The 72,089-nt window shown below is 44.3% G+C and overlaps 1 protein-coding gene across 1 annotated transcript; it reads right to left on the reverse strand.

Annotated features, from left to right (window-relative positions):
- Positions 1 to 7,990: 7,990 nt before the first annotated feature.
- On the reverse strand, positions 7,991 to 44,787 carry LOC120401193. Its single transcript, XM_039530847.1, has 7 exons — positions 44,577 to 44,787; positions 37,662 to 37,710; positions 37,362 to 37,416; positions 33,780 to 34,872; positions 33,563 to 33,680; positions 32,126 to 32,193; positions 7,991 to 8,044 (listed from the first exon to the last, which is right to left on the reverse strand). The coding sequence occupies exons 1-7, from the start codon at positions 44,721 to 44,723 to the stop codon at positions 7,991 to 7,993; spliced, it is 1,584 nt and encodes a 527-aa protein (XP_039386781.1). The 5' UTR covers positions 44,724 to 44,787.
- Between the last annotated feature and the right edge of the window lie 27,302 nt (positions 44,788 to 72,089).

Below are 72,089 nucleotides of genomic sequence, written 5' to 3' on the forward strand. Positions count from 1 at the left end.
TCTTCTTTTAGAATTCCAGAGCAATTACAAACCTTGGTGACTTCAATGCTAGCATTGTTCAGAATTTCTCTTCACTGGTTTAAAAATGAAGGTTCCTAGAATAAAGTTAATATGGTCTCATTGCATATCTGTAGCCCACTCTATCCCTGTTCTTCTTGTTACCTGCTGGATCTCCCCTTAACTTGAAACAAGGAGCCCAGCATGCTCAATTAGTGTTGCAGCAGGGACAGGACTCAGAGAGGAAATTGGGAGGAGTGAGAAGCTTTCCCAGACACTGTGGGCATCTTTTCTGCACCAAAACTGCTACAGTGGCACAGCAACACTGCTGCAGCTGAACCAAAGCGCTTCAGTGAAGACATTACCTGCACTGACGGGACGGGTTCTCCCATCTGTGTAGGCATTGCAGCTCCCCGAAAGGTGGCATGTGTGTCAATGAGAGAATGCACCCATCGACCTAGAGCTGTATTAAGCAGGGGTTAGGTCGGTTTAACTGTGTCACTTTTTCATACTCCTGAGTGACGTAGTTACACCAACTGAATTTCCTAGTGTAGACCAGGCCTAAAGCACTATAGAGGAAGTTTGGGGTAGGAGATGTGAAGATAGGAGCTCCGTCATAGCAACTGCACTGCTACTCACCTGGCTGCTTCACTGAGCATGTACAGAGCTCATCAGTAGGTAGGGAACTGCCATCTGAATAGGGTCAGGCTTTAGGCTTACATGAGCTAGAAGGCAGAATTGTCCAGGCATTCTTTTAAGAATAACTTATTTATCCAATAATTAAATATTTATTGGTTTAGTTTCAGCTATGGACAAAAGTGTGTTTGAGAGGAAAACTGTACATGGACATGAGTCACGTTGTTCTACATGTTATATTTTTGGTTTTATTTTTCAATATATCACAGAGATAGTCAACATTTTTGAAGTTCACAATTTTGATTAAATCCATCAAATGGAATTTCAAATCTCAACATTTTTCACAAGTTTGATGAACATTTTAATGATATTGTACATCATATTTCCAGCACTTTTAATATTTAATTTGCTAGGGTTCTTTTAGTAATCTACTTTACTTTACTAATCTAATTTTACTAATCTAATTTACTTTACTAAAGATACTTTATTTTTGGTGGTTGTTACTTGAACCGTGTTGAATGTTAACAGGAAGGACTTTTGTAAGAAAATGAGAATCTCCCTCCTTTACTCGAGAGTTAGAGGTAAGGGAAGGGGAGACTCACGTTCTGAAGTCAGTAATATTTACTTCGGAAGCCAGAATGACAGCCAGTTCACATGTTGAAATACAACTGATTTTTTTTCATTAAACCTCTGTAGCAGCATGTTGTAGCAGGGAAAATGAATCCCCTGGTCTGCAGCTAACCAGGAATATCTGCGCTCAGAATTCAGTGATGGGGAAATTCCTGCTCTACTTTTGATTTGAAATGCAATGCCATATTGTCCTTGTTTTAATGGATATAAACATAGAATGTGAGAGTTTCTTCCCTTTTTGCAGTAAAGAGACACCCTCTAAAAACTCCTCCCACTGCTCTTTGCCAATCAGAGTGGGGTTCAGGTGCATAGCACCACCCCAAGAGTGGGTTTGACCAATCAGTTCTGGGATGGGTTGACCGATATGTAAAAGGATCATGTGACCGCTCTAAGACCTCCTTCTGTCGCCTCTAGCAATCAGAGTAGGTTTCAGCCATGTAGGACCACCCCAAGAGCAGGTTTGAGCAATCAGGGAAAGTTTTGGGGTGGACTGACCCATCCAGAAGAACTATCGGATTCATTTGAGTGTTTTGACTCTTATTTATCTCTATGACGTTGTCCAACCCGCCCCCCCCTCATTTTGACAATAATGGTCAAAATCTTTGCAAAAGGTGTTTCTGCTCTCAGGTTCCCAGTTTTAGTCAAGGAATAGTGATCAGCAGGGGGGCAGGCCACAGGTAAAGCAGGTGTAAAGTGTCCCTGCTGCAATTTAAGCCCACTGCTTCTTGTCCTATCCTCAGAAGTTAAGGAGAACAATTTTTCTTCCTCCTCCTTGCAACAACCTTTTATGGACTTGAAAACTGTTCTCATGTCCCCTCTCAGTCTTCTCCTCTCCAGACTAAACGGACCCATTTTTTCCAATGTTACCTCATAGGTCATGCTTTCTAGGCCTTTGATCAATTTTGTTGCTCTTCTTCAATTTGTTCACTTCTTTCCTGAAATGTCCACATCTTTCCCAGAACTGAACACAATACTGCAGTTGAGGCCTAATCATCGGGGAGTAGAGTGGAAGAATTACTTCTTGTGTCTTGCTTAGAACAGTCCTGCTAATACAGCCCAGAATGATGTTTGCTTTTTTTTGCAACAATGTTACACTCTTGACTCATATTTAGCTTATGATCCACTGTGATTCCCAGATCCCTTTCTGCATTACTCCTTCCTAGGCAGTCATTTCCCATTTAAATGTGTGCAACTGATTGTTCCTTCCTAAATGGAGTACTTTGCCTTTGTCCTTATTAAATTTCATTCAATTTACTTGAGACCATTTCTCCAGTTTGTCCAGATCAATTTGAATTTTATTCGTCTCCTCCAAAGCACTTGCAACTCCTCCCCGCTTGGTATCATCCGCAGACTCGATAAGTGTACTCTGTATGCTATTATCTGAATCATTGGTGATGATATTGAATAGAACTGGACCCAGAACTGATCCCTATGTGACTGCACTCAAGATACCCTTCCAGCTTGACTGTGAACCACTGACAACTGCTCTCTGAGAATAGTTTTCCAACCAGTTATGCACCCACCTTATAGTAACTGTTAGAGGGCTTTCCCTTTATCCCCTCCCCTGGTTCTTGTCACACAGACAGAAAGCAGAAGACCAGAAGTACGACATGCAGACAATGTGATATTTATTGGGGTAAGTTCCAAGCAAGCATATTTATAGCTCTACCTGCTGACAGTCTGTTCCCCAGTGTTCCATTCCCAGCTCTGATGCTGCAGATCCTTTACCCCATGTCTGATTCACCTCCCACCAATTCCTGGTGAGCCCAGATCCAAAAAACCCTTGGATCTTAAACCAAGGAAAAATCAATCAGGTTCTTTAAAAGAAGACTTTTAATGAAAGGGAAAGAGTGAAGGGAATACCTCTGTGAGATTAGCATACAAGGTACTCTCACAGACAACAGATTCAAAACACAGAGGATGTCCCTCTGGGCAAAAACCTTAGTCACACAAAGACACCCAATTTGATTCTCCCTCTTATGCAAAACGAAGTCACAAAAGAAAATAAACATAATCTAATACATTCCGTCTCTAAACACTTACTACTTTTAAGAAATGCTAGATGGCGGATTCCTGGATCCTTCACTCCGGCACAAACTTTTCTGAACAGACAAAAGACTGATTTCCCTCCTCCCTCTTTGAAAACATCTTGTCCTCCCATTGGTTCCTCTGCAGGGCCGGCTCCAGACCCCAGCGCGCCAAGCATGCGCTTGGGGCGGCGTCTCAGCGGGAGGGCGGCAGGCGGCTCCGGCGGACCTCCCGCAGGCATGCCTGCGGGAGGTCCACTGGAGCCGCGGGACCGGCGACAGCTAGAGCGCCCCCCGCGGCGCGCCGCCCTGCTTGGGGCGGCGGAAATCCTAGAGCCGCCCCTGTTCCTCTGGTCAGGTGTCAGCTAGGCTATGTGAACGTCTTAACCCTTTACAGCTAAAAGAGGAATTAACCCTTAACTGTCCGTTTATGACATAGGTGTTTGTAAATTGATTGCTTAATTATTTGCTCCATTATCTTTCTGGGTACTGAAGTTAAGCTGACTGGTCTGTAATTCCCTGGGTTGTCCTTATTTCCCTTTTTATAGATTGGCACTATATTTGCCATTCTCTAATCCTCTGGAATCTCTCCCATCTTCCATGACTTTTTGAAAGTAATTGCTAATAGCGCAGATATCTCCTCAGTCAGCTCTTTGACTATTCTAGGGTGTATTTCTTCAGGCCCTGGTGACTTGAAGGTATCTAATTTGTCTTGAAAACAAAAAAAACAAAAAACAAAATAAAAAAACAGGAGTCCTTGTGGCACCTTAGAGACTAAAATTTATTTGGGCATAAGCTTTTATGGGCTAAAACCTACTTCATCAGATGCATGTAGTGAAAAAAATACAGTAAGAAGGTATAAATATACAGCACATGAAAAGATGGGAGTTGCCTTACCAAGGTGGGGGGGGGGTCAGTGTTAAGGAGGCCAATTCAATTAGGGTGGATGTGGCCCATTCCCAACAGTTGACAAGAATATCAACAAAGGGAAAATTACTTTTTGTAACACCCCTTCTTGTCAACTGTTGGGAATGGGCCACATCTACCGTCTTTTGCTTACTGCTTATTGGGATTGTCCCAATAAAATAGGTGTGTCTATGCAATCACAGTCTTCTCCTGAGTTCTTTTCCCCAGGTTCATCACACCATCTTTATGATAGGTTCACCTCATAAATTGAGCTGTCTCTGTGCACTTGTCAACAAGTAACTGATCAGGCCTTTTGGCTGTTTAGACTTTATTACATTTCAGTTGGATTAATTTTAGAGATTTGCACTTCTTATCTGAAGAAGTGAGATTTTTTTGCTCATGAAAGCTTATGCCCAAATAAATCTGTTAGTCTTGAAGGTGCCACCAAACTCCTTGTTGTTTTTGTGGATACAGACTAACACGGCTACCCCCTGATACATATCAACTGAATGTATCACCTTCTCTAATATAAAACAAGGGCCTGGCCTTTTCCCCTTTATGAATTATCAGTTGGACATAAATATATATTACATTATCACAATTTTACTTAAAATAGATATCATTGTAAGAGGTGTTTGCAATACTCTTTGAGGTAATAAAACTTCCTCAAACTGCATATCCCTGTTACAGAATCTTCATTAGGGCTTTCAAATTTCTATATCATTCCTTAAACTTTTATTGACAATCTTAAATTATATCTCTCATTTCCCATTAAAATATGTGTACATTATGCTGCAATGTCAAGTAAGATCTGGCTCTACTGTATCTCTATAATGGATTTCTTGAAATGAAGTATATAACCTGAAAGAAAAAAAGATAAAGGAGGAAGCTATTTCCTAGTTTAACAAGATTGCATGGTCAGTTTAGCTAGCAACTGTTCCTCTTTCTTAATTTAACCTTACCATGAAAAACAGAAGCAACCTCTGTACTTTGACATGTTCTAAATGTCTAGGCCTAAATCATGCCAAGGATTCTGGCCTATTTATGGATGTGTATCACATTATTATTAGTAATAAATTCTGTATTTTCTCATTAATATTCACATCTCACAAGTACCTGTCTTATGGAAGTTACGCGCTGAACATACCTGGTAAATACCTATCACATGGTTCAAAACCTGTTAAAGTCAATGGACAATGTCCCTTTGACTGGAATAAATTTTCCAGAGAAATTCAAATACATCATATTTATCATGTGTTGCTCAGCCACTACATACATAATTCTATTATTATTATTATTATTATTATTATTATTATTATTATTAATAATAATAATAATAATAATAATAAAGAAAGTCAGATATGCCTGCCAAGGCTAGTTCTCACCAAACCCATGGGGGAAAAGACCTCAAGAGAAGACTGTATTTCAATAGACACAGTTATTTTACCTAGGTAATCAGCACACAGCCCTGCTTTGCCAAAGCGATCAATTTTGGCCATGTAACCCTTCTGCCAGGCAATGTAAGCAGGAACCAAGGCTGGGATCAATATCTAGGGGTTCCTCTTAACAATATAAAACAGAACTGGCTTGAGATCCCACCAACTAATCCAGGAAAAATTACCACCACCCAACATGCCTCTGAGACTACTTCTCCACTCACAAGCACTAAGTGTCTATAACAAAATAAACTTTTACTAAAGAAGAAAACACAACATTAATTTAGGAAGACACTGCAACAAGGATTTGGAAGTACACAACCAGTAAGTAAAACACTCAGCCTACAGTATCTTGAGCAGTGTCCCTTTTCTCAGTTTCCCACCTTGCGGTGTGAAAGCTCAAGGAATGAATATCTCTTTAACATGCCATTCCCATTTTCCATCCAGTGCCCCCCACTCACAGTTTGCTGTCTGAGATGAGCAATGTCCCCAGAGTCCAGCTGTGTATTTACCTACCTCCCCTGAGAAGAGAGGGTGGTAGAGTCATGCCTCCATCTCTGCTCATGTGTGTCTCTACAGTCACCATCACTGTCACTTCTCTCCACAACATTATATTCTGAGGTTCCACCACTTAGCTCAAGTCTCTGTGCTTTCACTGGCTAGCAGAGAACCTCTCTGCAACTGTCTTTCCTGCATTATTTGTGGTCAAAATGCTATTTCTTTATCACTTCTAACATCCAGTCCCCTTAAATGAGCTTATCAGTAAATCCACATCTAATAATCACTGAGAAAGAACCAGGACATTCAAAACAGACTACTCACCTCTGTCTCTAAACACCTGGGGGGGGGGGAAGTCATATAGTTTCTAGAACACCTTAAACTAACACACCTTTTTCCGTTGGGGGGCATTGTTTTAAATCCTCACTAGCATTTACTTGGACTTGGCATCACTGCCCACTACTTAGCAAATTATATTCACGTTAGGGTAACCCCCTCAGTTAGGGCTTGCTAAATACAGTTCTGCTTCCCTTTACTCACACACTCAGGATAAAAAAAAAATTCATTACCCTTCCATTGAACACAAATTAATTTTAACCCCAAACAGACAAAACTGATCAGTTTGGCAATACTGAAATGTGTGCTGAGTCCCTAGGCAGAGTCATGTGTTTATTCAAATACAATCTGCCGCTGAGGTCTTTTCCAGCAGTCTGTCACTAGGTATCAGCAAAAGCAACAAAGAATCCTGTGGCACCTTATAGACTAACAGACGTTTTGCAGCATGAGCTTTCGTGGGTGAATACCCACTTCTTCGGATGCAAGTGGTGGAAATTTCCAGGGGCAGGTTTATATATGCAAGCAAGAAGCAAGCTAGAAAGGTATCAGCAGAGATTTCATTCAGCAGAGAGTTCATTCAGTCCCTGCTTACATCTGATTTGGCTGAAACCTTACATCAGTGTACAATGCAGGGTCATGAAATGTTGTTATCCTTATTGCATATATCAAGAGCAGCAGAACTGTTCTTAGCATGCCCTAGTTCTGGAAAGAAGCACAATCTTGTACATATATCACCTGTAAGAGTTTCCTGGACTGAAGCGCCATAGAATAGGTGTGACAAAAGCTGTCTTGATCACCAAATAGAAGCAGAGACCTCCAGAGTGACATGCAGGAGTCTCCATAGACTGAGGTACAAAGTCAGCTCCTGGAGGGGAGAGGGATGTGAAAGACACACATGCTCTGTAGGTCAGTATGAGTGGGACGTTAACAAAAGAACTGGCCAAATACCCTTTGCTCTTCCCTCCTTCTTTCCTTTTCTCTCATTTACCCTCCTCTCTACCTCCCTTCCTTCCCAACCTCCTGCCCTGCTCTCCTGTCACCTCCTCTCCTTTCTCTTCTCCTTTCTGTCTTCATCTTAATCCTTTCTTTTTTTCTTACCTATTCACTCTCTTCCATGCCTCATCTTTCTCACCTCCCCTACCTTCTCCCTCATTCTTCCCCCCTTTTCTTGATGTCCTCATCCCTAATTCCAGAAATCCTCCCAAATCGAACTTCTCGCAGCCATAATGCTAGTTAATTAACAGGTGATTAACAAATACAGCCCTACGAGGGACACACGCTGTTCATTTGGATAACTAGTATGTCTGGATAAAGGGATTTAGGATAACTGGAAGTATCCTGTAAATTGATTTTAACTCAGGTAGTTTTAAAATGACCACATTTTCATTTGAACAAATAAATCACATGTATTACTGCTACTTATCCATTAAAATTGGCAGGAAGGTGTGTTCTCCCTCATTGCTTCACTGGAGCCCTGAATGGTTTCTGAAGATAGCTAGAAAGTGATTCAGGTAGTTCATTGCCTCAAGGGGTTATGACAGCTGTGTTCTTCTCTTTCTGGATCTCACAGGCATCTCCCTAAATAAGACTTTAAAAGAAGAGTTATTAGGGGGATTATCTGACTTTATGATGTGACTTTAGCAGTTGCCAGATTGGGGGGGAGGACTCTCAGTAGCCAGATGTTAACAGCCCAACTTGCTGTCTCTCTCAGCCACATATTTTTGCTTCAGTGACGGACAGTTTGATCTAAAACAGCCTGGTTTATAAAGATTCTGAAGGTTTCTACTTGGTAAAACGGCGGGGGGCTAATCAGAAAGTGACCCATGGTTCTAGTGAAGATTTGAAATGTCTGACTTCAATTTGAATGTTGCAATTGTTGCAACTTTGTCTCTGGAAAATTCCATCATCTTTTTGCCAAAACATCTTGAGCCATCCCAGTTTGCATAGGACACGTTAAGCCACAGTGGTTTGTGCAAAACCTCTTGGGACACATAACGAACATTTATTGTTTTAGCTCTGATCAGCAACTTACTTCTGCAGGACACTTCCCATTGCCCTCCCTGTGCTGTGTTCCTTGGCCAACTTGATAAGACTCTGTGTCCTTCCCCATGTGGCTGTTTCTGCTGCAGAGAGGTCAGTTTTGAAGTCAGAAGAGATTCTTTATTTAAAGTCTTTTACAATCATGGAAATGTAGGACTGAAAGGGACCTCAATCAGAAAAGACCCATGGTTCTAGTGAAGATTTGAAATGTCCAACCTCAATTTTAACATAGCAATTGTTGCAACTTTATCCCTTGGAAATTCCATCATCTTTGGGCCAAACATCTTGTGCCATCCCAGTTTGCATAGGACACGTTAGGCCACAGTGGTTTGTACAAAACATCTTGGGACATATAATGAACAATTATTGGTTTAGCTCTAGTCAGCAACTTACTTCTGCAGGCCACTTCTCATTCACCTCCCCGTCTTGTGTTCTTTGGTCAAACAATATGACTCTCAGTTTGCCCCACCAGTTCTTAAAAATCTGTAATGACGGGGATTCCACAACCACCCTTGGAACCCTATTCCAGAGTTTAATTTAGTTAGAGAGTTTTCCTAATATTTAAACTAAACCCCCCTTGCTGAAAATTAAGCCCATTACTTCTTGTCCTACCTTCAGTGGACCTAGAAAACAGTTGATCACCATCCTCTTTATAACAGCCCTTTACATATCAGATCTCCCAATTCTAATGCCTGGCTCCTATTTCCTTCTTCTGAAAGATCCCCCCCCACACACACACTTCAACGCCATGGGTCCCCAATATATTCCCCAAATATATTCCTCTGAGTCCCCCCAATCTCACCCCACATGTCCCAGTTACCCAGATCCCCTACGCATAACTCTATCCCTGGCTGACACAGACAATGATACCCAGGTCTACCCCACAGAAGGGTCCTGGTCATTGCCCATGTTGGGGAGTGAGACCTGCAGCATTCTCAACACCCTGAGGTATCTTCTGACAGGGGATTTCCAACCCCCAATCCCTTCTGTGTGTCTCTAAATTCCCCCAATCCCACCCAACATGTCCCAGCTTACCCAATCCCCCCCATGTAACTCTATCCCCTCTAATTTCCACACCATGTGCCTCAGGCTGCTACGCTGCCCCCCTCTTCCCTGGGCTCCCCTGGGGGGCTGCTGCCCTCCCAGTCAACAGAGAGACTGATGGATCTTCAGTGGGAGGGACAGGGCCCAACCTTAGAATCATAGAATCATAGAATCTCAGGGTTGGAAGGGACCTCAGGAGGTCATCTAGTCCAACCCCCTGCTCAAAGCAGGACCAAACCCAACTAAATCATCCCAGCCAGGGCTTTGTCAAGCCTGACCTTAAAAACCTATAAGGAAGGAGATTCCACCACCTCCCTAGGTAAACCATTCCAGTTCTTCACCGCCCTACTAGTGAAAAAGTTTTTCCTAATGTCCAACCTAAACCTCCCCCTCTGCAACTTGAGACCATTACTCCTTGTTCTGTCATCTTCTACCACTGAGAACAGTCTAGATCCATCCTCTTTGGAACCCCCCTTCAGGTACTTGAAAGCAGCTATCAAATCCCCCCTCATTCTTCTCTTCTGCAGGTTAAACAATCCCAGTTCCCTCAGCCTCTCCTCAGAAGTCATGTGCTCCAGCCCCCTAATCATTTTTGTTGCCCTCCGCTGGACTCTCTCCAATTTATCCACATCCTTCTTGTAGTGTGGGGCCCAAAACTGGACATAGTACTCCAAATGAGGCCTCACCAGGGCTGAATGGAGGGGAATGATCACGTCCCTTGATCTGCTGGAAATGCCCCTACTTATACAACCCAAAATGCCATTAGCCTTCTTGGCAACAAGGGCACACTGTTGACTCATATTCAGCTTTTTGTCCACCGTAACCCCTAGGTCCTTTTCTGCAGAACTGCTGCCCAGCCATTCGGTCCCTAGTCTGTAGCAGTGCCTGGGATTCTTTCGTCCTAAGTGCAGGACTCTGCACTTGTCCTTGTTGAACCTCATCATATTTCTTTTGGCCCAATCCTCTAATTTGTCTAGGTCCCTCTGTATCCTATCCCTACCCTCCAGTGTATCAACCACTCCTCTCAGTTTAGTGTCATCTGCAAACTTGCTAAGGGTGCAGTCCACATCATCCTCCAGATCGTTAATGAAGATATTGAACAAAACCGGCCCCAGCACTGACCCTTGGGGCACTCCACTTGATACCGGCTGCCAACTAGACATGGAACCATTGATCACTACCCCTTGAGCCCGACCATCTAGCCAGTTTTCTATCCACCTTAACATCCATTCATCCAGCCCATACTTCTTTAACTTGCTGGCAAGAATACTGTGGGAGACTGTATCAAAAGCTTTGCTAAAGTCCAGAAATAGCACATCCACTGCTTTCCCCTCTTCCACAGAGCCGGTTATCTCATCATAGAAGGCAATTAGGTTAGTCAGGCATGACTTGCCCTTGGTGAATCCATGCTGACTGTTCCTGATCACTTTCCCCTCCTTTAAGTGGTTCAGAATTGATTCCTTGAGGAACTGTTCCATGATTTTTCCAGGGACTGAGGTGAGACTGACTGGCCTGTAGTTCCCTGGATCTTCCTTCTTCCCTTTTTTAAAGATGGGCACTACATTAGCTTTTTTCCAGTCATCCGGGATCTCCCCCGATCACCATGATTTTTCAAAGATAATGGCCAATGGCTCTGCAATCTCCTCGGCCAACTCCTTTAGCACCCTCGGATGCAGTGCATCTGGCCCCATGGACTTGTGCTCATCCAGCTTTTCTAAATAGTCCCCAACTACTTCTTTCTCCACAGAGAGCTGGTCACCTCCTCCCCATACCGTGCTGCAGAGTGCAACTGTCTGGGAGCTGACCTTGTCCGTGAAGACAGAGGCAAAAAAAACATTTAGTACACTAGCTTTCTCCACATCCTCTGTCACTAGATTCCCTCCCTTATTCAGCCAGGGGCCCACACTTTCCTTGACTTTCTTCTTGTTGCTAACATACCTGAAGAAACCCTTCTTGTTACTCCTAACATCTCCGGCTAGCTGCAACTCCAAGTGTTATTTGGCCTTCCTAATTTCACTCCTGCATGCCTGAGCAATACTTTTATACTCCTCCCTGGTTATTTGTCCAGCCTTCCACTTCTTGTAAGCTTCTTTTTTGTGTTTAAGACGAGCAAGGATTTCATATTAAGCCAAGCTTGTCGCCTGCCATATTTACTTTTCTTCCTACACATCGAGATGGTTTGTTCCTGCAACCTCAATAAGGATTCTTTAAAATACAGCCAGCTTTCCTCAACTCCTTTCCCTGTCATGTTATTCTCCCAGGGGGCCTTGCCCATCAGTTCCCTGAGGGAGGCGAAGTCTGCTTTTCTGAAGTCCAGGGTCTCTGTTCTACTGCTCTCCTTTCTTCCTTGTGTCAGGATCCTGAACTTGACCATCTCATGGTCACTGCCTCCCAGGTTCCCATCCACTTACATGAAGTCTGAGCTCTACTGACTTGCAGGGAGCTCTACCAACTATAGTCATGTTCAGATCCTGGCTTTGTCATGGCAAAGACTGTCAAAGTCATTTTAGAGGGACCTGGTGTGCCCCTGTGCTCTATGACACACAACTATGTCTATATCATAGAAATGGAAGGAACCTTGAAAGGTCATTGAGTCCAGCCCCCTGCCTTCACTAGCAGGACCAAGTACTGATTTTGCCCCAGATCCCTAAGCATACCCCTCAAGGATTGAACTCACAACCCTGGTTTTAGCAGGCCAGTGCTCAAAGCACTGAGCTATCTCTCCCCCCACTATGAACAAAAATACTAGGCCTGGCTTCCCATGGAGACGTCTGCTCAAACAATTTTGATTGGCTATGGGAGTAGGAAACATGGAGGCAGACTGGAGGGATCCCAACAGTTTAAATGGAGAACACTCAATTCCTGAACACCACATGATGCCCCCACCCACATACATACATTCATCACTCACAGTATCCTCAATGTTACGAAGGTTATTCTGTGATTTTTCAAGGATTTGAAAAATCTCTGTCATGGGATGGTTGCATAAAAATAGGAAAAATAAAGAAACATACACTAAGAATATTAATCAATACTGCATGAAAAAAGGCACACAAGTAATACACACACACACACACAGAGTTTGGTGCCAAGTTATTAGTATTTTAATAGTGTCATCTATGTCCAGGGATGAGCAAGAATCCTTTGTAGAATTTAGGGCTAAGCCAGTAAAACATGTCTAATAGCAGATGCTGCATCTGTGGCTCACAGAAGAGGTAGATTGAGTAACAGCAACAGTTGCTAGCGGAGCTAACCACAAACTCTCACTCACTTGGGAAGTAACTTCATCTTTTATCGGTTTCAGCTATATTATTTGCTTTATTCCTAGAGGTCCACAGCAGATAGATAAGATCAAGCTGGGACATGATGTAGCAGCATAATGTCCATTTTAGAAACTATATTTTGGAGAAAGTTCTGTATTTTAAAGGACTTGGCCGAGAAGCTGGCTGGACCACTGATGTTGGTTTTCAATAAGTCTTGAACTGGGGAAGTTGCAGAACACTAGTAGAAAGCTATTGTTGTGCCAGTACTTAAAAAGGGGGGAATGGGAAGCTCTGATTAATTATAGGCTTCTCAGTCTGACATCAATCACAGGAAAAATAATAGCGTAGTTGATACAGACAGGATTAATACAGAATTGAAGGCAGGTAAAAGAATTAATGGCAATAAACACAGGTTTATGAAAAAGAATTATGTCAAACTAACTTAATATATTTGTTATAGAGTTACCAGTTTGGGTCATGAAGAGAATATTGTTGATACAATAGACTTAGTGTTCTGTAAAACATTGAAATTGGTACCACATGACATTTGGATTAAAAAATTATATAAAACTAACATGGCATACATTAAATGGATTAACTGCTGGCTAACTGATAGGTCTCAAAGTGTAATTGTAAAGAAGGCATCATCATTGATGGGGTATATGTCTCATGGGCTCTGGTAGGGACTGGTGAGAGAGACAGATACAAGCTATAAATTTAGATATAGATAATAGCTCATCATACTGCAACATAAACTCATTTCACTCACTAATAATTCTGGTAACATAAATGGCACAGTAAAAGAAAACAGCTCTTCTCTCTGTACCCTTCCCTGGTTATTCTCTACACTTCATCTGCTACTTAGATGAAGGATGGCTGCCTGTGTTATGAGATCTCTTCAGAAATGCCAGTCGAATGGATCATCGGGCGAAATGGCCAAATAGCACTTATGAGATTTTCACTTTTCATTGGTTCCACAACATATCAACAGAGCGTATCAGCTCCCTTATTACAAACAAATGCCTTGGTACAGTATATCAGTGATCACTGATAAAGAGAATGAGAAGTGACTGGGCCTCAGCTGTAGCCAGGGAAACTGAAGGAAATTTCCAAACTTCTGTAATGGAGTCAGTGCTCACTGGGAGCCCAAGTAGGATCAATGAGGTAGAACAACTGTACCCCTGATAACGGTTAGTTTTTCACCCAGGGAAGCAGAGCTGTGAGTATTAAGGGCTAGACGCTGCCATACTTAGGGTATGTCTACACTGCAAGAGCTACAGTAGCATAGCTGATCTCTAAGGCTGAAATTTGACCCCCTAATCCAAATTTTACCTCAGAGGGAATGTCTGCTCAGCAACATGACACCTGTGGCTGGCCTCAGGTTGTGGGGCTGTTTCACTACTGTGTAGATCATAGACTCATAGAATATCAGGGTTGGAAGGGACCTCAGGAGGTGATCTAGTCCAACCCCCTGCTCAAAGCAGGACCAACCCCAACTAAATCATCCCAGCCAGGGCTTTGTCAAGCCTGACCTTAAAAACCTCTGGGAAGGAGATTCCACCACCTCCCTAGGTAACCCATTCCAGTGCTTCACCACCCTCCTAGTGAAAAACTGTTTTTCATTTATCCAAACTGAATCATCCCCAATGCAACTTGAGACCATTACTCCTTGTTCTGTCATCTGCTACCACTGAGAACAGTCTAGCTCCATCATCTTTGGAACCCTTTTCAGGTAGTTCAAAGCAGCTATCAAATCCCCCCTCATTCTTCTCTTCTGCAGACTAAACAATCCTAGTTCCCCCAGTCTCTCCTCATAAGTCATAAGAACATAAGAACATAAGAAAGGCCGTACCGGGTCAGACCAAAGGTCCATCTAGCCCAGTATCTGTCTACCGACAGTGGCCAATGCCAGGTGCCCCTGAGAGGAGAACTACACAGGCAAGATGAAATGATCCTCTCTCCCATCCCCATCCTCCATCCTCTGACGAACAGAGGGAGGGGAACCATTCATTCCCATCCATCCTGGCTAATAGCCATATAGATTTAGCACCACCAATTTATCCAGTCCCCCCTTTAAATTGTTATAGTCCCCTCCTTCACTTCTCCTCCTCCAGTAAGGAGTTTGAGTTGACTGTGAAGTGCGTGAAGAAGAAAAAGAACTTTTTTTTTTTTTTTTGCTGCTTATTTTTTTCATTTGGTGACCTCTAGTTAGTTATGTATTAAATAAGTAAATAACTTATTTCTCCACTTTCTCAACATCACTCATGATTTTTATACTTATCATTGTCCCCCCCTTAGTCTCTTTTTTCCTTCTTTTCCAAGAGTCCTAGCTTCTTTAATCTTTCCTCATTCTCCATCTCTAAACCCTAATAATTTTTTTTTATTTTTTCTGAACCTTTTCTCTTGCTAGTTTAGTTTTTTGAGAGGAGAGGTGAGGAGACCACATCTGTACACAGTATTCGAGATGTGGGCGTTATGATTTATATAAGGGCAATAATATATTCTCAGTCTTATTCTATTAATTTTTTTTTATCCTCCTCCTTTTTTTTTTTTTTTTTTTTCTGCACTCGCACCTGCACGTGATCTCTTCAGAGAACGATCCACGATAACCTTTTTCCTGACTTCCTGTAGCTAGATTAGCCCATCATGTTGTTGTATTTGTAGTTGTTTTTGTTATTTTTTTTCATTTTATTTTACATACATTTATCCACATTAAATTTCATTTAAAGTCAAGATTAAAAAGTCATGTGCTCCAGCCCCCTAATCATTTTTGTTGCCCTCTGCTGGACTCGTTCCAATTTTTCCACATCCTTCTTGTAATGTGGGGCCGAAAACTGGACACAGTACTCCAGATGAGACCTCACCAATGTCGAATAGAGGGGAATGATCACATTCCTCGATCTGTTGGTAATGCCCCTACTTATACAGCCCAAAATGCCATTAGCCTTCTTGGCAACAAGGGCACACTGTTGACTCATATCCAGCTTCTCGTCCACTGTAACCCCTAGGTCCTTTTCTGCAGAACTGCTTCCTAGCCATTCGGTTCCTAGTCTGTAACAGTGAATGGGATTCTTCTGTCCTAAGTGCAAGATCCTGCACTTGTCCTTGTTGAACCTCATCAGGTTTCTTTTGGCCCAGTCCTCTAATTTGTCTAGATCCCTCTGTATCCTATCCATACCCTCCAGCGTATCTACCACTCCTCCCACTTTATTGTCATCTGCAAACTTGCTGAGAGTGCAGTCCACGCCATCCTCCAGATCATTAATGAAGATATTGAACAAAACTGGCCCCAGGACCTACCCTTGTGGCATTCCGCTTGAAACCAGCTGCCAACTAGACATGGAGCCATTGATCACTATCTGTTGAGCCCGAGGATCTAGCCAGCTTTCTATCCACCTTATAGTCTATTCATCCAGCCCATACTTCTTTAACTTGCCGGCAAGGATACTGTGAGAGACCGTATCAAAAGCTTTGCTAACGTCAAGGAATAACACATCCACTGCTTTCCCCTCCTCTACAGACCCGGTTATCTCCTCATAGAAGTCAATTAGGTTAGTCAGGCATGACTTGCCATTGGTGAATCCATGCTGACTGTTCCTGATCACTTTCCTCTCCTCTAAGTGCTTCAGAATTGATTCCTTGAGGACCTGCTCCATGATTTTTCCAGGGACTGAGAAGAGGCTGATTGGCCTGTAGTTCCCCGAAACCTCCTTCTTCCCTTTTTTAAAGATGAGCACTACATGAGCCTTTTTCCAGTCAGCCGGGACCTCCCCTGTTTGCCATGAGTTTTCAAAGATAATGGCCAATGGCTCTACAAGTACATCCGCCAACTCCTTTAGCACCCTCGTATTCAGTGCATCCGGCCACATGGACTTGTGCTCGTCCAGTTTTTCTAAATAGTCCCGAACCACTTCTTTCTCCTTCTCCCCATACTGTGCTGCCCAGTGCAGCAGTCTGGGAGCTGACCTTGTTTGTGAAGAGAGAGGCAAAAAAATCACTGCGTACATTAGCTTTTTCCACATCCTCTGTCACTAGGTTGCCTCCCTCATTCAGTAAGGGGCCCACACTTTCCTTGACTTTATTCTTGTAGATAAGATACCTGAAGAAACCCTTCTTGTTACTCTTAGATGTCTGGGCTGGGGCTGCAGCCTGGGCTCTAGGACTCTGTGTGGTGGGACGGTCCCAAAGCTTGGGCTGCAGCCCCAGCCCACAAATATACACAGCAATTAAAACACCACAGCCTGAACCCCACGAGCCTGAGTCAGCTGCCATGGGCCAGCTGCAGGGTCTTTTTTGTTTTTGTTTATGGTATAGACATACTCATCGAGCATCTGCAATATTATTTTAGTATTAAAAACTCTTAGCACTGGGGCAAATCTGCTCCCACCATATGAGCAGGTAAATCACAGCACCTCTTGAGCAAAGCTAAGGGCCTTTTGTTTTAACTCTTTATGATAAGGGGACCAGCTGCCTCAATCATGACACTTTATCCAGAAAAAAGTCAAAGGAGAGATTTGTTCTACAGGGTGGCCTCCTATCTTCCAGTCAATTTGCACAGGGTTTTTCCCAGAAATTATGACTTGGTCTCATTATAAAAAAGAACAAGGCCTTGCCAGATAAATAAGAGGAAAATTCATATAACAGACAGAAGATGCCACATGGAATTTGCGATAAAACAACCATTTCATCTGCATATAGTAACACCGAGATAAGTCTACCTTTAATGTGTGGTGGGGAAAATTTATTTTCCTTTAAACATCCACCACATTATTAATATATAAATTAATAACAAGAGGTGCTAGAAGGCATCCCTGGTATTCTCCCAACCCTGGCTTTACCCGACCCACATCGCTCTGTTGACGAGCCTCCAAATGTTCAGAAGTCTTAGATTGATACTGATAATTCTTAATTTTGCCCAAAGATTGTCTAGATCAATAGAATCAAATACCATCTTTAAAATTCTAATAGTAGCAAACAGTTTGTACCCGTAACCACAGGATATTTATAAATCATAGAGGAGAAAATAAAGCAAGTATCAATTGTGTCTCTACCTCTTTTTATCTAACTTCTCTCTGTGTATGGCAAGAACATAGCAGGGAAATAATAGGCGGGAGGTGGCAGTCAGGGCGACATGCCCGCTCCTTGTGTCCCCCCTCGTCAGAGAAACATCCAGTGCCCCTTGACCTTTCTCTATGGAGAAAGTAGCAGGTGAGAAGACCAGCACCTTCCAACAACAGAGAGACAGTTGAAATAGAGGGCACTGACTGAGAGAAGAGAGGGACAGCTCACTGCCCTGTCACCGCTCCCTATTGCCCTGTGGATGTCCTCCTCCCCATGGATTCTCATTCTTTATTCACTCCCCTCAACTTTTCTATTTGGTGCTTCCAAATGGAAGGTAATGGGGAGAAAGAGGAAGAAGGTGAATGGTAGGGGGTCTGTGAATGGGTTTGTGAAGCTTTGTGCAGGGGGTTGTATTTTGTAGGCTCTGAACCCTGGTTAGAATAATCCCGCAGGGAACTTGGAGGTGTCATACAGATCTATAGAACAATTTTAGCCCAATCACTTCTTGTTCTCTCTGTCCTGAAAGAATGAGACAAATCCCGAGAGGTGCTTGGCATCTGCAAGTGCCACTGGTTTCCACGTTTGATACATTGATATTTTATGTCTCTACTTTAGACAGGTATTGCTAAAGCTGATGCTTGTTATAGGGGGAAAGAAAGGGAAAACTCATGTTTTTCTCCCATCACTAACTCTAAAATTCCTCAGTTTACATATGCAGAAAAAAATCCATGGATTCCTGGCACACCGTATTTATAACGTTATTCACTTTATTTCTCATAAATCTCTCTTAAAAATGATTTAAAACTCTTTAGAATGGGTTATAAAGCATGAAATTAGTAAATTTCTTAAATACAAGTAAAATACTGATTAAATATTTTATAAAACTAATACACAAATGCACATGCCGTACTATAAATGCTTCCAAGATATAATTGTGTTCTGAAATTCTTATCTGCAAAAGGACCCTCATTTCAATTTAATGGGAGGCTTTTCATTTTTTCAGAGAGCTTTCGATCAGGCAGTAGGTATTTGCTAGTTGTAAATATTCATATTGTAACTTCCATAAGGCAGGAACCTGGCTACTGTGTTTCCCTGAAATTCTCCAGGAATGTTTATGATGACGTATAAATTATCATTATGATAATAATTATAAACAGATTGTAGCACAAATTTAGTAAATGTGACATGCTTCAAAAAAGATTTCAACAGATCAGCATTTCATAATCCCCGGTAGCCCATAAATAGGGACTCTCCATCGCTTGTCTATCTCGCAGTCTCCTCCCCAACAACGTTGAGTTCCCAGCCAACTTCAGCCATAAAGATTCTCTACCTGCTCTTTGCTTTCTTTTTCCTGGTGCTCCAAAGCTCTCCAGGTAAGATCTTAATGAAATGAAGGGGGGATATAGAAGGACAATTGTGAGTCTGTATTTTTCCAGCTTTTTTTTTCAAAAGAGTTTTGTGGTTTTCAGCAAATACTTCACATTTAACTGGAGAATGGACCTGGGGTGAGAATGTTCCCATTAAGATCCAGTCAGACTTGGCTGAACTATGGCCTGTAATACTATCACCAACGTTCTACCTAGTGGAGTCCTACAGGGATTGGTTCTTCCCACCACACTAGTCAAACTTTTTATAAAGGACCTGAAAAAAAAATAAACTCATCACTTATAAAGTTGGCAGGTGACAAAAATTAAGGGACAGGTCACTCATACAGAGGGATTTGGAACACTTGGTAAGCTGGGAACAAGGTAACAATCATACAGCGAAATCTAAATGTATGGATCTGGGAACAAAGAAGGTTGACCACAGTTATAGGATGAGGGACTCCATCCTGGGAAGCAGTGACTCAGAAAAATGATTTGGATGTTGTGGATGGATAAACAGCTCAAAAATGTTTAAAGGGTTAATACATAACGTGGATGCAGAAAGAGGGAAATATTGAGTAGGAGTAGAGAAATTATTTTACCTCTGTATTTCACACCTCCAGATGTGACCACATCTTGAATACTGTGTCCAGTTCTACTGTCCACACTTCAGGAAGAATGTTGATCAGTTGGAGAGGGTTCAGAGAAAAGCCACAGGAATGATGAAAGGATTAGAAAACTTGCCTTATAGTGATAGACTCAGAAAATTGAGTCTCTTTGTCTTAACAAAGAGAATGTTAAGGGGTGACTTGATCACAATTTTTAAGTACATGTATGATGGAAAAGATTTAATAATGGGCTCTTCAATCAAGGAAATAAAGATATTTTGTGATCCAGTGATTGGAAGTTGAAGCTAAACAAATTCAGTCTGGAAACAAGATGTAAATAGTTAACAGTGAAAGTAATTAACAATTGGAACAATTTACCAATGTATTCTCCATCACGGATAGTTTTTAAATCAAGAAATATGGGGTGGGGATTCCTAGAAGATACCTCTAAAAATATTTTGGGGAAGTCCCTTCAGACTAGATGATCACAATGGTCCCTTCGGACTAGAAGGTCACAAAGGTAATTGAGTACCAGGCAAACTGGTTGAATCTATAGTAAAGAACAGAATTATCAGACACATAGATGAACACGATGAGTTGGGAAAGAGTCAATATGGGTTTTGCAAAGGGAAATCATGACTCGCCAATCTACTAGTATTCTTTGAGGGGGTGAACAAACATATGGACAAGGGTGACCATGGGAGAAGAGGGAAGGTCCTCTCATGGATCAGTAACTGGCTAAAAGATGGGAAACAAAGGGTAGGAATAAATGGTCAGTTTTCAGAATGGAGAGACGTAAATAGTAGTGTTCTGCAGGGCTCTGTACTGGGACTGGTACTGTTCAAAATATTCATAAGTGATCAGAAAAAAGAGGTAAACAGTGAAAGGGCAAATGTTATTGATGCTACAAAATTACTCACAGATAGTGAAGTCCAAAGCAGAGTGCAAAGAAGAGTTACAAAGGAATCTCATAAATCTGAGTGACTGGGCAACAAAATGGCAGATGAAATTCAATGTTGATAAATGCAAAGTAATGCACTTTGGAAAACGTAATCCCAACTATATGTATAAAAAGATGGGGTTTAAATTAGGTGTTATAATTCAAAAAAGAGATCTTGGAATCATTGTGGAGAGTTCCCTGAAAACATCTGCTCAACGCACAGCAGCGCTAACAGAAAAAACAGAAAGGTAGCAACCATTAGGAAAGGGATAGATAATAAGACAGAATATATCATGATGCCTCTTCATAAATCCATGGTACTCCCAGATCTTGAAAGCTGTGTGCAGATGTGGTCGCCCCAGCTCAAAAAATATATGTTAGTATTGGAAAAGTTACAGACAATGGCAACTAAAATGATTAGGAGTATGAAACAGCTTCCGCATGAGGAGAAATTAAAAAGGCTGGACATTTTCAGCTTGTGTCCTCTTCCTCTGGCCTAACCCAATGAAAATACTCTTTGATCTAGGGCATTCAAGTGTTTGGATTGAAGTGTTTGGAAACCTTCACTTGTGATAACAGGGTCTTTGCATATCCTTTTCCTTTGATGAAATGACAAACTTCCTACGAGCTTGTATTGTCCAGGAGGATACTGAACAGTACAAGATGCACATTTCTGGGGGACGAGGCTGGCACTGGGAATTGACTGGTGTCGGTCTGCAGGATGTCTTGCTGGAAGTTTTCCTCTAATTCAGCTGGGAGTGACTTTACATGCTAGGGCTGTGCATGAGCAGGACCAGAAGTGGTTGCTTTCACAACGGAGCAGTGTAGGAGGGATCACAGGTTGGAGAACTGAGGGGACACAACTGTTCATTGGTCCAGATTTCTACCCTGGGGAATGTCACAGTGGATACTTTAAGGAAAGCACAGCTAAAATCTAGTTTAAAATAGTCTAATATTAATATGCTAAAGGACATTTGGCCACATTCTCATAAGGACCAGCCTGTCTGGAATGTCTAAGCTTGGCAATTGGTGACTGAGTAATTATTCCCAAGTGCTGAGTCTTCACAAGAATGTCTGTGCCGAGTCTCACTGACAATCAGGTGTTCTGACTGGGAGGGACTTGTTTAAACCCTTCTCATTCTAAAACTACCAGTCACCCAACCCAGTGCTGAGGTGGTTTAACCCCTGCTCAGCCAATCACCATTTAGATTCTGCCCAGTACATCAGTGTTTGGAATCAGAAAGAGTCAAAACCGCGGCAGCAAAATCATTGTCCCAGCCTTAGAAGTTGGTGATGAAGGCAGCTGCCTGCTTTCCATCCTGTACAGCTGTGGGGCTGTGAAGGATTCCCATGCTTAGTGCTACAGTTCTGAAACATACTATCTGCTGAATTAATTCACTCTGCTCAATTCTTAGGGGCAGTCTTTGAATGGGCACAGAGCTACAGACATTTATACATTATCAAAGATCTACTGAAAGGGGGCACAGGAAGATAACTGGGTTGACGTGGTCTTGTCTCAGTGAACTGAAAATTCAGCTAATGGGAAATACCCGTCATGCTGCAATCACAGCCCTTGTTTACACTTATGTGTAAGTGAAAATCAAGACTCTTTTTCTCCGTGCAGGAGTCACCCAGTTCATCAGTAACACCGCAGCTTGTAGACGTGCTTGGGGCTTCTGCCGCCGTACATGTCACCCCTATTCCACTTCGATTGGAACCTGCAGTGTTGCACTGAGTTGCTGTAGAAGAAGGCTAAGTTCAGGATGCCACAAGGGAGACATCACTGTGTAAACAGAATATTTGTGTCTCTCCTTTCTATAGCTGCTGTTTAATGACCTTGCCGGATCAGAGCACACGGCACAACCCTGGGACATGGGACAAAGGAAACTTCTGTGCTGCCCTGGTTCTGGGCTATCTGGAGTTTTCATATTAGAGTTACACTAATCTTATAGCTGCTTTACCAAGGCTGCCTAAGGTCTGTCCACAACCCAGAGCCTCAGGTCTTGTGATCTGTTTTCCACAGCTTGGCTGTGGCCATTCATTATACTAAAGCCTCTTTAATTATTAGCAACTTCCTCCCCTGCTCCGACACCCTGGCCCCATGACATCTCAGCTCTTGGATGGCGTGCTGGAGAGAGGGGAAATGGGGGTCACAGTTGTTGGTGTCACTAGGCATAAATCTAGGTAACTCGGGAGGATGAAAGACCACGAGTGTCGATGAAGTCTTCTTGCTCTAGGCCTGAGTGAACCAAAGTTTTTCCATGTTGTGAACTTTAACCAGCTGAAACTGCTAACAGCCAAAAAGCAAAAATTTGTAACTGTCAGCTTTCTTAGCTCGCAGCTGCAGTACAGCTCGAAACAGCAAAAAGCGGTAGTGATACGGGGAAGAAGGGGGGGGGGAACTCTGCATGCGTCTGTGTCGTAAAGGCCAGAGATAAACATGTGAATGGGAAGGTTTCTAACAAGCTACAATTTATTGCTTAATATATCTGCTGCAAGGGGAGGGAAGAAGGGGGAGACAGGGAGAAACAAAGGCCAGTACAGACAACTTGGAATATAAAAAGGGGAACTTGCTTTTATCAGTGCGCTTGATTTGAGATATTGCTTCTCCTAGTGCCTTTTCAAGATCTTGAATAAACTTGGTTTGCTTCTCCACCCTGGTGTGTTAATTAGTGCGACGCACACCGGGCAACGAACCCCGCTGTTGCCCCCTCGGGCCCTCTGGGCAGGCAACACACATACTCCATTTGGATGGCACTCCCCTCGGGTCTGTGGCAGATCTCGCCTTCTTTCGCTCTTTGGGTCAAGGGCCTCATTTCCTTCCTGCCCCAGCCCCTTCCTCGGGTCTTGTGTCTGCCAACTTGGAAATGCCAAACTCCATCTTTCCATCACCCCAGGAAAGCCCTGCCCCTTATCTCCTAGGAAGTTTCTCTTCTGAGCCCTGTGCAAACCAAGTGCCCCATGGAGTCCCCTGCTTTCCATCCGCTAGTATAAACATCTCTGGGGCATTTCACCCCACTGCTGCCTCCCTTCGATGTCTAACACCAGGTCAGCTTCTGAAAATGTAGAGGGTTTGCTGTTCTCCTCCTCCATGGATTGTTGGCTTTTATTCACACATGTAGCCAAAACATCTGTAAGGAAGAGACTTTGGCCATGCATCTGCCTAGGAAGGATTGATTCTTGAACCAGAGGAGGTCAAGTAACAAATCCAGTGAGCTGTTCACACCATCAGTCTCGTCCAAGCCCCAGGACCCGCTTTCATCATGGAATCCGGGGTTAAACATCACACCCCAAGGAGAGTCTCTTATACGTCAGTCTCTGTGTCCCAGGACAACACGCCATTGTTCTCGGCCACTTTGGCCCATGCTTACCAGGCCCACTGGATGGTAGGGAGATGGTGGAATTTGTGGGCCCTTCTGTTAGTGGGCCTGCTGGCAGGGTGGGATTCAGTAGCATGGGAACCGGAGGGAGTATAAGGGCCCTTCCATCAATCAAACCCTAACACTGCCCCTTGGCCCCTAAACCCTGCCCCTTGACCCCTTAAGCCCTGACCATCTGTCACCAGAAGTCCCACCCGTGGGGGATATTACTTCCGGGGTCGAGGCGGACACATGACCAGAAGCAAAGTGTGTCATGTGACCCCTCTAAGAACTCCTTCCACTGCCCTCTACCAATCAGGATGGGCTTTTCCCCTGTAGGCCCGCCCTGAGAGGAGATTTGACCAATCAGGGGTGTTCTGGGGTGGGGTGACTCGTCCAGAAGTGGTTCGTGTGACCTCTCTAAGAACTCCTCCCACTGCCCTCTACCAATTGCAATGTGTTTCAGCCACATAGGAGCACCCCGAGAGCAGGTTTGACCAATCGGGAGTGTTCTGGGTTGGGGTGACCCACCCAGAAGAGGGTCGTGTGACACCTCTAAGAATTCCTCCCAGTGCCCTCTGCCAATCAGAATGCAGGACCATCACCCCATAAGTCCCAGCGCCGGGGCAGAAGAGGCCCTCTTTTACCCAGAACGTGTGCTCTGGAGATCATGGAGACATGGACTCCTTCACCACCCCCGTGAGAACGTCAGACTTTGTTTGAGCCCCGAGGCCTTTGGATTTGTGTGGGAAAAGCGCTACATCAGCAAGAGTTGCGACGAGGGCCCTTTGACTCAGCCGTTGATAGATACACCGGAACCCGAAACCCAGGCCCTCGTGAAGCACCCCAATGAGCGTGACCACCACTCATTGTCTGCCCCTCTAGAGGGGGAAGGCGAATGCAGCTCGGGGGAGTCACTGGAGGACAAGGTGAACGGAAAAGATGTCACTCAGGTAAATGAATGAATAAGAAGTGATGGTTGATGATGGGGTGTAATGGGTTAGGAATCGTGGGGTTGCGTAAATCTAAAAACAAGCAGTGGGGGGCTTATTCTGTTTCTTTTTCTGAAAATCTCTCAACAGCTCGATGTCTTTCTAGAGGCCTTTGAGAACTTACAGATCGGTAGCCCTGTGGGAGTAAATATATTATGCATCAGCTGTTTTTGCTCATGTCTGAGACACAGATCTCAAGAGGAAAATCCGGAAAAGGACAAAATGGAAGAATGAACCAGCTCAGACTCCCTTATGGCAGGGGTCGTGGTGTCCGTTTTTACAGGCAGGCGGCTGTAAAAGTTCGTGTTAAACCAGGCAATTAATAGAACGTATTTAAATATGTCAATATGAATGTGTCCCTCTTCATATTTGTGTTAGTAAAAGACGGTGCCAGTAACAGTCATGTCTACACCGGCAGCTCTGTTAAAGAAAATATATTACACCCCCGGGGAAGTTGGGAGCTTCGACGGGTGACCCTTCTTTTTCAAGTGGCCAAAAAGCCTCGTAAAACGCTTACACTTTACATAAACCGGCTCGAATACATTTTAAAAGAAACAAGACCATTGGGTCAGATGTGGATGCGCAATGGCAGGCAGATTCGGTGAAGATGCATCAGTTCTCCAAATGCAACATCGGTTTTAAGTCCATCTTAACAGTGATAGATATTCTATCCAAATCTGCCTGGGCCTTAGGCCTAAAAGACCAGACGCGTGGTGAGGTATCCAAGGCCTTTAAACCTATTTTCAGCAAAGGTCGCATGCCTCAAAAATTACAAACCGATCGGGGGAAAGAATTTTTAAACAAACCTTTAAGCAGATTGTTAAAGCGGCATGGAGTTCACCAGTTTGTTACTAATAAGGAAGTCAAAGCAGGGGTTGTAGAGGATGTGGAGATATTTTACAGCCCATATCACCTTTTGCTACATTGACGTGTTACCTGAGTTTATAAAGAGTTACAACCAGAGTTTTCACAGAACTCTATGTACCAGACTTGCTGATGTTAGCCCTCCAAATTCTCTGAAGGTGTGGAAAACGGTTTACAGAGATGGTTTTAAAATAAAACCGGTTGTTGCCTCTTTTAGAAAAGGCGACCATGTGAGACTATTTAAAACCAAAGGAGCTTTTCAAAAAGTTATGAACAGACGTTTACCGATGAGATATTCCTTGGGCATGCCTAGCCTTGCTCAACACGTGCTTCAACAAGCCCAGACATGTATTTTGCAATGATTTTCATAGCCCTATTACCCAATAAAGCCCCCCAGGTGAGGGGATTAAAGACAATTGATGTTTGGGGTTTGTTTTTAAAAAATAAAAATGACCAATTCAGAAAAAAGGACACAGATTATTATTTTTTTAATAAAAATAATCGCTTGTGAGGTCCCCTAAATAATCCCCCAGAGGGGGATTCCAGTCACCCTCCCTTTTCACAAATATCACGAATCAGTGTTGTGGTACAGGCACCGCTCTTGCAACCTGTCTAGGAGGTTGTATAGTTCTCAGCGGGCATAAGCGGTGGTGAAACAGGCTATGAAGACGTTGGTATTGCCAGAGACAGAGAACTGGGCTTTTGCGAGCTTCCAAGACACACACGCGGTTTCATCGTCGATAAACTCGCAGGATGAAACCTCGTAACTGGGGGAAAACAGGTACTGAAAGAGTATCAGAGGGGTAGCCGTGTTAGTCTGGATCTGTAAAAGCAGCAAAGAGTTCTGTGGCACCTGATAGACTAACAGACGTATTGGAGCATGAGCTTTCGTGGGTAAATACCCACTTTGTACCCACTTTCAGGTACTGAAAGCGTTCATCAGGGTCTCTCACCATGCAGCTGTTGGGTAGGTTTGTTCTTTGGCCAAATTTACCCCACAGAGAATTTAAAAACAGTTTAGCCATTTGGCGTTTAGGGTTTGTCAGTTGGACCGTGGACAGCTTGATTGTTTGTTTGAACAGTGTGAATTGGGAGGCTTTGTTCCAGGTGGGACTTGAGTGGGCCCAACTGCTATAAAAAGGCAGTCAGCAGCGAACCAGCTGAGCGGCGAACAGCAGAGGCTAACAGAGGACGTTTGCCTGGGATCTGTCCGAGAGGAGGTCCGCTAAGTGCTGCATTGGGGGGCTGTCTTGGTGAGTATCTGAGTGTCTGTTGCAGGGGACAGTTTGTCAGTTGGACCGTGTGCTTCATTGTTTGATTGTTTGTTTGAACGGTGTGAATTGGGAGGGCTTTGTTCCAGGGGGGCCTTGAGTGGGCCTGACTGCTATAAAAAGGCAGTCAGCAGCGAAGCAGCTGAGTGGCGAACAGAGGGAGTTTGCCTGGGGAGAGCCCACTGAGGCTTTCATCTTGCGGGCTTCTGTGAGTTGCTGCAACAGCTGAGGAAGCTCTTAGAAGGAAGAAATTATGGAAGGTGAGCGTTCAGGTGTTGTAACCTGCACAGGTTGTGCCATGTTTGTCTTTCTTCCACAGGACAGAAGCGACTTTGTCTGTACAAAGTGCAAGCTGGTCTCCATATTGGAAGAGAAGGTTCGAGGTCTGGAGAAACAAGCATCGACCCTGCGTTTCATAAGAGAAAATGAAGATTTCCTGGACAGACGTCAGGATATGCTTCTACAGGCACAACATCCTGAAGAATCGGAGCAGGTTGGGCAGAGGGGAGAGAGGGACGGTGAAGAAATTTGGCAGCATGTGACCTCCAGAAGAAGAAAGAGGAGCATCCATGTACCAGCAATGGAGATGCAGATGAGCAACCGTTTTCATGTTCTTTCCACAGGTACTAATGTGGAGAGTGGACTAGATGATTGTGAGGTTATGAGTGTGGTATAATATTTCATTGAAAGGTGACAGGGCCAGAAAGAGTTAATCAACTCACAGACTGACCTGACCCATGGGTGAACGTTAAGGACTGGTTAGGAAGATATGTAAATTAATAGAGCTTTGAAATGCAAGTCTGCATTGTTAGCGGTAAAAGGGTAGATGTTTGCTCAGGGCTTGTGATGTAAGCAAACAAGTCTTGTCTATTGCTATAGTTTGAATTCAAAGATCAAAAAAGGAATATTAACATTTAGGAAGATACTTGAGTGAAATAGTATTATTGTCTATGAGTCTCTTTGAAGGTTGTGGTAACCTGTATCTGAACTGTTTAATGGATAAATTACCCTGTGCTAATTGCCAGGATGTTTGGGAGAAGGAGAGGTAAGCCTATCGTTTTCTCAGGCCGAAAGGCTGCTGGAAATGTATAAAAACCCTGGGACACGATCCTGCTTCATCCCAGATCTGCTTTGGGTTTCAAGAGGGGGAAACCTTAAGCCACAAGGACTGAGATCCCCAGTCACTGACTGGAGTCACCCTGAATACGGACATCGGACTATAACCTATGGACTATTTCTAAAAGGACTTTTGGCAACTACAAGCTCATCTCTGCTATGTATCTGAACCTCAAGAGTTGAATTCAAGTCTGTCTGTATCTTGATCTTTTAACCAGCACTCTCTCTCTTTTTTCTTTTAAAATAAATTTTAGCTTAGTTAATAAGAATTGGCTGTAGCGTGTATTTTGGGTAAGATCTAAGTTATAATTGGACCTGGGTGTGTGGCTGATCCTTTGGGATTGGAAGAACCTTTTCTTTTATATGATGAGATAAGATTTTCAGGAATCATCAGCATATCTGACAGGTGTGTCTGGATGGAGGCCTAAGACTGGGCACTTTAAGGGAACTGTGTGGTTTGGACTTCTGAGTAACCAGTAAGGTACTACAGAAGCTGTTTTGTGCTGGTTGGTAAATCTAAGTACTGGAATAACCACCAGCATTTGGGGTTTGTCTGCCTGGTTTGGTTTCCAGTTCACCCTGATTGAGTGACCTCAGCTGGCTCCCACGGGCAGCACCGTCACAATGATACATCTGAGAGAAGGGAGCAGAAGGAGACTCCACCAATTGGAAGGCACGAGATGCACTGTCCTAGGGATGGGGGTTCCACAACCACCGCTCCCAAGAGAAGGAGAAGGGTGGTGTTGGTGGTTGGGGACTCCCTCCTCAGGAGGACTGAGTCATCTATCTGCCACCCGACCGAGAAAACCGAGAGGTCTGCTGCTTGCCAGGGTCTAGGATTCACGATGTGACGGAGAGACTGCCGAGACTCATCAAGCCCTCAGATGCTACCCCTTCCTGCTTCTCCACGTGGGCACCAATGATACTGCCAAGAATGACCTTGAGCGGATCACTGCAGACTACGTGGCTCTAGGAAGAAGGATAAAGGAGTTTGAGGCGCAAGTGGTGTTCTCGTCTATCCTCCCTGTGCAGGGAAAAGGCCTGGGTAGGGATCGTCGAATTGTGGAAGTCAATGAATGGCTACGCAGGTGGTGTTGGAGAGAAGGCTTTGGAGTGCTAGGCAGAGACGGGCTCCACCTAACGAAGAGAGGGAAGAGCATCTTGCAAGCAGGATGGCTACCCTAGTGAGGAGGGCTTTAAACTAGGTTCACCGGGGGAAGGAGACCAAAGCCCCAAGGTAAGTGGGGAAATGGGATAATGGGAGGAAGCCCGAGCAGGAGAGTGCAAGAGGAGAAGACTCCTGTCTCAGACTGAGAAAGCAGGACAATCAGTGAGTTATCTTAAGTGCCTATATGCAAATGCAAGAAGCATGGGAAACAAGCAGGGAGAACTGGAAGTCCTGGCACAGTCAAGGAGCTATGATGTGATTGGAATAACAGAGACTTGATGGGATAACTCACATGACTGGAGTACTGTCACGGATGGATATAAACTGTTCAGGAAGGACAGGCAGGGCAGAAAAATTGGGGGAGTTGCATTGTATGCCAGAGAGCAGTATGACTGCTCAGAGCTCCGGTATGAAACTGCCATAAAACCAGAGAGGCAGTGACCATGAGATGGTCGAGGTCAGGATCCTGACACAAGGAAGAAAGGAGAGCGGCAGAATACAGACTCTGGACTTCAGAAAAGCAGACTTTGACTCCCTCAGGGAGCTGATGGGCAGGATCCCCTGGGAAAATAACATGAGGGGGAAAGGAGTCCAGGAGAGCTGGCTGTATTTTAAAGAATCCTTATTGAGGTTGCAAGAAAAAAAACATCCCGATGTGTAGGAAGAATAGTAAATATGGCATGCGACCAGCTTGGCTTAAAAGTGAAATCCTTGCTGATCTTAAAGGCAAAAAAAGAAGCTTACAAGAAGTGGAAAATTGGACAAATGGCCAGGGAGGAGTATAAAAATATTGCTCAGGCATGCAGGAGTGAAATCAAGAAGGCCAAATCACACTTGGAGTTGCAGCTAGCGAGAGATGTTAAAAGTAACAAGAAGGGTTTCTTCAGGTATGTTAGCAACAAGAAGAAAGTCAAGGAAAGTGTGGGCCCCTTACTGAATGAGGGAGGCAACCTAGTGACAGAGGATGTGGAAAAAGCTAATGTACTCAATGATTTTTTTGCCTCTGTCCTCACGAACAAGGTCAGCTCAGAGACTGCTGCACTGGGCAGCACAGTATGGGGAGAAGGTGACCAGCCCGCTGTGGAGAAAGAAGTGGTTTGGGACTATTTAGAAAAGCTGGATGAGCACAAATCCATGGGGACGGATGCGTTGCATCCGAGGGTGCTAAAGGAGTTGGCGGATGTGATTGCAGAGCCATTGGCCATTCTCTTCGAAAACTCCATGGCAATCGGGGGAGGTCCCAGATGAGTGGAAAAAGGCTACTGTAGTGCCCATCTTTAAAAAAGGGAAGGAGGAGGATCCGGGGAACTACAGGCCAGTCAGCCTCACCTCAGTCCCCGGAAAAATCATGGAGCAGGTCCTCAAGGAATCAATTCTGAACCACTTAAAGGAGGGGAAAGTGATCAGGAACAGTCAGCATGGATTCACCAAGGGCAAGTCATGCCTGACTAACCTAATTGCCTTCTATGAGGAGATAACTGGCTCTGTGGATGAGGGGAAAGCTGTGGACATGTTATTCCTTGACTTTAGCAAAGCTTTTGATACAGTCTCCCACAGTATTCTTGCCAGCAAGTTAAAGAAGTCTGAGCTGGATGAATGGACTATAAACTGGATAGAAAGCTGGCTAGATTGTCGGGCTCAACGGGTAGTGATCAATGGCTCCATGTCTAGTTGGCAGCCGGTTTCAAGCGAAGTGCCCATAGGGTCGGTCCTGGGGCTGGGTTTTTTCAATACCTTCATTAATGATCTGGAGGATGGTGTGGACTGCACCCTCAGCAAGTTTGCAGATGACAGTAAACTGGGAGGAGTGGTAGATACACTGGAGGATAGGAATAGGACACAGAGGGACCTAGACAAATTAGAGGACTGGGCCAAAAGAAACCTGATGAGGTTCAACAAGGACAAGTGCAGAGTCCTGCACTTAGGATGGAAGAATCCCATGCACTGTTACAGACTAGGGACCAAGTGGCTAGGCAGCAGTTCTGCAGAAAAGGGTCTAGGAGTTACAGTGGACGAGAAGCTGGATATGAGTCAACAGTGTGCCCTTGTTGCCAAGAAGGCTAACGACATTTTGGACTTTATAAGTAGGGTCTTTCCAGCCCTCCTTTCTTTTAGACCCCCTGAGGATATAGCAGCCACCAGTATTCTGAACAAAGCATCATATTTTCCCCAAATCTTCATCAGTTTTCTGAATGAAGCATCATACTTTTCCCAAACACAAGACTATGGGGAAGCTGTGACGAGCTTATGGTGTTGGGAGAATGGTTTGTCAGTCCTTGGTTTTTTATTCACAACCCCTAGAGTGCGTGCTCCGGGTTTGTGAATATGGGCATTTTCGCACACACAGTTTTCTCAGGGCTTGATGTGGTGGTGGCCGCTGAGGAACTGGAGTTGTGTTTGTGTGGTTGGTTCTCAAAGGCTTTGATAAAGGCATCATCGAGCTGTTGAGAGATTTTCAGAAAAGAAACAGTGTAAGCCCCCCACTGCTTGTTTTTAGATTTACACAACCCTGTGGTTCCTAACCCATTACACCCCATCATCAACCATCACTTCTTAATCATTAATTTACCTGAGTGATGTATTTTCCATTCACCTTGTCCTCCGGTGACTCCCCCGAGCTGCATTCGCCTTCCTCCTCTAGAGGAGCGGACAATGAGAGGTGGTCACACTCATTGGGGTGCCTCACGAGGGTTTGGGTTTTGGGTTCCAGCGTATCCATCAACAGCTGAGTCAAAGGGCCCTCGTCGCAACTCTCGCTGATGTAGCGCTTTTCCCACACAAGTCCAAAGGCCTTGGGGCTAAAACAAAGTCTGACATTCTCACGGGGGTGGTGAAGGAGTCCATGTCTCCATGATCTCCAGAGCACGCGTTCTGGGTAAAAGAGGGCCTCTTCTGCCTCGGTGCTGGGACTTACGGGGTGATGGTACTGCACTCTGACTGCAGAGGGCACTGGGAGGAGTTCTTAGAGGAGTCACAGGACCCACTCCTGGGGGGCCACCCCACCCTGGAACACTCCCGATTGGTCAAACCTGCTCTCAGGGCTGTCCTATGCAGCCAAAACCCATCGCGATTGGTAGAGGGCAGTGGGAGGAGTTCTTAGAGGGGTCACACGAACCACTTCTGGACGGGTCACCCTGGCCCGGAACACCCCCTGATTGGTCAAATCTCCTCTTGGGGCGGGCCTACGGGGGCGAAACCCATCCTGATTTGTAGAGGGCAGTGGAAGGAGTTCTTAGAGGGGTCACATGACACACTTTGCTTCCGGTCATGTGTCCGGTGAAAGGTGGTTGTGGCTTAAGGGGTCAAGGAGTGGGTTTTGAAGGGTCAAGGGGAGGGATTAGTGTTTTATTGACGGTAGGGCCCTTATACTACTACCAGACACCCTTGGAGGCCCTTGCCTTCCCAAGGGGTGGCTTTGTAAATTTAGCATCAGGTGTTCTTGAACAAGAGTCCTTGGACATTTGGGACTTCACTTTGGTTTGAAGCTTAGTGCAGGTTTTCTTGAGGCACATTAACATCTGTTTGAGAATTGTAACTTTGCTCCTTGAAGGGGATGATGTCCTAGCTCTAGAGGCCTTTGGTGACTTTGGGGGAGAATCGTCAGGACTCCCAGTTGTTTTCTCCCCAGCTTGCGAAAGCCCTGTTGTACTTGTAGCAATGGACACCATCTTTGGTTGCTTACTGGGAGCCGTTTTCCCCATTCCATCCTGTGTCTTTCTCCAGTCTGCTGGAAGGAGCCACACCACTGGCATCTTTTTGTGGTTGGATGATGCTGAGGAGTCTCCTGGAGTCCATCGCTGTGGAATTCCATGGGATCTTCCGGGCAAGTCAGCACCTGCAGAGCCAGTTGGTCTCTTCCGTCGAAGATTACTGCACTTCTTGCAGACTCTAATTGGCAGCTGATCCCTGAAAAGCTTCAAATTCACAGTTCCATCGAGCCCATGTGGATCCATGTCGTCTCGAAGACCATGCAGCTCAGCAGATGTCTCCTCCTGAGTTTTCTTACCGTTCATCTTTCCTGGATATGTCTTACGGCACTGCTGGCAGACTGAGACCTGGGCCACCAAGGGGCGTGAGCTGCTCAACATTTCCATCAGGTGCTTCAGCTGCAGGTCGTGTGCAGCCTGCCCAGCAATGAGAGAGTCAAGGGTGGATCTTGTTAGCTGCTCAGAGCCTGGGGCCTCTGGGGCAACCTGGTGGCTTTGGGTCCTGGGATGATCTGCCCTGCCCTCACCTGCCTGTGCCCCTGGCCCCAGACAAGAGCCTTCTCCCAAGAGAAACTTCCTCTCCATGTGCAGCTCCAGCTTCTCTTCAGTCCCTTTGGTGCCGCTCACACTGGTAAGGGGCTTTCTCAACTCGCTCCTATAGTGGTGGAGTGTGGCTGTGAGCGTCTTCTCTGCTATTGCCGTCTCTTTCACGAGGGGAGCATCTCTGTGCGACTCTCTCACCATCTTTGGGAACGCCTCCATTTGGATCTCTGAGCATTTCTGAGCAATGTGTTCCTGCAGCTTGACCACCACCGTGGGCACAAGCCTGGCCAGGATGGCATCAGGGGATGCCATGATCCTGTGGGCCCTTTGAGGCAGGGGTCCAGAGGGGCAGACACATGGCTCCTGGATCGCCTGTGCACGCTGAGGGCTGGTGTTGGATCTGAGGGGCTCAGGGACCTTTGCTGGAAATCCACATTTGGGCTGATCTGTGTCTAATATCAATTGCTGCTTGGTGTCCCGCTCACCCAGCAATGGCTCCCCCGGGATGGGGGTTTGTGGAGCTGGAGGCAGAAGAGCTGTGTGGGGTTTCTCGGGGGTGAGGGGTAAGCCCTGCTCATGCTGGAGTCTCTTTGTGTGCACGTGACAGTCCAGTTCCTCCAGGACTTCACAGCTTAGGAAAGGGACCCTGCTCATGTTGAACTTCCCCCTGGGGTCTCTGTCCGGTGGGCGCAGAGCAGGGACGTTAGGGATCGTCTTGGCAAGAGACTCTGTGTATGGGGTAGGAGCCCCCAGTTGACTCTGCAGATGCTTCTGGCGGATGTTGAAGTCTAAGCCACGGACTGACGTCTGGTCCAGACCCATGGTCTGCTCTCGCCGGTCTCGTCTGCTGTGGGCAGGAGGCCTGGTGAGAGGCTGGGCTTGGATGGGATGAGCGGATCCTTCCCAGCCCCCGACAGGCATGATCTCCCCCGTGTGGCAGAGGGGCTCTGACTGAATCATGGCGGCTTCTCTCAGGGAAAAGAAGCTGGGACTCCAGAGGGGAGAGGTGGTGGATTCCCTAGAGGAGTAGGAGAACTGGCTCGTGGCAGATGTCGACACACTCGGCCTGTGGGAGAGAGCAGACAGGGACAGATGGGACATGGCTCTGCTGAGCAAAGGCAGGGCTTGGGCGCAGCCTTCCAGCAGTAGTGCAGTGGGGCAGTGCCTAGGCATGCATTGCACACCACACCCCGACACAAGGACATCAGCTGGGTAATGAAGGACTGAGAGGGGGAGCTGGCACTCATTTTATCTAGAACGATAACCCCTTCGTCACACGCACATGTGCAGCACCTAGCACGATGGGGCCTTGAGCATGATCAGGGATCTACTGCTATTTGAATAGAAAGATTAGCTAACAACAATTGGTTTGGGGGAGGAAGATGTGAGCATGTGGGTGTAACCCTTGACAGAGGATGTTGTGAAGGCCAAGACTATAAACTATAAAAGGAATTAGATAAATTCATCAATGGCTATTAGCTAAGGTGGGCAGGGATGGTGTCCCTAGTCTCTGTTTGTCTGAAGCTGGGAATGGGCGACAGGGGATGGATCATTTGATGATTCCCTGTTCTGGCCATTCCCTCTGCTGCACTGGCATTGGCCAGTTTTGGAAGACAGGATACTGGGCTAGATGAACCTTTGTCTGACCCAGTCTGGCTGTTCTTATGTTCTTACATTCTAACCCACTGGAAAACTGTCCTGTTCTAATGGCTGATACCCTAGAGGCTAACAACTTACTATTGCTCCCAGTTAATGGAGTTTCTCCAGTGGTGGAGGTCTGTGCTATGGTCCTGAAAGTCCTGGCTGATGACTCGTGTTTAGGGTGTATCACGTGGTGTCCCACTCACTGCTTGTCTGGTGCCTACTCTGGGGATGGGATTAGCTCTCGGTGTCAATGCCCCTTCCAATTGTCGCATGTGGTCACTGTCACTCCCACAATGACCCAGACAGTTTTCCTGTTCACTGCCCCGCCGGTCCATGCCATGCCCTCGGGGGCTGGTAGGGAAACCTGGGCCCATGCTTCACACTGGGCTCCAGGCCAGGGACCCTCAACCCAGCAGTTCTGGGCTTTCCTTTCCCAGCCTGGACTGCTTCTTACTACTCCTGGTTCCCCTCCTTGCTCTGGGTGCACCAGCTCCAAACACTCCCCCCTTTTCCCAGGGAGGGGCTGCCCTTTCCCAGCCACAGCCCCTGTCTCTTGCCAGCTTCCTGGCTTTATAGGCCACGTCTGTTCCTGCCAGCTGAGCCTGCTTGGAATCAATTCCCTGCTCCTCAGCTCTTCCTGCAGCTGCACCCTGTGGAGTTCATGGGCCTGCCTGGCCACCTGAGCCCCTTCCAGTGCTGTGTGGGGTGGACACCCCCTCGCAGGGTGTCACTGGATTGCTTTTTCTTTCAAACACAGCACGGGCAGGTTCTAGACAGTCGCCTGCTGGCAGATATTGCCCTACAGAAGGATTTGATCCTACTCACAACCCCAACTTGTAGTCTCTGCATTTAATTTCTGATCATCCCTCACCTCACTTTCACTGGTATCTCACCTAGGAAGGTAAAGCCTCTTAGTGGCTTTTTCCCTGTTATTTTAGGATTCTGGAGTGTCTGGTTTTCCCTGCTCCCTCCTCTCTACATTCACTCGCCCCTCCCACCCAGACCCCAGTCTGGTGCCCCCTGGTCAGATGCCTTACGGTATCAGAACTTCATCCAGGTGTCTGGCCACGTACTGTAGATTCCTCTCAACCACCCTGAGGTGCTGAGCCAAGCGGAACTTCTTCGGGTGCACAGGGCAGCTGTGGAACAGAGAGAGCAGATAGCTGAGTGCAGGCCCTGCCCTCAGGCCCTCTTTTACCCAGAGTGGAGGCACCGAAAGGCTCCCTGTCCCATTCTCCACTGAGGCAGCCTCCTCCCCTGCAATACCCGAGCCTTGGATGTTCTGGTTTGGGGTTAGCTGGATTGTTAGGTGAGCCCTGTCTAGTGCTCAGGAGGTGAGAGTGTATCCTGCTGGCAGCGTGTGTGTCATGTCCCGCCCACAGAAGCCAATCAACATATAGGATAACAGCCTACTATAGCTGCCAACTAATACAGCTACCTCTTCAGCTCTAAGGGGTGTTTTATGCTGCAGAGCTGAAGGTCCAGGGTTCAAATCCTGCTGGGGGACTGGAGAAGGGGCCCTTACACAAGTGCTGCTGGATCCCTTTCACCCTACTCACTGTACCAGAAAGGCCAGCCTTCCTTCTGATCTGTCCACCTCACCTGCACGGGGCTGGTCTAGGAAAACATTTTCTCCCCCTCTTGGGAGGGGAGGATGGTCCAGTCCAGTCGACACAATCTACCCCCCACCACCACTGCCCCAGGTTAAATGAACTGTATGATGCGTGGGGGTGGATTAGAGATGGCAACTTCTGCTGGGTGGGAATGAATTGCATGAGTCTAAAGGAGAAGAGTTCCTTGCGTGGTACATAGGTGGGGGCAGGGGAGGGATTACTCGGGTGGGGATGAATTGCATGATGCTAAAGGAGAGGACTGACCCACTGCAGATTCATGGAGGGGGGCATTGCTTACCATGTCTCTAGGGATGCACCAGCCTCCTCCAGCTCTTCCTCACAGCACCCAAAAGCTGCCAGAAGTGAGACATAAAGGAGACATTGAGCTGCTTGGGCACCCTCTGCTTCCTAGCACCCTAGAGCCCCAGATTTCAGGGGCAGCCTGTGAACGGAGCCCCAGCCAGTGCCTCTGCACGACTCTGGGCACGACTGTGCCTTCGCAGGAAGAGGGGAGGCAGGTGGGGGAATAGACCCTATTTCTCTGCTTTGCATGGGGCCTGAGTCTGCCACCGCAGCTGTGGGGTCAGGGGCTGCTTACCTTTCGGTTTCTGCTTTTTCTTTCGGTGTGTCCTCTTCCTCCGAAGAGCCTGCCACACACAGAGAAAGCAGCAGGGTTAGAAGAGAACTCCTCAATAAACCTGGGAGAACAATGAGCCAGAGGTGATTGCCATGTGGGGCCAGGGGGAAGTTTTTCTTTGTGGAAGAGTATTGCACTATGAGGCCTCCTGGGTAGGCATTGTGCTTTCCTGTGATGCAGACAATGTAGGGCACACAGCACAACCCATAACAGGGGTCACTGGAACAATCCAGGGGTTGGAGAAACAGGGATTGCTGGTACCCGGAGCCTGCAGAGTTTATAAGCATTGAAGGAGAGAGCCTGCAAAGTTCTCTCTCCTGCAGAGATGACAAAACTCTGCAGGTTTTAGGATTGCAGGGTATGCAACTAACCCCAGATACCATGCACGGAATTCAGACCTTGGGGGAGAAATCCGACCTCTGGACAACAGTGTTTCCTAGATACATATTTAGGGAATGCATGCTATCGGGGTTTTATCTGCATGCATTTGGGATGGCCATGCTACTCCTGAGTGGTGAAGCCATGAATGGGTTATGCAAATGCACCCAAACAAGTGCTGATATAACCCCAATATCATCCTTAAACGGCAGCTCTTTTACACCAAACAACAACAACAGTTTGGCATGAGTTCAGCCCACTTGCCTGGGAGCTGCAAAGTTTCTTGAAGGTAAACCGCACTGCTTGCAGCTTAACTAGCCAGGTATTCCTTTCACAGGCTAGATCTTTCTCGCCTGGGCTCAGCCCCTGTCCCCCTCCCCCACAGTATAGTTCCATTATTTCTCCAGGTGTTTTCAGCAGTCTTCCCTTTGGGGCAGCGAGGTGGTGGAGAAGAGCCTAGATTAACTCCCTTCCAAGCCTTAAATAGGATTTGGCTATGACAGGAATCCTTTGTCTCCCAGTTTGACCCCTCACTCCCTCCTAGTGGAAAAATACCGCCAGTCCCAAATGATGTCCATCTGAGGGAACTGAGATTGTTTAGTCCGCAGAGGAGAAGAAGGGGGGGGGGGATTTGATAGCCGCTTTCAACTACCTGAAAGGGGGTTCCAAAGAGGATGAATATAGACTGTTCTCAGTGGTGGCAGATGACAGAACAAGGAGCAATGGTCTCAAGTTGAATGGGGGAGGTTTAGGTTGGATATTAGGAAAAAACTTTTTCACTAGGAGGGTGGTGAAGCACTGGAATGGGTTACCTAGGGAGGTGGTGGAATCTCCTTCCTTAGAGGTTTTTAAGGGCAGGCTTGACAAAGCCCTGGCTGGGATGATTTAGTTGGGAATTGGTCCTGCTTTGAGCAGGGGGTTGGACTAGATACCTCCTGAGGTCCCTTCCAACCCTGGCCTTCTATGATTCTATGAGGTGACATGATCACATGACGCTGCAGTGTCAAAGCAGCATCCCAGGAAACTTCTCAGGAAGGAGGAAGATTAGTATCTTCCAAGTCCTATTGTCCTTCCTAATGGCCCATCCAGGCTGATTGCCCACTGTTTGGGGGCATTCCCCCGGTGCAAGCACTTTTGTAATTGATACAGAGCCCATATTCCTTGCTTCAGATACAGAAATGATACATCCATACAGATAGGATAATCCCATTCAGTAAATCAGAACCTTTCCAATGATATCTCACATAACCCATCTTGCATAAAACATACCTTAGTTATGCCATATTCATAGAACAATATTTCTATGAAGAATATGGGGCGTAATGTCACAGGGGTGAAGAAGCATGTGGACAAGGGCGATCCAGTGGATATAGTGTATCTGAACTTTCAGAAAGCCTTTAACAAGTTCCCTCATCATAGGTTCTTAAGCAAAGTAAGTTGTCATGGGATAAGAGGGAAGGTCTTCACATGGACCAGTAACTGGTTTAAAGATAGGAAACCAAAGGTAGGAATAAATGGTGAGTTTATGAAGAGAGATAAATAGCAAGGTCCCCCATGGATCTGTACTGGGACCAGAGTTGTTCAACATATGCATAAATGATCTAGAAAAGGGGGGAAACAGTGAAGTGGCCAGATTTGCAGATGATATAAAACTAAAGATCGTGAAATCCAAATCTGAATAGGCCCTCCTTGTTCCCAGATGTATAACTCTGTGTTGGGCTGTGTGAAAATGCATTTTGTTTGAATGGGCCCCATTTGCCAAACCAACTCTCCGGAACTCTCTGTATGACTGCCCTGTCCTCATCGTTATTTACCATTCTGCCAATCTTTGTGTCATCAGTACATTTTTATCAGCAGCAATTTTGCATTTACTTCCAAGTCATTGAAAAAATGTTGAATAGCCTCAGACCTAGTACTGATCCCTGCAGAGCCCCATTAGAAAAACCCACATTCGAGGAGCCCTTTGACAATTACTTTTTAAGATCTGTCAGTTAGCCATTAGCCTGTTCTCAATCCCTTTAACCTGTGCTCCATTGATATTGTATAGTGCTGATTTTTAATCCAAATGTCCTGCGGTACTTGTGTGCATAAACAGGGGAATCTCAAGTTGGAGGAGAGAGGTTATTTTACCTCTGTATTTGGCGCTGGTGCAACCAGTGCTGGAATCCTGTGTCCAGTTCTGGTGTCTAACATTCAGGAAGGATGTTGATAAATTGCAGAGGGTTCAGAGAAGAGCCATAAGAATGATTAAAGGATTAGAAAACATGCCTTGTAGTGATAGACTTTAGGAGCTCAGTCAATGTCGCTTAAAGAGGTTAAGGGTGGTTTGAGGAAAAGTCTATAAATACCTACCCGGGGAAGAAACAATTACAAATGGGCTCTTCAATCTAGCAGAGAAAGGTCTAACATGGTCCAATGGCTGGAAGTTGAAACTAGACAAATTCAGACTGGAAAGAAGGCGTCCATTTTTAACAGTGAGAGGAATTAACCATTGGAACAATTGACCAAGGTCATGGTGGATTGATTCTCCATCACTGGCAATTCTTAAAATCAAGATTGGATATTTTAATAAAAGGTATGCAGTAGGCATTATTGTGTGGAAGTTCTTTGGCCTGCGTTAGACAGGAGGGTCAGACTAGAAGATCCCAATGGACCCATCTTGCCTTGGAATCTATGAAAAACACCACCTTACACAAGTCTAAGTTTGTCACATCTATGTTTGACATGGCCCATTTTCCATAAAACATTGTTAACCTGCTTTAAATATATTCCCGTCTTTTAATTCTTTATTGATTTATTCCCATATCAGTTTGATCCGAGCCTGCTGATTGAAAAATACTTATGTTTGGTTCCTGCATTCAGCTGGCATCAATCCAGCTTTTCTATCTCTCTACGAATCTCACTTACCTCAGATCTGGCGAGCCTCAGCACAGCATAAAAGACAACAAAGAGCAGATAGAGGAGGAGTGAACTCATTTCCCCGGGCTCAGGCACTAAGACACTCTCAACACAGGCACTCTCAAAGCAGCAACAAGTACCCAGGCTACACCTGAGGGCAGGTTGCTGCTCTGACATCAGGCAGGCGCTGATGTCATCTCTAGGTCACAATGGGGTTGCCCTCCTGCAATCTCCCTCTAGTCTGTGAGGTGTCAATGCTGTACTTAGATCAGGAGATGGGATGGGGCAACTGCCCAAGTGGGCTGAGCTCAGAATAAGGCAGGAGAGAGGGCATCAGGTTTCCCAGGAAAACCCTGGGTCTTTTCCGAGCTCTATGACTCTCAAGCCCTTAGGCAAGGGACATTTTTTCCCTACTTGTGGGAACTCCTAAAACCCTTGTGACTGAGGCAGAATCTCCCAGCCTGAAGTGAGAAGCAGCCCTGAAGTGATTCTCTAGTGCTACCAGTGCAGAAAAACGTTCATGGTATCACCAGCCCAAGCATTCCAACACCATGAGCTGGGCCCCACCAAAATCATGAGATTGGCTTCAAAATAATGAGATCTTCAAAAAACATTCATCTGGGGACCTCTTCATTTGCCTTCTGGTATCTGAGCCGCTAGGGTGCACTCAATTCATGTTCTCCAGCTTCTCTTTGCAACCATGAGGGCTTAAAATTGGCTAACAAATAAAATAAAATAAAATAAAGAGCAGAGATTCTCAGATAAATCACTTGACTCCAGCAGTGGGCACTTTAAGAAAAGCACCCTATATCATAAGATAATAAAGAGCCCTAACTCTTATCTAATATGTTCAATCAGTAGATCTCAAAGCACGTTACAAAGGAGGTCTGTAGCATTAGCCCCCTTTTCGAGATGGGAAATTGAGGCACAGAGAAGAGCAGTGACTTGCCTAAGGTCACCCAGGAAGACAATAGCAGAGCCAGGACTAGCACTTAAGTCTCCTGAGTTCCATCTAGTGCTCTATCCACTAGGCCACAATGCATTTGAAGTAAGGGGTCATAGTCAATACATTCCTGTAGCGGTTATTTTGGGCTCTTCCAATACCATTGTTATTGAAGTTACACATGTTGACCTGTGGTCTGTGCTGGTACAGGGGCATCCTTGTTAAAATGAATTTCTCACAGCAGGTTGCATCTGAGTTCTTGTTAGGCCTGAACACAAGTTAACTGGACCATGTCTCCGATGTCCCCATGGGAAAGTTTAAAAGCCACTGAAGGCCTTGCAGTGCACTGACATACTGGGATTTTCAGAAAGCCTTTGACAAGGTCCCTCAGCAAAGGCTCTTAAGCAAAGTAAGCTGTACTGGGATCAGAGGAAGGGTCCTCTCATGGATCAGTAACTGGCTGAACCATAGGAAACAAAGCGTAGGAATACTGCATGCAGATGTGGTCTCCCCATCTCAAAAACGATATCTTGGAATTGGAAAACGTTCAGAAAAGGGCAAAAAAAATGATTAGGGATGTGGAACAGCTTGCATAGGAGGAGAGATTAATAAGACTGGGACTTTTCATCTTAGAAAAGACAACTACAGGGGATATGATAGAGGTCTACAAAATCATGATTTGTGTGGAAAAAGTAAATAAGGAAGTGTTATTTACTCCTTCTCAGAACAGAAGAACTAGGGGTCACCAGATGAAATGAATAGGCAGCAGGTCGAAAAGAAACAAAAGGAAGTATTTCTTCACACAATGCACAGTCAACGCCTTGCCAAAGAATGTTGGGAAGGCCAAGACTATAAGAGGATTAAAAAAAGAACTAGATAATTTCATGAAAGATAGGTCCATCAATGGCTATTAGCCAAGATGGGCAGGGATGCCCCACCATGCTCTGAGGGTCTCTAGGTTCTGTTTACCAGAAATTGGAAATGGATGACAGGGGATGGATCACTTGATTCCCTGTTCTGGTCATTCCCTCTGAAACACCTGGCATTGGCCTCTGTCAGAAGACCGGATACTGGGCTAGATGGATCTTTGGTCTGACCCAGTGTGGCCATTCTTATGTTACTGCTGTTCAGCCTCCTTGATACCTGTGATGTCATAATCCTGCTCAGTTCTCCAGTCTTCCATGGAGTCTGGATGGAAAGACAGGGTAGATGTCACCTAGTGAGCAGGGCCTGTGAGAGCAACCGGTGTTCAGGCAGAGAGGGGCTCCTGGGAGAGCAGAGTCAGGGCTCCGTTAAAGAGCCAGAGACAAGGGCCTGGCCTGAGTGTAACCCACCAAACTTTGATTACACCCGTACCCATAATAATTCCATTGTATTGCAGGGACAGTGAGCAGGTTCAGTCTGTTCTGACAGTGGAACTCCCACCTGTGGAGACCACCACAAATATGCAAATTGGGACAGTTGGGGATGCCAGTAGCCTGAGTTGCTCTGATGTGGAGGAAAGACACCACAGTGTAGTAAAGCTGCTCAGACTAAACAAAAAAAATCCTTCTGTTGATAAGATGACAATTTGTGGGTTAACTAAGACGCCTCGTAAATCGAAACATGCTCTTATCATTACAGCAATACAGCACATACCAGTCAAAGAAAAACAACAGTATCTAACATACAGATTTCTTCAGTACTGAAAGGTACACGGGCCACTAATCCTATGCATTGAAAGCATGTGCTGCTTATTTGGCATTTATGTCCTCACACCCTCATGAGCTGACCAAGCAGCAAGCACTCTGTTCTTTGAATAGGCTGGGATCTTTCTCCTGGCAGTTATCTGCTTGCTGCAGGTAGCCAAAGCAGGCCTGCGAACATCAGCCCTCGGGGAAGAGATCTTCAGCGCCCTTCCAATATGGCTGTCTCTCTCTGGGGCTGGCTGAACTGGCGGAACTGGAGGTTCAAATCAAGTCTCTGGAGTACATCCACAGCAGGGATCGGTCATCAGTGCTATGTTTAGATGGAGTTGAGGCATCAGCCTTTTATAATCTCTTGCCAAAAGATTAGGCACATTGTTCATTTTTACAGTTCTTGGTAATAGCAGCACATTAGATACAAAAATTACCATTAGCAATAACAACAAATTCATTGCAAGTGTCCATTTACAATCATTTTTGCTATGCCACACCTTTGGCTCAATACCATTGGGGTTTGAGGAACCCCAACTGACCAAACCCAAAGATCTGTCCTTGATTCCCCCTTTCTCCCCACACCTCCCCTAGGGAGGCCAGGGGCCTGGAAAGCTTGTGGCTTTGGGCGGGAGCTGGGAGGGTTTGTTCAGCTTCCCCCAGCGGAGGGAAATAACTGGCCAGAGCCGGCTTCGTGCCAGGGGTGCCAGGAACCCTGGGACCACGAGGGAGAGCCCTGGCATTTCGAGCACTAGCCGGTGGTCGGAGCAGTAAGGAACAACCAATGAATGGAGCCACGAGCTCTGTCGGTGGCCCTGTCTCTCTCTGTGGATGTGCCCCGTCAGCCCAACAGAGCCTGGTCAGAACAGGGGGCCTCGGGCCCTCCCACCCTCCCTTCCATGGGGCTGTGTCCAGGCAAGCTCTGCTGAGAGCGCAGGACGGCTTGGGGCTGGGGGGGGGGGTTGGGGAGGGTCCTCCTACCATCCTGCTTCTCCAGGAGAAGCTGTGCTGCATCGCCATGGCCACCCAGATGAACAGGACCAGAAGGACGCAGGTGTATATCACCCAGGAGCTGTCCCAGCAGGCACAGAACCAGCTCTGCAGGATCCCCACTCCAGCGTCAAACATGCTGGGAAGGACGGTCTGGACGCGCACTGGGGATGGAGATGCTACACTCCCTGCTGCTGCTGTGGCTGGATCTCTCCTGAGGGGCTGTTTGGTCCAGTGATGCATCATAAAGGGCCAGGACCAGGCAGGTCCTGACATCACAAAAGGACTGCAGGCATCAGAGGTGGGCAAGACCCTGGCTCCCTGCAGTCCCTCCCCAGCACCCCATGAAGATACTTAGAGACTGTGACTGAGTCACCCCGTAACCTTCTCTTAATTAAGCAAAAGAGATTGAGCTCCTGAGTCTCTCACTAGGCGGCAGGGTTTCTAACCTTTGAATCAGTCTTGAGGCTTTTTTCTGACTTCTCTTTCATTGATAACATCCTTCTGGAAGGGCATTCACCAGCATAAGCCCTTGGAGAATGGCATTAAATTGGAGTAACACCACAGTGAATCAGGCAGGCGCTGTGAGGCTCTGGATGGGACTGGTCCCCAGACCGGGTGTCTCTCTGTCAACATCCACCGGCCAATGTCAGAAGACGAGATACTGAGCTAGATGGACCTTTGGTCTAACCCAATATGGCCGTTCTTATGTGCCACCATCTTTCACCCTGGCACTGTTCAATTTAGAGACAGGGAGAGGAGAATTTTCAGAAGAAAATCTGATTAAGCAATTCTCTGCTCAGTATGACTAAGGATATCTCCATTTACTGTACACATTCACACAACATTGCCCATGCTTGCATTTTATCAGGAGATTGGTGACATTTGATGCAAAGCCTCAGCTGCTAGAGTAACGTGATTATATGAGACTCTCAGCTTCCGTGACAACAATAAGTAAGTTTCTGGCATTCATGGTTGTTCAGAAAAGAAAAAATTGTGACCCAAGTGCATCCTAAAGATTGAAAACCCAGAAGGTGAATAAACAGAATTCAAATTTATTTTTTTTATTCATGGTTTTGGAACCAATCTCTCGATTTTTATGGGACCTGACTCAAGATTTTTGCACTCTGGAGGGTCATAATACTGAAATTATATAGTACAAACTGTTATGTTTGCAACACATTTGTGACCTCTTGATTTGATTTAAAGTACATGTTAGGGATGTTAAGTATCAGAGGGGTAGCCATGTTAGTCTGGTTCTGTAAAAGCAGCAAAGAATCCTGTGGCACCTTATAGACTAACAGACGTTTTGCAGCATGAGCTTTCGTGGGTATTCACTTGCATCCGACGAAGTGGGTATTCACCCATGAAAGCTCATGCTGCAAAACGTCTGTTAGTCTATAAGGTGCCACAGGATTCTTTGCTGCTTTAGGGATGTTGTCTTACACAATCATGTTTTCAGCTGCAGTTGCTACGGTTTCAAGCTCAGAGTGAAATTGCCTCTGGTGCTTTTCTCAAATTCGGAGGCTCTAGGAACAAAGGAAGTCCAAGGATAATGACTACAGACACAATCACAAATACAAAGTCTTATCTGTACTAAATTGTTTATTAAAACAATAAGTAAAGTTACAATTACCCATGCATATAGAAATCCTATACAAACCCATGCAAGAATTATAACTGTATTCATGCTCACATTCTCAATGATATTCTAGCATCCAATGACCCGCTCAATAGACGATCATCACTAGAGGATTGGGACCTGCTGGGGTTTCCTGTGATGTCTTCCCACTATTACCCAACCATGAAACCTTCTTTTATATTGTTATTCTGACCACAGCTAACACCGTATGCATAAAGGTGTCAACCTTCTTTCCTTATCCATATTTTCATACCCTATGAAGTATTGGAGTGTCCTGTTTTTCATAGGTTGTTCGTAGCTCTTTTTAGTCTTATTAAAATATACATATGACATATATTGTGCAGTTAAGACAGATATCCAAAGATGTCACAATCAGGTGTCTTGTAGTCTTGGACAATGCATTGCTGTCTATTGCAATCCATTTTTTCATAACATCAACTATTGGCATATCTTATGCTGTAACCTTGTGACCTAATATGGCTAAGCTAAAATCTTACTGGTATCAGCTTGCAGGCTTTGCATTTCAGCCATGCTTTACTTATATACCTACTATACACTCATCAATCCCAAATACTTATCCTACTATTTTATAATCCTACAGCCTAGATCTATTTAGCATACATTAATTGTATATGAAATATCATATAAACTGACCATAATATCAGACAGTACAATGATAAATGGATGATAAATGAATTAACTGTCTACAAAAGGAAGATGCAGGAACCCAAGAATCCCTCCTCTTCCATATCCTTTTATGGAAAATAATAGAAAAGTATACTCTTTCTATAGGTTTTTAAGTATCCTATAGTAGAATTAGAAAATGTTACCTCTAAATTTTATAAATTTTAAGGAACCTATAGGAAGGTATTTTTTTTATTAAATGCTATAGGTGTTTAGAATAGTTTCTATAGCACACTGTGACATTTTTATAGAAATATATTTTTATAATCTCTGTCAAATTCTATAGCTTTGTTTTCCCTCCACAAATGCCATGTTGGACAATAATAGAATAACTGGTTCATAGAGAAATTGTCTTTCTATCCTTGAACTATGAGGGTTTATAGATGTTATTTTATTATTCTTTCTATGTGACAATTTACCTATAGACATCTCACCATTTTCTAAATCCTACTGAGAAATTTGCCTTGAGCAATTTTTTTTCAATGATTTCCCAAGTTTGTAATGATTTAAAAATCTCATTTGATTATAAATGTATCTCAATTTAATTGGAACTCCCGTTGTTCTTACACTATGAGATTGTTTACCAATTTAATCTCTCTATAGAAAATACTGAATGGTATTCCTCTGTAACATCGTTTCATTAGTCTCTGCTCTCATTATGCAGTCCGGACTTTCTCATAAGAAGACTTTTCCATGTCTTTCCCATGCCAGTAACCAGTCAGTGGGTACTATGTAGTAACATCTTAATTTCATCATTTCATTGCTACTCCAGTTAATCAGATGTCAAATTATGATAGACTTGACATGCAATCTTGTTCTAGGATGATGATATCAGACCTTAAGACCTAGTGTACCACATCTAAAACTGAGGAGTGCTTTGTGTACTGTTTTGCAATATTTTAATCTGTGTACTTATAATGGATTCCTATAATGATACTAAAAAACAACTTGGTCATTCCCTACTGCAGCCAAGAACTATTGTTCTTGGACATACGTTAAATTATGTCACTACTGCATTGGATGGAGATAGTGTTTCTTGCTATGTGAGTCATACATAGCAGGGAAGTTGCAGAACATATCTGTCTATCCATATATCTGTAGTGACACAGAAGATTTCAAACTGTTCAAAACATCTCTAAATATGAGGGTAGATTCTAAAGACAACTGAATTTTAAAGACATTTGGTCTGACAAATCAGATTGTAGTAGCTAACGACAGAACTACATCTCAAGTCTGCTTGACTCAAGTATGCTTTAAAGGTGGGATATCTTTCTCTAGAGAGATTTTATGCTTGATCTTAGTCAAAAGATCATTTAAAGAACCACGTGAATCTTTTAAAAAGAACAAAAATAATGTGTACAGACTATCTATCTTAGGTGTTGTGACAAAGTTCCTCCTCTGCCTTGGTGGGTTCTGTGCTTTCTGGCGGATTTGCTCACCTCAGAGTTCATGGCAGTCCTCGGTTTGGCTCCTTTTGTTAGTGGCACAAACCTGCCATTTACTTGGCTAACCTCATCACTGGCCATCATGGGGAAAAGAAGGAGAACAATCCTCACAATCTCTGCTGGCCCACCTAGTGGGCTGGGGAATAGGCCAGGGACCTTCCCCTCTGGTGGGACCCACAGTCCAGGTCACCTCCTCTTGTCTTCAATAGGGAGTTGAGGCAGATGGAGGGAACCCAGGTCCGCCCTCTACTCCGGATACCAGCCCAGAGCCCTGTGGTCTGCAGTTGTCTCCAGTGTCTCTTGTAACAGCTGCGTGACAGCTACAACTCCTTGGGCTACTTCCCCATGGCCTCCTTCCCAACACCTTCTTTATCCTTACCACAGGATCTTTCCTCCTGATGTCTGGTAATGCTTGTACTTCGCAGTCCTCCAGCAGTATGCCTACTCACTCTCGCCTTCTTGCACCTCTTGCTCTCAGCTCCTCACATGCACCTCCCTAACTGAACTGAGGTCCTTTTTAAAACCAGGTGCCCTGATTAGTCTGCCTGTCCTATTTGATTCTGGTAGCTTCTTAATTGACTCCAGGTGTCCTAATTAGCCTGCCTTAATTGGTTCCAGCAACTTCCTGATCACTCTCTTGTAGACATCTGGCCTGACCCTGTTACAGTATTTATATGGCTCCCATTGCCATATATCTGAATGCCTCCCAATCTTTAGTGTGTTTATTTATGCAAGAGATGTAAACAATCCCCCCAAATAGAAACCATGGATACAATGTTGTTATCTGAAATAAGTTCTGCAAAACATTTTTGTACTAAAATATGCTCTTTTTCTACATTGTATCTAATTTAGGAACCTCAGAGTTATGAACACCAGAGTTACAAAATGACCAGTCAACCACATACCTCATTTGGAACCAGAAGTACTCAATCAGGCAGTAGCAGAGACAGCCCTCCCTCACCCCCACAAAAAAGGCAACTTCTGTACTGTGATAGACATAAACTACAACAAAAAAAGGGAATGCATCATTTTTCTTCTGCACAGTAAAGTTTCAAAGCTATATTAAGTCAAGGTTGAGTTGTAAACTTTTGAAAGTGGACCCAAAACATTTTTTTCAGTTACAAATATTTCAGTTGCAAACAACCTCCATTCCCGAAATGTTTGTAACTTTGAGGTCCTCTGTACAGTATAAAAAAAAGATTGTATTTACAACAAAGATGTGTAGTACTTATTACATGGGCTGGCTTCTAGGATATCCTACTGAGATAATTTTAAGATAAACTTCACACACTATAGTAATGTTGAACGGTTAAAAGTTCACAAAAATGATCAATTTATTCCTAAAGATGCTAAATTGCTCTTCAGTACCCCTGCCAGATGCTGTGTGCACTGTGGTGGTACTGACAGTTCTGAATGGCGCTAATTGGTCACCTTCCTGGGCAGCAACAAAATGTACCAGAAGCAGTCATAGTGGAAAGGAGAGTGTGAGTGTGTGTGTGTGTGTGTGTGTGTGTGTGTGTGTGTGTGTGTGTGTGTGTGTGTGTGTGTTCTAGCAAGCTAGCTAGAACAGAGAAAGGAGTTAACATAAAACTGTTTTATATCTGTAATAAACATAGCTATCCTTAGGGATGATATTTTCCTGGAATATCTGTGATTAGATCTGCACCTCATTATCCTACAGCTGTCAGTTAGGTTGTTCTTGTCAGAATTTTAACTGGTGTCTGTGGGTATCAAATGTGCAATTGCTGTAGATTGTCTAACATATTCTCCATAATATCACTCAACAATATGTTTCTGTGAAGGTCAGGGATGATTGCATCATTCCAGTTAGAGATAATTATCAGCAAATCATTTTAACTTGGGGGGAAGAAGGCAGGGTAATAACTGAAAAGGAAAACAGTCTCTATCAATAGGAATTTTTTTGATTCTTTTTAAATTTTATTTTCAAAAGTATTAGCTTTATTATTTAAAGGGTGATGGGGCTGAGTCCCCCAGATTACTAAGCATTCTTTGACAGGATTACTGGCCTGGTGGATAGAGAGGAAGTAGTAGATGTGATATATCTTGATTTTTAGTCACATTTTCAACACAGTCCCACATGACTTTCTGTGACCGTGTGTACCAGAGCCTCTGAGGGCCCTGCTGGAGACCTCAAAGCCCTGCCACACTCTGCCCCAGAAAAGGGCAGTTGAGAGGACTGTCTCCAAGCTGCCTAGAGTGGCTGTGTGGGACACAGCCAATCAGAAAGGGGCTGGAGGGAGAAGCCAATAAGGGCCCAGCAGCCTAGCATAAGAGGAGAGTGAGATCAGTTTCTTTCTGGAACTTGGGGAGCATGGAGAGTGTATGGCTGGCTGAGGGAGCTACAAGACCTCTGACAGAGCAGTCCTGGCAGAAGCTGCGGGGGGGAGTGAGAAGAAGCTCTGGGCTGATTGCTGGGCTCATCTGAGGGCCTTCTCCTAATGAAAGGCAAAGAAGGTTTAGGGCTGCAGAGAAGTGGCCCAGGGAATTAGAGCAACAGTGCAGCTTAGATAAAGGGACATGGCAGATGGCTACTATCTACAGAGTTCCTGGGCTGGGTGTAAGACCCTTTTACTCCTCCATTAGCCACTGGGTAAAGTGGCCTGAATGTTGAGACACCCTAAAAGGGAACTGAATACTTTAGTGGCCCAGCATGAGAGCTGGGACCTGAAACATCCAGAGAGGATGTGGACATTGCCTCCATGGGGAAACCCTACAGTAGGGCACAATACCAGGGCTAAGACCTTTGAGAGACTATGGGACTAATTAAGGACCTCAGCCCAAGGAGAGCTACAGGGAGAGAAAGTGCAGGCCTGCATGTACTTGACCAGGGGGCACTCGCAAGAGGTGACTGCACCCCCTGTGCAGGGAGACTTTGGCAAACCAGTGAAGTGCCTAAAACCACTATGGCTTGTTGTTAAAAAGCAACCTAGTCAGCAAGCTGTAAATTGGTCATTCAGCAATCTCAGCTTGACCAAGGCAGGAGGGGAGGGGGTTTTGGGTGCCACGGAAAGGGCAGCTTGACCCCGCATCCTTCCTGATAAGAATTGTGTTGAAGTTGCTGATACATGCATTTTAAAAGAGCAGGAATGTCTATTGGGGTCTCAGAGCTGCAGACTCTGGAAAACCCACACCTTGTTAATCAATAATCAGAAGGAACCTCTTGCTTGAAACTGCTTACTTAACAAGATTTCTTTAAGGGACATGTCATTCTATTACTAATGTATAAATAAGGGGAAGAAAGCTTGAGATAGTTGGACTTGTTTGGGGACTCTTTTGGACTCTCCCTCTAGATACATCTTGCAGTCCCCACTGGCAGATGGAAGATTTGGCCACCGGAAGCCTGCCACTGTGTCACTCGAGAGCCACACTCAGCGTTGGTAATTATCGAGGGTTGGGGGTGTTTTACTAATCTTGTTGCAGACGTGTGTAAGTGCTTGAGACTAGTAAAGTTTAGCTTTAAGTGAAAGCACTCTTGTGTTGTCCTGTTTGTGCCAGCCATCTATCGGCCGGACGGCCGTGTCTCCCCTGATTTATTTCCTGACACCTGCTCGCACAGAGTAAAGTTACCAAGAGCTTTGGGTTGAAAGAAGCCGGGTAACACCCGCTACACTTTCTCATAAGAAATCTAGGGAAATGTGATCTTGATGAACTCATTGAACTGCTTGAAACACCATACTCAAAGAGTAGTTATCAATGGGTCACTGTCAGACTGGGAGAGTACATTTAGTGATGTCTTGTAAGGCTTAGTCCTGGGTCTGGTATTATTCAATACCTTTATTAATAACTTGGATAACTGAGTGGAGAGTGTGCTTATAACATTTGTAGATGACACCAAGCTAGGATGGGTTGCTAGCACTTTGGAGGACAGGACAGCATGAGAATTAAAATTGGAGAATTGGTCTGGATTCAGCAAAATGAAATTCAGTAAAGATAAGTGCAAAGTATTTTACTTAGAAAGGGTCGGGGGCAGGCAGAGCAGTTCTCAGCTCTGTGGCTGCTCTGTGGCCAGGAATCCTTAAACAGAGGAGAGTGGGTGAGTTCACTGGAGCCAATTGGCTCATTCTTCACTCCATGAATTGGCAATTGGTGGCATGGGGAGGTGGATCTCTGCTCCACTCTCCTCTGCTCTGGAATGATCCTTATGCTTGGGGCAGAGGAAAGGGACAAGGCAGTGTGCCAGAAGGCCTGGCCCACCTCCAGCCAGGATTCCAGGGGGTGGCTATTTGCCTGTCAGCCCAATAAATAGTGAGACTGCACTCGCTTTATTGGCTAACTGCCTGCCTCCTGCTGGCAATGGCTGAGAATCCCAATAGACTTCTTGTTGATTCTTAAGCATGTCAGCTGCCTTTGATATCATTGATCACAAAGTGTTACATACACAGTTCTTACCCCTGAATGGGTAGGACAGAGTAATTCTTGAGCACTTAATTTCTTTTTCACTGGAAGGACATAGAGAGGGCTGTTGCCTTGATAATTCTTTCATATGAGGTACCACATGGTTCAGCCTTGCAAACCATCCTTGTCCTATTCAAAGTATATATGATACACTGAAGGAAATAAGGAAGTATGGGCTCTGATGTCTCCAATATGCAGATGACTCTTGGCTGTTTCTCCAAATAAGAATCAAAATAAATAAATGCAATAAAAGAAAGAAGAATCATAATTTTAAAAATCTGCAATAGAAAAGACGAGTTGCATTTTTCCTGGCCAAAAAATAATCAGTGAAGTGTATACACAAACTCTGTGTTAGAGCCTCTACCTACTGATTATTTGTAATTTAAGATTATTTAGAGGCATGATGACAAATTGAAGCTGCAGAGCATACCATGTGCTGAAAAATCTTCTTAATGCAAAACCAAGAAAACTGCAATCCCATCAGCAAGCTAAACATAATGATGCCATTGGCAGTGAAATTGAACTCTTCAAGCATAAGAAGACAATTTTATTTAAAATCAACCTACCAAAATAATTATCTTTAAGAATTTAAACATGGATGTGACTAGTGCCCTTGAAGTTTTCTACTGTTATGCACTACACATTTCTAAAGTCAGGAAGCCACAATAAATTGTAGAGAAACTTTTGAAAGTGGCCTGCATTAAAATAGTTTAACTAATGTGTGATGTGCACACTAATGGCTTAAAACCTGAAAAGTATGTTTGTTGTTTTGTAATGAGACTGCTAAATAGATAATTGATTAAATGTCTGGGAACTGTGAGGACACGGGGAGATTCCTATTTCACACCTCAAAACCTCCATATTTTGTATTCCCTTTAAAGGAACAACCACAAAAGAGTCATTGCTGCTGTTTGGTTTTTTTTTTTTGTTTGTTTGTTTTTTTTAAACATTGGCAATGATAAACTTAAACAAGACTGGAGAGAGACAGTTGTAAAATTAACTGCATCTGCTGTTTCTGGCTTGGTTGTAAATTTGTTATACCTGAATGTAATGTCAAATGATAACATTTTTCAGTATCAGAGGGGTAGCCGTGTTAGTCTGGATCTGTAAAAGCAGCAAAGAGTCCTATGGCACCTTATAGACTAACAGAAGTTTTGGAGCATGAGCTTTTGTGGGTGAATACCCACTTCGTCGGATGCAACATTTTTCAGTAACACCCCGGGAAGGTGAAACAGATGTGATATCACAGAATCAAAAATGAAGTAATTCTGATGGCTGCACTATCATCTTGAGGTATATTTCAGTGGAAATTCTTAAAGGAAAGATGATGATAAGGCTTAATGCCTCCTTAAAAACGTGGGTGTCAACATAAAAGTAGGACTAAGTATTTAGATACTGAACTGCAGGATTCGTCACAGTACCTCCAAGTTAAGGAATCATTTTCCCTCATATTTGTAAAATGGGAATGATACTTCTCTCCTTTGTAAAGTGCTTTGAGATATCTATTGCTGAAGAGTGCAGTGTAAGAATTAGGTAGAGTATTAATAATTATTGTTATAATGAGAAAACTGGAAGAAAAAACATTTGCATTATCAGCAGTAAGAAAAGACAGCTATTATCAGGGGAGGCTCTAGTAATCCGGCCGCCCCAAGCAGGGCGGCATGCCGCAGGGGGCGCGCTGCCGGGTGCCGGTCCCACGGCTCCAGGGGACTTGCCTGCAGAGGGTGCGCTGGTCCCGTGGAGCTTCCGCAGGCATGCCTGCGGGAGGTCCACCCGAGCCGCGGGACCAGCAGACCCTCCGCAGTCATGCCTGCGGGAGGTCCGCTGGTCCGGCAGCTCCGGTGGACCTCCCGCAGGCATGACTGCGGAAGGTCCGCCGGACCCGCCTGCTGCCCTCCTGGGAAAATGCCGCCCCACGCGCGTGCTTGGCACGCTGGGGTCTAGAGCCTGCTATACATTAAAGGTGTTGTCATTCATATTCAGTGAGAGATGCAAATAGAAGTACCTAATATGTAAACATGTATTTTTCCAATTCATTTCAGTGGAAGGGGGAAAAGATGTGTGTGCGTGCTATAAGTGATTCTGTGGTTCTCATCTTGGCAGTATCTGCGGGCCTCTCAAACATTAATGAAATTATCCTTAAAACAAAACTGGGAAATAAGGAAGTATAATTATCACTATTTAACATTATAGGCAAATGAGGCAGAGTTTCAATGGTCACACATGAAAATTGTTGGAGTTAGAAACTGAAATAACTTCTTTCCTTACTTTTAAAATATAAAAAAATCAAAAAACCTATTTGAAAGGGAATGAGGAGGATGAGACAGTCTTAGCATTAAATCCCTAGCTTTGTTTATCCTCTTTATCTTTAATAGGTAGTTTGTGAAGCTGAGAGACAGAAATAACTTGAAGACCTGACCCTGCAATTACTTATGTACACAAGTTTCTTGACACATGTGAGTATCACACTGAGTTCATTGGGACTAACCATGTGCATAAAGATAAGTTCATGGGTAACTATTTGCAGGGTCAGGACCTTAGTGAGCAATACCCTGCAATTTACCTCATAGATACATAGCATATCTCTATATCTATATATATGTATATATAGATGATGAACGCTAGCTTTTTTCCCAAAAAAATCAATTGATTTTTTCCAAGTGTTACCAAAAATGAAGTTTATGGGTTTTTTTTCTGTAATTCAGTCCCACTTTTGTGGTATGAATTGCCTTGCATAGACACTACAGCACTCTTCTTTGGCATTCTCTTCCCCAGTGATAACATTTTAATGGGTTAACTCTAACATTTAAAAGCAGACAGGACAGAGCACTGGAAAACATATTGTAAGGAAGACCCTGCTTTGGATGAGGGTTGTCGTAGATTTCCTGATCTGATTTATGATTTCTGTGTCTCCACAGATGGTAATTTACACAGAGATGATTAAAGAGATTCTCTTGTATAAATTATCCCCAAACACTAATGATTGGAGGTGGTCTAGTGCAGTGGTTCTCAACCTTTTCAGGTGCAGGATCCATTTGTAAACATTTTAGGCCTCTTGTGACCCAGTAAATAGTCTATAGTGGAGGCCCTGGGGTGGTTTTTGTCAGGTCTTGCCACCCCAGTGAATTGGGTCCTGCCTGGTACACAACCCACAGGGCAGCTCTTGCAGCTCCTGGCTGGCCTTGGCTCTCTGCTCAGGACATTACAACATCTAGAATTGTGGCCCAGAGTCTCCACAGTGCTCTGTGCTACAGAGCTTGCCCCTCTGAGACCCAGCACCACCCCAGGACAGTACTTGCAAGGAGGGCAGCACAGGGGTAATTATGTGAGCCATGTATTGCTCATGTATTGCAGTTACTCTCCCCAACCCCTTTTAAAGCCCCTCTGGCTTGTCAACATGGCATCATTCAGACAGTGTCTGTGGCTATTCTGTGGCATACGTCGGGGAAGTACTAATGTATATTTTCCAGGAGAGAGTATGGGGGATGTGTCTCCTTTGTATCATTGTGCAGCACCTATGAGATCAAAATGGCTGCTTTTTATAACATTAATGCTTAGTTTACCAAAAATAAACATGTACAAGTATGGAGCTATTTTTAAGTGAGTGTGTGTTTCATCCCTGTATAAAATGATTAAATCTGTCTCAGAAAAATTAGAATAACCAGCAACATGGCTTGTGATTGATGCTTATACTTTTAAGCCTTTCAGAAATGTTATGTCACCCTTCCAGTCACTGACAGAAGGATCCGATTTTCAATAGCTACCCGAGGACACATTCAAGCATGGAATTTTCTTGGTAGCACTCAGCATAATGACAGCTGCCAGTCTGATTCCATTATAACCCCTTCTCCTCACATACTTGTCCTTTTCTGGAAAGGTCTCCTCTCTGGATATCATTTCTGCATTTGAAAGGCCCGCTGTCCTCAGACTGAGGGGAGTTGATAGGACCTGTTGTGAGTCTCTCTGGGAGAAAGAGAGCAGGGAGTCTGATTTGACAAAAATAAATGTCTTAAAAATGAAGCCTGTAAAAGCAAACTGTGAGGAGCTGAGCAGAGGAGAAAGCAGCTGATGGGAAGAAATGGTCACTCAGCCCCTGAGTCAGCATCTGTAGCCCAGCGAGTTTTGTGTTTTTCTTTTTAATGTTATTTTGCCCCAGATGGGGGAGGTTTTGGTTCAATGGGGTGGGGGGGAAACCACCAACCCAACAGGAGAAACGAGGCACTGGCCAGGTCTGATGAGGAGAAGGGAAGCTGCACCCACACAGTATGGATATAACCATGATTTTTCCATAGAAAAAAGGGTATTTTTAAATCATTCCACTCAAAAATGGAAGAACAATTAAACTCAATTTGTGACCTGGACCTCACTGCAGAGTCCATCCAGAATGACACAGTGTGAAAAACTGGAAATGAACAAAGTGATGAACATTTGAGGATTCCAGACAACCAGGTGCTCTGCAGCATTCTTGGAGCTGTGTTAAAGAACATCTGGGTCCAGATGCTGCACACATGGGGAGCCGTGTTGAGGATAAAATTGCTCCGTTGTGTTTTTGTGGGACAGAAGCTATTTTGAGCACACTTGTGAGGGCTGCCATTTCTTCTGGGACCAGGACTTTGTGGTTTGAACCAGAGCCCTCCAAAGCTATAGGCTCAGTTGTCTTCAGCTTTACAAAAGAGCCAGTCTCTAGATGGAGCCTGTAACAGATTCACAGCCTCCACCGAGCAGAATTCATAACACCCACTGACCAGTGGGTCACAGATGTATATTATCAGAGGTGCTCACTCTGCAATACAATTCAATAAGCACTAGTGCACTTTAAGGATTGTTGCTACTTTCAGTCTTTAAGGTAACTCAGTATCTACTTGGATCTTTTGCATTTCTCCTTTTAAAATTCCAGAGCAATTACAAACCTGGGTGACTTCAGTGCTAGCATTGCTCAGAATTTCTTTTTACTGGTTTAAACATGACGTTTCCTACAGTTAAGTTAACTTGGTCTCATTGCTTATCTGTAGCCAATTCTATGTGTGTTCTTCTTGTTAACTGCTGGATCTCCCCTTAGCCTTGTACAAGGTGCCCAGTGTGCTCAAATTAATGTCACAGAAGGGACAGGACTCACAGAGGAAGTTGGGAGGGGTGAGAGGCTTTCCCAGACAGTTTGGGCTTCTTCTCTGCACCTAAACTGCTACAGTGGCACAGCAACACCACTGCAGCTGAGCCAAAGAGCTTCAGTGTTGATGTTACCTGCACCAACAGGAGGGGTTCTCCCATCTGTGTAGGCACCGCAGCTCCCCGAGAGGTGGTATGTGCGTCAATGGGAGAATGCACCCATCGACCTAGCGCTGTCTTCACCAGGGGTTAGGTCGGTTTCACTGAGTCAATCCCAAATGTATATTTTTCATAATCCTGAGCAACTTCGTTATACCAACCAAATTTCCTAGTATATACCAGGCCTAATGTACCATAGAGGCAATTTTGGAGGAGAGGTGAAGGGTGGAGCTCCGTGGTAACAACTGCACTGCTACACACCTGGCTCCTTCACTGAGTATGTACAGAGATTATCATCAATTAGGGAACTACCATCTGAATAGGGTCAGTCAGGCTTTAGGCTTACATGAGCTGGAAAACAGAATAGTCCAGGCATTCTTTAAGAATAACGTATTCATCCTCTAATTATTTATTGTTTTAGTATTAGCTATGGACAAGTGTGTTTAAATGGAAAACTGAACATGGACGTGAGTCACGTTGTGCTACATCTTACATATTTTTGGTTTTATTTTTCTATATATCATAGAGAGAGTGAATATTTGTTCACAATTTTGATTAATTCCCTCAATGAAATTTCAAATTTCAACTTTTTTAAAAAGTTTGATGAACATTTCAATGATATTGTACGTGATATTTCCAGCAATTTTTATATTCAATTTTCCGGGTTTCTTTTTTAATCACCCAGCAACTTGATTTTTTGTGGTTGTCACTTTAACTGTGCAGAATGTTAATAGGAAGGACGTTTGTAAGGAAATGAGAAGCTGCCTCCTTTACTGGAGAGTTAGGTGCGAAGGGGAGATCCATATTCAGAAGTCTGGCATATTTACTTCAGAAGCCAGGTGGGCAATGAATACACATGTTTAGATATAATAAATAAATAGAGTCTGCTCTACATCCTTAGCTAACGGTCATTTGGCTTTTATCTTATGCGGTAAAGGCTCATGCATTAAGCTGCAGAGGCCCCAAATTCAATCCCACCCATCGTCAACTGGGGTCCATCTGCACACATTATTAAATGATGGGGAAATTCCTGCTCTACCTTGAATTTGAAATGTAACATTATATTGTCCTTGTTCTAATGGCTATAAACATTATAGAGTTTCTTCCCTTTTTGCAGTACAGAGGGTGAGTGATGGCAGAAGATACTGTCAATGCAGGATCGCTGGGAATCTGGCAGAAAACGCCTTGGATGCTTTTCATCTGGGCTGCAAAATATCTCACAAGCTGAAAAAAATCCACAAGGGAGCCCTTGTGTAACCCCTTATAGCTTATTCTTTTCCCTTTAATAAAAGTAGTTGGTTGCGGTGGTGTATTGCAAACATGCGTGTGAGCGTTTTGATTTGCACACAGGGACTGTTTGCTATTACTTTTCCATAGAAATCCTTTTCCTCTGTTATTTTAATTAAATATAAATAAAATAAAAGGTCACTGCCATATGTTAAGTGCACCCAGGAGTGTTCCTAGACCAGGGAACATACGTATTTATATGTTTCAGGGAGCTCACGTGGATAAATCTTTACCTTTTCCTTGGTCCTTTTACAAAGCCATTTGGTTTGTGGTGTTGTCAGAGGAGTTGGGCTCAGTCCCACCTTGGCTGCACAGTGTGTAACGCCCACATCAGTGCTCCACAGCCTGTTGACCCTCCCTCTGCTCCTCTCGCCTCCCAGCCCTCCCCATCATGAGGTCCCTTCTCTTGTGCCTGAGCATCCAGACCCTGCCCTGTGCAGCAGGCTCCCATGCAGGAGCCAGACCAGCAGCACAAATCCCAAAAAACCAGGCTTAGAAACCTGACTGAATGTGCCAGTGAGGGTTTAACTGAGACAGCCATATGGGGTCCTGCCATGGAGCAGGAGAAACAATGGAGCTCACAGCTGCTTTACCATTTCTGTGCAGCAGCAAAATATTGTTAACTTGGGGCACCATTTAGGGAAGGCTTCCTGCCCCCCGTTTTGTACCAGATTTGGGTGAAGTGTGCAGCGGAAAGGAATATGCTGCCCTTCCTCCCCCCGCCCCTGCTGACCTGCTTCATTGTGGTTTGCAGCCATTCTGCCCCTCCGTCCCCACCATGGGGCCACCACTGGCATTGCTCCTCGCCTGCTGATATGCTGCGTAGAACGGGGTAGGGGTTGATATCGGGGTGTTTCCTTCCCCCCACCCATTGCGGAAGTGGGTGGGCAGTGCACGCCCCTCACCCCAGCCACTGACCCGCACAGCTGCCCTCACTGTGCCAGCTAGGGACTGAGCGTATGTCTGGCCCTGCAGCAGCAGCAGCTCCTTGGACACAGCCCGTCCCTGCACACTGATCTACACCCCTCTCATCCCTACTTATCCCCCCCGGACCCTAAGCTACACCCCTCCCAGAAAACATTCCCTAGCTACCCCCTCGCTGCACCCTGAGCTATACTCTCCCAGCAAACATTCCCTAGCTACCCCGTCACTGCACCCAAAACTACACCCCTCCCAGCATCTGGAGCTACGCCCTCTCTATGCAAAGTCCATAGCTATCCCCTACCTGCACCCCTGCCTGCATACAGCCCCTGGATACCCCCTACCTGCACCATGAGCTACCTCCCTCTAGGAACACAGTTCCTAGCTATCTCCTGCCTGGCCCTGCAAATACACCCGCTCTGGTACCTGAGCTACCTCCATCCCTGCACACAGCCCTTATGGTGAATGTTTCAGGGACCAGCTCTGGGGGGACTGGACTTTTCTGGGAAAAGGCATTGTGTGAGGAAAGGGGTTAATGTATGAACAGGGAAGACTGTGCAGCCTAGTGGCTAGAGCACAGGACTGGGACACAGGAAACCTGGATTCTTTGGCCTGCCCCAAGAGGAGTTTGACAAATTAGCGCAAGTTCTGGGGCAGAGATTGACATGTCACCTGAAATAAGAGGTGGCATGTGACCCCCCCTCTAAAAACTCCTCCCACTCATTTCTAAATAAATATTATTTCTGTTTTCGAAGAATTACTGCTTGTGGGTCTATTCTTGATCAGAGGGCTGTATCCGTGTCCTTTCAAGTATCAGCAAGGCTAGCTTGCTCTGGAAAGCCCTCTGTATATCAGAGACAAGCACCCTGGTAATATCTTGGATATTCCTAGAGGGCGCAACACAACCTTTGTTACCAGTTCAAATAAATTCTAAATTAAGGTTTAAAATTAAAAGCTTTATTTCTAGGTAATATAATTGGCTTGATATAATTAGATCCAAACCTTCTGGTACCACCATAGGACCACCCCAAGAGCAGGATTGAGCCATGAGGGAAAGTTTCTGGGTGGACTGACTCATCTAGAAGAACTACACGATGTGTTTGAGCTTTCATGTGTTCTTCTACTAAATGTTCCCTCCACTGTACAGTCAAGTCACAGGATGAAATTTCCTAATTGGGGAAAAAAGGGTATTGAAAGAGTTTGTCAGGATCCCCCATGATGCTGGTATTCGGTAGGTATGTTCTTCAGCAAAATTAATCCCACAGGGAATTTTATAACAATGTAACCATTTGGCGCATTCATCACCATCCAGGCATTTTGCGCAAAATCATTAGAATACAGTTTTAAAATCTGGTCAAAAGGTAAACCATTGTTACGGTGATGGAAAGAAAACACCCTGTAATAGCTGCAGGTAGGAGTATGGAGCTTTTGTAATTGTCAAGCGTGGAACATTATGTCAGCAGCATTTTTATTTAAAAAAATTCATGCTGCTTCTAGGATATAACATGCTGTTCGGGCAGTGTCCGTATGAGACAAATAACTCTCTGCGGTTACACTCCTCCAGGTACAAGGTGAACCAATGTTCACCCAGTTGGTTGTATGGTCCACCTGATACAGATGGTGCCAGGGTCACCCATGCTTTCTTTTAAAAATGGGTTACTGATATAATCCACGGGTTATAACCTTTGCTTTCATCACTCGTCAAGCAGAAAGTGTCTTTACTGTTTATCAGTTTTATTTTCGCATCCATACTTGTGAAAGCAGATTCCCCACTCTGGCACTTTGAGTGGAGAAGGTGGGGGCCCACAAGGATTGTAAAAATTAATACTTCCCACTCTAGGCTTGTATTAAACTCCGAAGGTTACAGCTTTTCTCTGACCTTCGCTTGGTAAACTGCTACCACGCAAATGCAAAAAAAACCCTTGGACCCAGGAAGGAACACTTGGGAATTCTGCTCTGTGGGGTACCCTCAATCCCTTTCACCCTCCTCTCCGGGGAGGAGCTGAGAAAGAAAATAAAGGAAATTAGCTGTTGCTATCAGCTAATCAAGTAACATGCACTAACCTCTTAGGACCCCAAAAATCGAATCCTGTTCTTAAAAATGGTAAATTGTATTAAAAATTTGTACAGGGGGGAGGGATAGCTCAGTGGTTTGAGCATTGGCCTGCTAAACCCAGCGTTGTGAGTTCAATCCTTGAGGGGGGATCTGGGGCAAAAATTGGTACTGCTAGTGAAGGCAGGGGGTTGGACTCAATGACCTTTCAAGGTCCTTTCCAGTTCTAGAAGACTGGTATATCTCCAATTATTACCTTAAAAGGAAGAAAATAAATTTAGGCATTTGCTAGATTTTAAAAGAGCAACTCCAAAAATTAAGCACCCAAAATAGCTTTCTTGGAGGTTCATCTTAAAGATTACAAGCAAACGAAAGCATCCGGGGTTAGCACAGAGTTGTCTACAAGCCTTAAAAAATAAAGAGAAATAAACCTAATTGCATCTTTCTAAACATTCCTAAATTACTTACATATTTGGGAGGTTTCAATTCAGTAATTCTAGGTATAATCTGATGATTTCTCAGACCTGGCTTAAAGCGTAGTCATAGCCCTGACTTTGCTCTGCCCCACCCCCCGCTCTGGAGAACAACCACAGACACAAAAGGAAGCTTCCTTCCCAATTTTAAAAAGCTCTAGCATTCCCATTGGCTCTTTTGGTTAGGTGCCCTTTTCTTTACCTGGGAGACTTTTTTAACCCTTTACAGATAGAGCAAACAGAGAACAGCTACCAAGAGGGATTTTACAGTGAACTGTCTGGCTGGGTGTCCATAAAAAGGAGCTACCCCCCACCTTCATTTATCACAATACTCTTCAACAGAAGTTTTTCTTGAGAAAACAGGTTGCTATGTAGATGACCCAGCAGTTGTATCTTCCTGGTCTGGGTCGCCAGGTTTGTCTGTCTCGCAAACACTTGATGCTCTCCGTCCAGCTCCATTGCTTCATCTTGTCCAGGAATATCTTTGTACAACAGGCCAGCAGAAAACATTGTAGTAAATGTGTCATCGCTGTAATTTTGCACTGATTCAGTCAAGACCCTGTAAGGGTAACAGTCATTGCTTTGGCTTATGAGATGGTCTTCCAATGTGACTCCAACCAGGGCCAGCTCTAGGCACCAGCAAACCAAGCACGTGCTTGGGGCGGCACATTTTCAGGAGCGGCATTCCGGCCTTTTTTTTTTTTTTTTTGCTTCCGGCAGCAAAAGCCTAGAGCCGGTTCTGGCAGCAGCCGCGCATCACGTGCCGGGGGGCAGCGCCTGCACCTTGTGGCTGAGCCGGGCAGGCTCAGAGCGAGTGGCACTCAGGCTGGGGGCTGCCCTGCCGGGCACACAGCAGGGAGGCGTCAGGTGGGTTTTGAGGGTGTAGGTGTGTCAGCTGGAAATCAGGTAACCAATGTCTTGTCTTCACTGCTGAACAGGGTGACTAGATAGCAAGTGTGAAAAATTGGGACGGGGTGGGGGATAATAGGTGCCTATATAAGAAAAAGCCCCAAATATAAGGGTTGTCCTTATAAAATAGATGTGTCTATGCAATTACAGTCTTCTCCTGAGATCTTTTCCCCAAGTTCATCACTACATGCCAGGGGAGAGTTCACTCACACCGTCCTTAAGGTAGGTTCAACTCATAAATTAAGCTATTTCTTGTGCAATTGTCAACAAACAACTGATCAGGCCCTTTGGTTGTTTAGACTTTATAACATTTCATTTGGATTCATTTCTAGAGATTTTCACTTCTCAACGTATCAACTGAATGTATCACCTTTTACAATATAAAACAAAGGCCTTTTCCCCTTTATGAATGATCAGTTTGACGTAAATATTTATTACATTATCACAATTGTATTTAAAATAGACTACACTGTAGGACGTATTTGCAATACTCTTTGATGTCAGATCTCCTTGGTAATAAAACTTCCTCAAACTGCACACTCTGGTTACAGAATCCTCATTAGAGCTTTCAGATGTCTGTATAAAGAACAGGAGTACTTGTGGCACCTTAGCGACTAACCAATTTATTTGAGCATAAGCTTTCGTGGGCTACAGCCCACTTCATCAGATGCGTAGAGTGGAACATATAGTAAGGATATATATATACACATACAGAGAACATGAAAAGGTGGGAGTTGTCCTACCAGCTCTAAGAGGCTAATTAATTAAGAGAAAATGCTTTTGTAGTGATAATCAAGATAGCCCATTACAGATAATTTGACAAGAGGTATGAGAATACTTAACATGGGGAAATAGATTCAATGTGTGTAATGACTCAGCCATTCCCAGTCTCTATTCAAGCCTAAATTGATAGTGTCTAATTTGCATATTAATTCAAATTCAGCAGTTTCTCAATGGAATCTATTTTTGAAGTTTTTCTGTTGCAAAATTGCAGGATTGTCTGGCTATGTGGACTCTCTTCTCAAGCCCTACGCTATCAGCACTCCCAGCTATCTTCGAGATAACTCTGACTTCCTGAGGAAACTACGGTACATCGGTGATCTTCCAGAAACCACCATCCTGGCCACTATGGATGTAGAAGCCCTCTACACCAACATTTAACACAAAGATGGACTACAAGCCATCAGGAACAGTATCCCTGATAGTGTCACGGCTAACCTGGTGCTTGAACTTTGTGACTTCGTCCTCACCCAAAACTATTTCACATTTGGGGACAATATATACCTTAAAGTCAGCAGCACTGCTATGGGTACCCGCATGACCACACAGTATGACAACATTTTTATGGCTGACTTAGAACAACGCTTTCTTAGCTCTCGTCCCCTAATGCCCCTACTCTACTTTCGCTACATTGATGACATCTTCATCATCTGTACTTATGGAAAAGAAGCCCTTGAGGAATTCCACTATGATTTCAACAATTTCCATCCCACCATCAACCTCAGCCTAGACCAATCCACACAAGCGGTCCATTTCTTGGACATCACTGTGCTAATAAGCAATGGTCACATAAATACCACTCTATACCGGAAATCTACTGACCGCTATACTTAGCTACATGCCTCCAGCTTCCATCCAGGACACACCACACGATCCATTGTCTACAGCCAAGCTCTAAGGTACAACCGCGTTTGCTCCAATACCTCAGACAGAGATAAGCACTTAAAAGCCCACAGAAGCTTATGCTCAAATAAATTTGTTAGTCTCTAAGGTGCCACAAGTACCCCTGTTCTTTTTGTGGATACAGATTAACATGGCTGCTACCCTGAAAAATGTCTGTATAGTTTCTTAAACTTCTATTGATAACATTTGCATTTTTTTTCCCATTCAAAGATTTGTACATGATATTCCATATAAAGTAAACCTGGATCTACTGTATCTCTATTATGGATTTCTTGGCATAAAGTATATAATCTGGGGGAGGGGGGAAGATAAAGGAGGAAGCTATTTCACATTTTAACAAGAGTGTGTGGTCAGCTTAGCTAGCAACTGTTCCTGTTTCTAAGTCTAACTCTTCTGTGAAAATCAAAAGCAGCATCTCTAACTTCCAAGTATTCTGGCCTATTTATGGATGTGTATGACATTATTAGTTGTAGTAAATTCCACAAAATGAGCTCAAACTAGCTATGGGAATAAAGGGAAACAAGAAGACTTTTTATTAATACATTAGAAGCAAGAGGAAGACCAAGGACAGGGTAGACCCACTGCTCAGTGAGGAGGGAGAAATAGTAACAGGAAACTTGGAAGTGGCAGAGATGCTTAATGACTTCTTTGTTTCAGTCGGCATTGAGAAGTCTGAAGGAATGCCTAACATAGTGAATGCTAATGGGAAGAAGGTAGGTTTAGAAGATAAAATAAAAAAAGAACAAGTTAAAAATCACTTAGAAAAGTTAGATGCCTGCAAGGCACCAGGGCATGATGAAATGCATCCCGGAATACTCAAGAAGCTAATAGAGGAGGTATCTGAGCCTCCAGCTATTATCTCTGGAAAATCATGGGGGAACGGGAGAGATTCCAGAAGACTGGAAAAGGGAAATAAAAAGGGAAATAAAAACAACCCAGAAAACTACAGACCAGTTAGTTTAATTTCTGTGCCAGGGAAGATAATGGAGCAAGTAATTAAGGAAATCATCTGCAAACACTTGGAAGGTGGTAAGGTGATAGGGAATAGCCAGCATGGATTTGTAAAGAACAAATCGTGTCAAACCAATCTGATAGCTTTCTTTGACAGGATAACGAGCCTTGTGGATAAGGGAGAAGCAGTGGATGTGGTATACCTAGACTTTAGTAAGGCATTTAATACGGTCTCGAATGATATTCTTATCGATAAACTAGGCAAATGCAATTTATATGGGGCTACTATAAGGTGGGTGCATAATTGGCTGGATAACCATACTCAGAGAGTAGTTATTAATGATTCCCAATCCTGCTGGAAAGGTATAACAAGTGGGGTTCCGCAGGGGTCTGTTTTGGGACCGGCTCTGTTCAATATCTTCATCAACGACTTAGATATTGGCATAGAAAGTACGCTTATTAAGTTTGCAGATGATACCAAACTGGGAGGGATTGCAACTGCTTTGGAAGACAGGGTCATAATTCAAAATGATCTGGACAAATTGGAGAAATGGTCTGAGGTAAACAGGATGAAGTTTAATAAAGACAAATGCAAAGTGTTCCACTAAGGAAGGAACAATCAGTTTCACACATACAGAATGGGAAGAGACTGTCTAGGAAGGTGTACTGCAGAAAGGGATCTGGGGTTATAGTGGACCACAAGCTAAATATGAGTCAACAGTGTGATGCTGTTGCAAAAAAAGCAAACATGATTCTGGGATGCATTAACAGGTGTGTTGTGAGCAAGACACGAGAAGTCATTCTTCCGCTCTACTCTGCGCTGGTTAGGCCTCAACTGACTGGAGTATTGTGTCCAGTTCTGGGCACCGCATTTCAAGAAAGATGTGGAGAAATTGGAGAGGGTCCAGAGAAGAGCAACAAGAATGACTGAAGGTCTTGAGAACATGACCTATGAAGCAAGGCTGAAAGAATTGGGTTTGTTTAGTTTGGAAAAGAGAAGACTGAGAGGGGACATGACAGCAGTTTTCAGGTATCTAAAAGGGTGTCATCAGGAGGAGGGAGAAAACTTGTTCACCTTCCCCTCTAAGGATAGAACAAGCAGCAATGGGCTTAAACTGCAGCAAGGGAGGTTTAGGTTGGACATTAGGAAAAAGTTCCTAAATGTCAGGGTGGTTAAACACTGGAATAAATTGCCTAGAGAGGTTATGGAATCTCCATCTCTGGAGATATTTAAGAGTAGGTTAGATAAATGTCTATCAGGGATGGTCTAGACAGTATTTGGTACTGCCATGAGGGCAGGGGACTGGACTCGATGACCTCTCGAGGTCCCTTCCAGTCATAGAATCTATGAATCTATGCTCCATCTTTTCTCTCCTCCCCTTCCTTCTCCCTCATTCTTCCCCCCTTTTCTTGCTGTTCACATCCCTAATTCCAGAAATCCTCCTAAATTGAAGTCCCCTCAGCCATAATGTTAGTTAATTAGCAGGTAATTAGAAGGCACACACTGTTTATTTGGATAACTAGTATGTCTGGATAAAGGGAATTTGGATAACTGGAATAATCCTGTAAATTGATTTTAACTCAGGTAGTTTTAAAATTAACACATTTTCATTTGGATAAATAAAGCACATGTATTAGTGCTACTTATCCATTAAAATTGGCAGGAAGGCGTGTTCCCCAGCAGAGTTTCACTGGAGCCCTGAGTGGTTTCTGAAGATAGCTAGAAAGATCATTCAGGTAGTTCATTGACTCAAGGGGTTATGACAGCTGCGTTCTTCTCTTTCTGGATCTCACAGGCATCTCCCTAGATTGTATTTTAAAGGAAGAGTTATTAGGGGGATTATCTGACTTTATGATGTGACTTTAGCAGTTGCCAGACTTGGATGGGGGCTCTCAGTAGCCAGATAATAACAGCCCAACTTGCTGTCTCCTTCAGCCAGATATTTTTCGCTTAGGTGACTGACACTTTGACCAAAACAGCCTGGTTCATACAGATTCTGAACACTTGATTTCTCCTTGGTAAAACTGCACCGGGGGGCTGGGGGTGCGGAAGGAATCAGACAGTGACCCATGGTTCTGGTGAAGATTGAAACGTCTAACTTAAATTTGAACGTTGGAATTGTTGCTACTTTGTCTCTGGGATATTCCAAAACTCTTGAGCCATCCTAGTTTGCATAGGCCACATTAAGCCACAGTGGTTTGTGCAAAACTTCTTGGGACATATAACGAACATTTATTGGTTTAGCTCTTGTCAGCAACTTACTTCTGCAGGACACTTCCCATTGCCCTCCCTGTGCTGTGTTCCTTGGCCAACTTGATAAGACTCCGTGTCCTTCCCCATCTGTCAGTTTCTGCCATAGAGAGGTTAATTTTGAAGTCAGGAGAGATTCTTTATTTAAAGTCTTTCAGAATCCTGCAAATGTAGGGCTGAAAGGGACCTCCATCAGAAAAAGATCCATGGTTCTAGTGAAGATTTGAAATGTCCAATTTAAATTTGAACATTACAATTGTTGCAACTTCATCTCTGGGAAATTCCATCATCTTTGTGCAAAACATCTTGAGCCATCCCAGTTTACATACAACACTTTAGGCCATAGTGGTTTGTGCAAAATGTCTTGGGACATATAACGAACATTTATTGGTTTAGCTCAGGTCAGCAACTAACTTCTGCAGGCCACTTCTTGTTGGCCTCCCCATGTTGCGTTCCCTGGCAATCTTGATATGACTCTGTGTACCTCCCCATGTGGCAGGTTTTTTGTCAGCACTTTGATCTGCTGCGTAAAGGTCAATTTTGAAGTCAGGAGAAATTCTTTATGTAAAGTCTTTTAGAATTGTAAAAATGTAGGGCTGACAGGGACCTCAAAGGTGATCAAATCCAGCCCCCTTCATTGAGGCAGGACCAAGTAAACCTGGACCATACCTGACAGGTGTTCGCCCCACCAGTTCTTAAATACCTCTAATGAGCTTACACAATCTCCCTTGGAAACCTATTTCAGAGTTTAATTAAGTTAGAAACTTTTCCAAATATCAAACCTAAATCCCCCTTGCTGAAAATTAAACACATTACTTCTTGTCCTGCCTTCAGTGTATACAAAAAACAGTTGATTACCATCCTCTTTATCACAGCCCTTTACATATTTGAAGACTATTATTAGGTCCCTCCCCTCCCCCCAGTCTTCTTTCCAAAAGACTAAACATACCCAGGTACCTTCACCTTTCCTCCCAGGTCAGGTTTTCTGAACGTTTGGTCATTTTTGTTGCTCTCCTGTGGACTCTCTACAATTTGGTCACATTTTTTCTTAATTATGGCACCCAGAATTGGACACAGCACCCCAGCTGGGGTCGCTGGGCAGAGCAGGACAATTACCTCCCATGTCTTACGTACGATACTTGTGTTAATTCACCGCAGAGTTATATTAACCATTTTTTACAACCGCATCACTCATATTCAATTTGTAATCCACTATAGCCCCTAGATCCCTTTCAGCAGTACAACCACCTACCAATTATTCCCTGTTTTACAATTGTGCATTTCATTTTGTCTTCCTAAGTGAAGTATTTTGCACTAGTCTTTATTGAATTCTATTGTATTTTATTAAGAGCAATTCTTCGTTTTAGCGAGATATTCCAATTCCATCCTCCAAAGTGCTTGCAACCCCTCTCAGCTAGGTGTAATCTGAAAATTATATAAGCATACTCTCCACTCAATTATACAAGTTATTAAAGGAATTATTGAATAGTACCTGATCTAGGACTCACTCCTGAGGGACCCCACTAAATATGACCTCCCAGTTTGACAGCAAATGTATTCTTTGAGTATGGTCTTTCAACCACCTGTGCACCCACCTTATAGTAATTTCATCTAGACCACATTTCCCTAGTTCGCCCATTAGTATCTTTTGCCAGACTGAAACATCTCTGTAATGGGATGGATGCATAAAAATAGGGAAAAAAAATCATACACCAAGAATATTAATCAATACTGTATGAAAAAGGTGCACAAGTAATACACACACACACACAAACACACACATGCACATAGAGTTTCATCCGAAATTACTATTATTTTTAATAGTGTCATATATGTCCAGGGATGAGCAATAATCCTTTGCAGAACTTAAGGCTAAGCCCTTAAAACATGTCTAATAGAGGATGTTGTGTCTGTGGCTCACAGAAGAGTTAGATTGAGTAACAGCAATAGTTGCTAGCGGATCTAACCACAAACTCTCACTCACTTGTGAAGTAATCTCATCTTTTATCAATTTCTTCTATATTATTTGCTTTATACCTAGAAGTCCACAGCAGATAGACAAGATCAAAATGGGACTATATAGAAACTATATAGAAAATTAAAATCTATCTGAAGGTTTCTACAACAAAGCCCCGCAGTTTGAGGAAGTTTCATTACTCAGGTGATGTCACTAGAAAGAGTACTGAGAGTATCTGGGAGAAAGATGTATATTTTAAAGGAGTTCGCTGAGAAGCTGGCTGGATCATTAATGTCGGTTTTCAATTAGTCTTCAACACTGGGGAAGTTGCAGAAGACTGGCAGAAAGTCTTGTGCCAGTGCTTAAAACGGGTGAACGGGAAGCCCTGGGTTATTATAGGCTTGTCAGTATGACATCAATTGCAGGAAAGATAATGGAGCAGGTGACACAGACAGGATTAATACAGAATTAAAGGCAGGTAATAGAATTAATGCCAATCAGCATGGCTTTATGGAGAAGAGATCCTGTCAAACTAACTTAATATATATTTTTAATGAGAATACCAGTTTGGCTCGTGAAATTAATGTTGTTGATACAATATACTTAGTCTTCTGTAAGATAATTAACTTGGTACCACAGGACATATGGATTAGAAAAACCTGAATTATATAAAACTAACATGGTATATATTAAATGGATTAAAAACTGGCTAACTGATAGGTCTCAAAATGTAATTGTAAAAAAGGCATCATCATTGATGGGGTATATGTCTAGAGGGGTCTGGTAGGGATTGGTGAATTTTAAAGAGAAAACGTATATATATATATAGGTTTTCTCTTTAAAATTATATATATATATATATATATATATCATAATTCATCATGCTGCAACATAAAGATATATATACATTATACAGGCTCAATGAGGTAGAACAACTGTACCCCTGATAACAGTTAGTTTTTCACCCAGGGAAGCAGAGCTGTGAGTATTAAGGGCTAGACGCTGCCATACTTAGCATATGTCTACACTACAAGAGCTGTAGCAGAATAGCTGATCTCTAAGACTGAAATTTGATCCCCTGATCCAAATTTGACCTCAGAGGGAATGTCTGCACAGCGACAAGACACCCGTAGCTGGCATCAGGCTGTGGGGCTGTTTCACTGCTGCGTAGATGTGAGGACTCGGGCTGCAGCCTGGGCTCCAGCACTCTGTGGTAGAATGGTCCCAAAGCTTGTGCTGCAACTGGAGCCCAGAAGTCTACAGAGCAATGAAACCACCACAGCCCCACGAGCCTGAGTCAGCTGCCATGGGCCAGCCCCAGTTTTTCTTTATGGTGTAGACATACTCATAGAGCATCTTCTATATTATTTTAGTATTAAAAATTATAAAAACAACCATATGAGCAGGTAAACCACAGCACCCCTTGAGCAGAGCTAAGGGCCTTTTGTTTTAAGTCTTTATGATAAGGGGAACAGCTGCCTCAGTCATGAACAGGGCCGCCCAGAGGATTCCGGGGGCCTGGGGTCTTCGGCAGCGGGGGGCCCCCGCTTCGGTGGTAAGTCGGCAG

Source organism: Mauremys reevesii, linkage group 3, assembly GCF_016161935.1.
Source record: "Mauremys reevesii isolate NIE-2019 linkage group 3, ASM1616193v1, whole genome shotgun sequence".
Lineage (NCBI taxonomy): Eukaryota > Metazoa > Chordata > Testudines > Geoemydidae > Mauremys > Mauremys reevesii.

Coding starts and splice junctions, on each gene's coding strand:
- LOC120401193 (XM_039530847.1), bottom strand. CDS start 44,723: ATGTTTGACGCTGGAGTGGGGATCCTGCAGAGCTGGTTCTGTGCCTGC. Junction 34,873..37,361: donor GGTGCATCCCTAGAGACATG/GTAAGCAATGCC, acceptor TCTCTCCCACAG/GCCGAGTGTGTCGACATCTG. Junction 32,194..33,562: donor ATATCCAGGAAAGATGAACG/GTAAGAAAACTC, acceptor CCGCTCCTCTAG/AGGAGGAAGGCGAATGCAGC.